The 72,089-nt window shown below is 42.7% G+C and overlaps 3 protein-coding genes across 3 annotated transcripts in view; 1 reads left to right on the forward strand and 2 right to left on the reverse strand.

The window, feature by feature from the left end:
• Positions 1 to 675: 675 nt before the first annotated feature.
• LOC308325259 (gastrotropin-like) lies at positions 676 to 4,494 on the reverse strand (the record flags this gene model as incomplete). The annotated part of the gene is made up of 4 exons (XM_080777735.1): positions 676 to 726; positions 2,277 to 2,366; positions 3,434 to 3,609; positions 4,428 to 4,494. The coding sequence occupies 4 exons, from the start codon at positions 4,492 to 4,494 to the stop codon at positions 676 to 678; spliced, it is 384 nt and encodes a 127-aa protein (XP_080633861.1).
• Positions 4,495 to 15,040: 10,546 nt separating this feature from the next.
• odad3 (outer dynein arm docking complex subunit 3) lies at positions 15,041 to 30,019 on the forward strand (the record flags this gene model as incomplete). The annotated part of the gene is made up of 11 exons (XM_080777817.1): positions 15,041 to 15,119; positions 17,510 to 17,631; positions 18,998 to 19,075; positions 21,918 to 22,109; positions 22,634 to 22,735; positions 24,359 to 24,484; positions 25,542 to 25,664; positions 26,295 to 26,450; positions 27,724 to 27,884; positions 28,829 to 28,990; positions 29,923 to 30,019. The coding sequence occupies 11 exons, from the start codon at positions 15,041 to 15,043 to the stop codon at positions 30,017 to 30,019; spliced, it is 1,398 nt and encodes a 465-aa protein (XP_080633943.1).
• A 39,141-nt stretch (positions 30,020 to 69,160) lies between these two features.
• The window catches only part of selenop2 (selenoprotein P2), a gene marked incomplete at its 3' end in the record, with an annotated part of 6,345 nt that continues 3,416 nt past the window's right edge, over positions 69,161 to 72,089 (reverse strand). The window contains exons 4-6 of the mRNA XM_080777939.1: positions 70,029 to 70,137; positions 69,378 to 69,626; positions 69,161 to 69,331 (exon numbers count right to left, since the gene is read on the reverse strand). Of these exons, the coding sequence (XP_080634065.1) occupies positions 69,161 to 69,331; positions 69,378 to 69,626; positions 70,029 to 70,137 (529 nt within the window). The remainder of the gene's footprint in view (positions 69,332 to 69,377; positions 69,627 to 70,028; positions 70,138 to 72,089) is intronic.

Raw genomic sequence — 72,089 nt, forward strand, 5'->3', positions numbered from 1 at the left:
TTAAAGGTTGTTTAGGCTTCAGCGTGTATATAAACATATTAAAGGTAGTTTAGGCTTCAGTGTGTTGTATATAAACATATTAAAGGTTGTTTAGGCTTCAGTGTGTGTATAAACATATTAAAGGTTGTTTAGGCTTCAGCGTGTATATAAACATATTAAAGGTAGTTTAGGCTTCAGTGTGTTGTATATAAACATATTAAAGGTTGTTTAGGCTTCAGCGTGTATATAAACATATTAAAGGTAGTTTAGGCTTCAGTGTGTTGTATATAAACATATTAAAGGTAGTTTAGGCTTCAGTGTGTATTGAAACGTAAAAGGCCAATATTTATATAATACATTTGATTTTATCTTCATGGAGTGGTCCCTTTAAGTGTGGAGGAGGCTTCATATCCGCTTTACTCATGAGCAGTAACGCTTCTGTTGCTCCAGACTGTACAGTGTGTACACACACACACACACACACACACACACACACACACACACACACACACACACACACACACACACACACACACACACACACACACACACACAGTGAGACGAGACCAGAGCACAGGGGTAATAATATCAGTTCTAATAGTTTATTGATTACATCATCAGCGGACGTAGATATATGTCGAGGTCTCTGGTTGGCTGTAACTGTTAACGCGGTGAGGTCAGAGGTCACGCAGCCTTTTAGAGCTTCTTGCTCGTCCTCTTCAGCACCACGGACCCAGCTGTGGAGGTCTGGACACGCACGCGCACGCACGCACGCACGCACGCACGCACGCACGCACGCACGCACGCACGCACGCACGCACACGCACGCACACACACACACACACACACACACACACACACACACACACACACACACACACACACACACACACACACACACACACACACACACACACACACACACACACACACACACACACACACACACACACACACACACACACACACACACACACACACACACGCACACAGAGAGAGAGAGAGAGAGAGAGAGAGAGAGAGATATAAAACATTTAGACAATGATAATAAAGCATGCAGAACACATCCATAGAGAGAGAGAGAGACAGAGAGAGAGAGAGAGAGACATCGTATTAATTCTTTATGCCATGTTTATGAATCGACAGTGCTAGACACTGTGGCCTGCACGCGCACACACACACACACACACACACACACACACACACACACACACACACACACACACACACGCACACACACACACACACACACACACGCACACACGCACAAACTTAGTTACTTTGTAGATTTTTATTGCAATAGGTATAATGTCTTTCTATATACCACGTGCCATTTCCATGGTAACCAGAACGCTCACCTCAAAACACCCTCGCCTTCAGTTTTTTCTTTTTTTTTGCCAACCGCTCGGGGGGGGGGGGATGTTCATGTATTCTTGTATTTGTTTTACTGAGAATAACGTTAGAAATATGTTTAGGTTTAGGTATTTAGTTTTACTGAGAATAACGTTAGAAATAAGTTTAGGTATTGTTTTACTGAGAATAACGTTAGAAATGAGTTTAGGTTTAGGTATTTAGTTTTACTGAGAATAACGTTAGAAATGAGTTTAGGTTTAGATATTTCATTTTACTGAGAATAACGTTAGAAATAAGTTTAGGTTTAGGTATTGTTTTACTGAGAACAACGTTAGAAATAAGTTTAGGTTTAGGTATTGTTTTACTGAGAACAACGTTAGAAATGAGTTTAGGTTTAGGTATTTAGTTTTACTGAGAATAATGAGCTGAACAAATAATAAATAATAACAAATAAATAAAAGTTTTGTACGCTATACCCTTTTCTTCTTCTTTCTAATTATTGGTTCCGTTCGATCGGTCCAATTATTTTAGTTTATTGTCATGATTCGTCACGATCCGAGTTGGCTCTATATCCAAGGCTTACAGGTCTTTAAATAAATCTTTGGACATTTGTGGTCGTAGTGACTATACATCTGTCATTAAAAAATATTTTTTTTTTCGGCGATTCTCTTTGTTTTAAGGGTAACTGTAGAATAGCAATATCACACTCGAGGGTGTTGTTTAACCACCACTTCAGTGATGCTTGCGGAACTCGACTTCGCCTCGTTCCCCTACTACTGTGGTGGCAAAAATCACGTTAAACAACACCTTCTCGTGTAATATTGCTTAAATGTACGGTACGGTATGGTATAGTGTACGGTATGGTATAGTGTAGGTACGGTATGGTAGTGTAGGTACGGTATGGTAGTGTAGGTATGGTACGGTATGGTAGTGTGTGATGGTACCTCGATGAGCTTGCCTCCACACACCTCCGTGGTGTGTTGGTAGTTGGGGAAGGTTACGCACAGCTTGCCTCCGTCCATCGACACTGTGGCCTGCACACACGCACACACACACACACACACACACGCGCACACACACACACGCACACGCACACACACACACACACACACGCACACATGCACACGCACAAACTTAGTTACTATAGTTGCTTTGTAGATTTTGATTTGAAAACACACATTAACCACTTCAGCCCTATATATACATTTCGGCCATTTGAAAATAGCAGATCTACAAGCTCACAATGTGCCATGATGCAATGCATTGTGAGCTTGTAGATCTGCTATTTCTGCACGATGAATATTACTTTTATGTTTTGTACTTCATATAGGCACATTTTGGTGCGACTACTTTTGTACTTTTACTCAAGTATACATTTTGAATGCGGGACCGTTACTTGTAGTTTCTACATTGCAGTATGGATACTTTTACTCATAAGTGAAACATTTGAGTACTTTTCCCACCACTCCCAATTTACAATTTACAATTTAGGCATTTAGCAGACGCTCTTAATCCAGAGCGACTTGCATTAAGCAAGAACAAAAAAGCATGGGAATACATCACATAAAAAGCATTTATCATGAAACATGCGTAAGCTAAGAAAGTAACAGTGGAATATCTATATAATGAAACTATACATATGAACTATATAGTTTCTATACTATGACGTGCTATGACTACATACAATGCAATTATAGTGCTGTCTATACATAACATGGTATAAATCTGTATACCAAATGCTATCTAAAGGTCATTACACACTGGCGAATTAGCGACGCGATGCGAATAAGCGATCTGAAAATGCGAAATATTGCATGTTGCAGTTCGCCTGCGAATCTCTGCAAAATACGACACCAGAGCGAACAAATAAAGAGCGGTCGCATTTTCGCCACTGATGTGGAAGCTTGCATGGACTTCAATTGTTTTTTTTTTTAAATGCAAATTATTCGCACGAATATGTCGCGTCGCCAATTCGCCAGTGTGTAATGACCTTAAGTCTACAGTAATGCTATCTAAGGGGGTGCAGGGGTAAGTGCTATACGGGCCATGATGGAGTCTGAAAAGGTGGGTTCTCAGACTACGACGGAAGATTTTCCTATACCTTGAACTTCTTTCCTCCGATGGTCTCCATGTCGGCCTCCTGGCCCACGGTGAAGGTGTTGGTGACCGTGGCGTTGGTCGGGTACACCTGGGTCCACGAGAAGTCGTTACCGCTCTGGGTCACCTCCGTCACCAGCTTGTAGTCGCGGCCCTTCTCGATGATGTCCGCGGGGATACCTGGAGAGGAGAGGAGAGGAGAGGAGAGGGGAGGAGAGGAGAGGAGAGGAGAGGAGAGGAGAGGAGAGGAGAGGAGAGGAGAGGAGAGGAGAGGAGAGGAGAGGAGAGGAGAGGAGAGGAGAGGATTCTCAGATTAATTTAGGAAACTCTAAAGGCTAAAGTTATGTTTGGTTTGATTAATCTGCACAATAAGTGGAGGCAGGACAAAATGTGACCCAAAGGGAGACCCTCTTTTCACTGTGGTCATGTGGAATGAAAACTAAATCAAAACTAAGCTATACGATGACTAAAACTAAGACTAAATATATTGATAATTTCGCCAAAAGATTAAAAACGATGACTAAAATATTCGTGAGGGGCCTGAGAAGAGATCCAGTGGAACTAAAAGACAAGTCATTTTACGTTTGCTTGCGCTCGGGTGTTGCACTCCGAAAACAGCAGATCTATATACGACGTGTTGTGAGCTTGTAGATCGGCTATTTTCGGCATGCAATCAGGTGTAAAATCACTCGTATATACGATGCCAACAAGGCCCGCCAAAATACATTGTAGTCGACTAAATCAACTGTACATTTAGTAGCCTAAACTTAAATTTACATTCTCGTCAATATACACACTATATGACTAAAACCATCAAAGCGTGCTATAGTCCAAACCAATGGAAAGGTATAGGAGCGCACACCAGTAGTGGCGAGGAGGTGCTGACCACAGGAGATAACACTTTGACTAAAGACAAGAGGACGCGCAGCTCGTATACTAAGTCACGATGCTATAGGAACTTTAATAAATAAACTTTAGTCCGCTCGACCGACGCTCACCCAGTATCTTGCAGAACTCGTCGTATCCCTCCTGGCTCTCGGTTTCCCATTTCCCGGCGAAGGCCATGATGGTCAGAAGAAGAAGTGTGGAGCGGTTTGTGGAGGAGGAGGAGAAGGAGCAGCTCTGAGGGTACGGAGACACTGACGGACACCTCTCCACTTTATCACATTCTGGGCGGGAACACCGTTTTGGTGTTTTTAAGCATTATGTTATAGGCTACTTTATAGCTATTGAAAAATAGCAGATCTACAAGCTCGTAACGCGGCACCGAGTGCGGCGCTATACGAGCTTGTGTAGGTCTGCTATTTTTGAAATATCGTGAAAATCTGGCGCAAATCTGTGAATATATATTCTTTCAGAGCGAACGTTTATTAACTAAAATCTTTGCTTCTATGGGGGGGTTTCCTGGAGCAACATATTTTCAGATGGGGGGGTCGGTGGCCAATTACATACATTTTTGGGGGTCCTTGACATGAAAATGTATGAGATCGACCGACATAGAAACATGGGGTTTTTCAAGAAAACTGTCATTTGTAGAAACGTCCTCAGGTCTAAATGGGTTATACACCTCTCTCTCTCTCTCTCTCTCTCTCCCTCTCTCAGACTCCTCCTCCATCGTTCAGCGCTGATGTAAGACAGTGATAACAGCAGGAGGGAAAATTCCACGTAGAAAGTGATGACGCCTACAGGGTGTGTAACGTCGCCGGGCCATAAGCACCTCGCTGAGAACATTTATGGAGTTAAGCCGCTGAGACCGGGAAGGCGTCTGTGTCGCCTTATATATATAGCTTTTAACCCACTTTTAACCATCAGTTTAAACATAAACGTCAGCTATTGAACAATAGCAGATATCATATATATATATATATATATATATATATATATATATACGCACAAGCTTGTAAGATCTGCTAATTTTTGGGGAAAAATCTTGAAAACGTATATTCTGTCACAGAAAAACGTTTTTATATTTTTGGGTTCCTTGACATGAAATAGTTTGAGAACCACTGACATTGAAATCAGCATGATTTAGATTAGAAGACATTTTGTAGAATCTGTTTGGGGTTCTTAATGGGTTAATCCATTTTGGTGTTATAGCATTATGTTACGCTTTAGCTATTGAAAAATAGCAGATCTACAAGCTCATAGCGCACCACCGAGTGGCGCGCTACGAGCTTGTATAGGTCTGCTATTTTTGCAAAAATCGAAGAACGACTGACATAGAAACATAGCTTTTTCAGAAAACTGTCAGGGTGTATAGAAGACATTTTTAGAATCTGATCTCAGGTCAGAATGGGTTAACTAACTGTGAGAGAGAGAGAGAGAGAGAGAGAGAGCGGTGGGTGAAATGCTGAGCGGCTCATGGTCTTCAGGGCTGAACCACTACATGGTGTTTCCCTGTTGGGGGTCGATGGACTTTAGCTCTCCGCTTTTATTACGGCTCTCATCTTTACTACAGAGTGGATCATGTTATAGGATGACGACGGGAAACCTGATGACCTGACATCCGTCATTTAATGAGCCAATTTAGAATAATTTTATGCATGGAGGCCTCTTGTAAAGTCATTATTGCATCCAATGCATGCAGATAGATAGATAGATAAACATATCCTTCAAGAGTTAAAGATCTATAAGAGTCGATTTGGTTACCGACTCTCCATCCGTTAGCTGGAGGCACATTGTCCTGATATTACACGTGTATTTACACTAGAATGCTGCATGGCCACAGCAGCTGTACTTGTCTAGATATAAAGGACATCTTGGGCTCAACTTGAATCACCCTGAAGTGCTGGGAAATAATCATCTGTGATGAGAACGTGTGGAGTGGAGAGAAAAGTCTCTTCTGATTTTGGGGATGTTGAGTCAGTGTGATCTTTGAAAATAAAATGCCGGCTGAATCACCGGGAATCATTCTTCCCCTCCTCCCTATACGTTTCAGCACACTCCTGTCCTGTGAGCACTTGGAGTACGTTACTTAATATTTGCATTTACATAATTATTATGAAACGTATACCAAAGAAAATGGGTTTTGGGGCCCCTGGAGACCAAACGACCTCGAAGTCAACTTAATGTTCCAAGTTATATATAGGCATATAGGAGATAATAGTGATACAGGACCATTTACTGAATCAAAGATATAATCAACAAACTATAGACTATAAAAACTGGTCAAATTGTCAAATTATATATAAGAAAGAGGCAACAAAATTGAAAATGCCTGATCTACAAGTTCACAACGCCTCGCAAAGTTGTGAACTTGTATAGAATATAGATCACTGATTCTCACAAGTCAAAACTACACAAAGCAAAGCAAAGCTACTATGTTTACCCAGGGTAACTGGACTAAGCTCAATAACTTGTTTACAGCCAGGCCCTGCTCATAGAACATTAAGGAGGGGTTCAATGCCTTGCTCAAGGGCACTTCAGCGGTGGTAATTTTAACGTGCCGGTCCAGGGATACGAACTAGCGACCTTCCGATATCAAGACCGCTCCGCAAACCGTTCGGCCACCGCTGCCAATACAATGCCTCAACGCATACACAATTCCAAGTGCTTGTAAGGGTGCGGGCCGGGGTCCCAGTTCAAATGTGATTCTTTTAGGGGTCTTGAAAAGGTTGAGCACCACTGCTCTAAAGAACCGTACAGGGGCTTAACAGGTTATTATAACAGTAGTATAGTGTTATTTAGCAATTCTGGTCAATTTTTACAAAAAAAATACTACCCAAAATTGCGACCAGATATAGAGCCATACTAACCCTATCCCCAAACCCTAACCTCAATCAGAGATTGCCGAATGCACTTTACTGACTCAGAGATTCAGGGATTGCCAAAAGCACTTTATTGACTAGTTGCACTTTATCAAGGGAATCTGTGCAATATCTCTGTTTTGTGTATGTGGGTGTTTCATGGTGTTTTTCCTTTTCGTATGTTGAACGTGTTATCTGTATGCAGCTGTGACTCTGTCTCCAAGACAAATTTCTCCCAAGGGAGACAAATAAAGACAACCTTGAACCTTGAACCGTATAACTTAGTCGGACTAACGCGTGCCCCTCTTACATTACGTGGCTAATTTGATTGTACTGGTGGTGAATAAGTATGAAAAGCGAAGTTCTAAATCAGCTGTTCATGAGGACTATTTTTGTGTTTTTTTTTAGCTTTCGCCTTTATTTTATATATTTTTATAGAGGGACAGACAGTAGGCTGACAGGGAATGGGGAGAGAGATGGGAAGGGGGGGGGTGACATGCAGGCACACTGCCAGACTGGATTACAAGCCCAGGTGCCTGGACCGCTGAGCCACGGCCCAGTATCAGCGGGATCAGCTCACGGCCCAGGATGGACCTCTGAGCCACGGCCCCCAGGATGGACCTCTGAGCCACGGCCCCCAGGATGGACCTCTGAGCCACGGCCCCCAGGATGGACCTCTGAGCCACGGCCCAGGATGGACCTCTGAGCCACGGCCCAGGATGGACCTCTGAGCCACGGCCCAGGATGGACCTCTGAGCCACAGCCCAGGATGGACCTCTGAGCCACAGCCCAGGATGGACCTCTGAGCCACGGCCCAGGATGAACCTCTGAGCCACAGCCCAGGATGGACCTCTGAGCCACGGCCCCCAGGATGGACCTCTGAGCCACGGCCCAGGATGGACCTCTGAGCCACGGCCCAGGATGGATCTCTGAGCCACTGCCCAGGATGGACCTCTGAGCAGTGGCTCAGGATGGACCACTGAGCCACTGCCCAGGATGGACCTCTGAGCCACGGCCCAGGATGGACCTCTGAGCCACGGCCCAGGATGGACCTCTGAGCCACGGCCCCCAGGATGGACCTCTGAGCCACAGCCCAGGATGGACCTCTGAGCCACGGCCCAGGATGGACCTCTGAGCCACGGCCCAGGATGGACCTCTGAGCCACGGCCCAGGATGGACCTCTGAGCCACAGCCCAGGATGGACCTCTGAGCCACGGCCCAGGATGGACCTCTGAGCCACAGCCCAGGATGGACCTCTGAGCCACGGCCCAGGATGGACCTCTGAGCCACAGCCCAGGATGGACCTCTGAGCCACGGCCCAGGATGGACCTCTGAGCCACGGCCCAGGCCGAGGGCTATAGTTAGGACAGTTATGAATGTATTGAATTGGCTCCGTGATCGAAGCCACCATAGAAAAAAAAGAGAGCACAATGAAAGCCTTCTTCTTTTATACGATGTATACTTGAACTTGGACCTTTTCCTCAAAGCCATCGGTACTATTGGTGGAAAACGAGACCAGTGTCGAAGTCATAGTACAACATGGCCTTGGTGTACTTTATAGATCTATAAAATAAATAGTACAGGTCGACGCCCGACAGATGGACACACACACCCCCACACACACACACACACGGGAGGTCAACGACTTGGAAAGTGAACCCATATACACGGTTTAACAATCCATTCATATTTCGACATAATTTTATATTCCTACATTTAACAAGCTCTCTGTGTGTAAAAGAAGTGTTGCAATATAAGACAACGTGCGAGCAGAGGCTCGCCCTCTTCATCTCTTCTCGGTCCGTAACTATCCGTTTATATATCCATCCACAGGTGAAGGCGTGAGCGTGCATTAACACATTAAAACCGGGAAAGCATCCATGTCATTTTATAGATTTGAGCTAAAAAACTATATGCTTACTATTCCAAAATAGCAAATATACAAGCTCACATATAGCGCATCATTTCTTGACTATAATGAGCTTGTATATATTTATATGCTATATATATTTTTTTTAAACCGTGACAGCAAAACTTTAAATGTATATATTATTCTTTTAAAGCGATTTTCTTTTACTCGTATGTTTTCTTCCGGAGGTCCTTGGAACAAAAGATTTTGAGATGGGGGTCGACGGCCAAATACAATTATTAATGAAGTATGGTGGTAGCCTACTGGTCCTTGACATGAAAATGTTTGAGAACAATTAACTGAAAACTATGGGCATTTGTAGAGGCTTCAGGTCCTAATAGGTTAATGCAGGTGTAGGTGTACATCCAGCGTTCGTGTGTCTGTGTCTGAACACAGCCACACCTACACAGTAAGACTCTTACTCTTTCAGGCCTACAAATGGATCATCTCTCTCTCCTGCCTTGTGTAATATTTTTAAATACATTTTAAAATAGTTAAAAAAAGCCGATCTTTATACTGAAATAGATGGTAAATGGTGCATTAATATAGCGCCTTTATCCAAGGCGCTTTACATAGATCATTCACCCATTCATTCACACACACATTCATACACCGATGGCCATATGCAAGGCACCAACCTGCACAGCGATCAGGGGTCCAGAGTCTTGCTCAAGGACACTTTGACACTAACTCTGGGGGAGCCCACATGGGGTTCGAACTGGCAACCTTGCGGTTTTCATCCAGCCACTCTACCGCTGAGCCACCGCCGCCTAGATCAGCTATTTGAAATGAATAAGGAGATCAAGGCAGGGGAAAAAAAGACAGTTTGAGCAAAGCTTTTACCACAAACGGTATAAAGTAAAGGGTTTCCGCTGTAAGGGTCCCCTTGTGCTTCTCACATCAGATAAGCCTATATGGACAAGCCTTTGCTACAGAACTGTACACCCTCACAGAGTTGAATGAACGCTGGGGGGTTTACTGTGTAGTATTCTCAGCAAACTATACGACCATAAACTGTGTACTGTCAGTCGTATATATTTCTGTCAAGGACAGGTCAGAACATATTCAAAGGAGAGAGAGAGAGAGAGAGAGAGAGAGAGAGAGAGAGAGAGAGAGATAGGGAGAGCGAGAGAGAGAGAGAAAGAGCGCAAGAGCAAAACTCACACATAAGCAGAAAACAAAGACTTGGCGCGCATGCGTTCACACATGCACTGTGCGCACACACGCATGGTCACACGCACGGTCACACACACACACACACACACACACACACACACACACACACACACACATGGTCACACTCATGCACGGTCACACACACACATGAGATGTTTATGACTAGTTTCCTCTATGGCCTCATGGGCCTCAGAGTTGTACACACACTGTGGATGGTGCCTGGATCTGACGCGTGTGTGTGTGTGTGTGTGTGTGTGTGTGTGTGTGTGTGTGTGTGTGTGTGTGTGTGTGTTGTGGTTTAGAAACATAAAAGGAAGAAAAGGAAGACAAAAGGCGAAGAGAGAGGTTATACGAGGAAGAATATAAAATATCATGGTTGTACGACAACCTAAAATATATAAAGGCCTACAAATGAACCGTCGTGGGACCATTTGGTAAACAGAGTTGAGATTACACACTGCTAGTAATAGATTACACACTGCTAGTTGCTAGTAATAGATTACACACTGCTAGTAATAGATTACACACTGCTGGAAGGAGAAGACGCAGAGCAGCAGTAATAATGACAATAAAAGACACCACAAGAACGAGAGAGAGAGAGAGAGAGAGAGAGAGAGAGAGAGAGAGAGAGAGAGAGAGAGGAAGAAAATATTCTAAAGAAAGATACATCCACGCCACGGATTCCTTTTTATCTGCGACTATAAAAGGGGGGGGGGGGGGGGGGGATTTGTGATGGAGGAATTAACCCATTTAGACCTGACAGTTTTCTGGAAAAAAAAACCTATGTTTCTGCGGCAGTGGTTTTCAATCTATACTTCATGTCAAGGACCCCAACAATTATATGTATTTGGCCACCGACCCCCCCCCTCCCCCCAGAAGCAAAGACTTGACTTAAAAACGTTCACTCTGAAAGAGAGAGAGGGATAGGACAGCAAACTATACGACCATAAACTGTGTACTGTCAGTCGTATATATATTTCTGTCAAGGACAGGTCAGAAGATATTCAAAGGAGAGGGAGAGAGAGAGAGAGACAGAGAGCAAAACTCACACATAAGCAGAAAACAAAGACTTGCGCGCAGAATTGTATATATTGAAAGACTACGCACCACATTTTCACGATTAAAAGAAAAATCTACAAGCTCGTATAGATCTGCTATTTTAAGTGAAACACCAAGGGGGGGTTCCCGTCCAGAGTGCGTTAAAGGAGGGGAGGCCTTGATATGCAGATGAGGCTTCCGTTAATCAAAGCAATAAGATTAGCCTTCCAAATTGAGACGAAGAAAGGCTCCATTATCTGGGCCGAGTGTCATGTTTAATAACGCGGAACGCCGCCGTAATTCACCACAGTGTATAGCCTATAGTAGTCCTCCGTGTGTACGCGGAAGTTTGTGTGCGCGCTCGCGTGCGTGCGTTCGTTCGTGAAAGAAGTTTATGTGCATGTGTGTGTGTATCTGTATGTGTGTGGGTGTTTCATGGAAAAGGAAGAAAAGAGAGAGAGAGAGAGAGAGATAGAGAGAGTGAGTGAGAGAGAGAGAGAGAGAGAGAGAGAGAGAGAATGAAAGAGCATGGGTTCCTCTGGGAGAGAGGCCACAGAGGCTGCATGCGTTCGTTCGTTAAGTCTTTGATGTCAGAGCGTTGCACCATGACGAGGAGACCAGATAAGAAGACCTCCTCAACGTGTGAGCAAGAGATGTGCTAATGTTACAGGGCAACTGCCACATACACACACACACACACACACACACACCATGCGTGTGTTTGCGCGTGCACACTCTCCCCACACGCACGCACGCTACCGCTGGGTGCGCTGGCCTCCCCTGGTTTGAGAGAGAGAGAGAAGTCAGGGAGAGAGAGAGAGAGAGAGAGAGAGATAGCAAACCATCTCGTTCTGCCACTAACAGCCATGCAGGCGAGAGGGATAAGCCACAACGTCATCGGCGTAGACGGAGCGTTCTGTTGTGGTTTATCTTTATTTACCATCTCTCAAAATGATGCTGACAGCCTTCTGTCCCGCCGGGGAAGGAAACTGTGATTACTCCCCAAACCACCCGCCTCCCCCCTCTATTACCCCAATCCATCCAGGGAACCAAATTATGCCCCCCGCATTAATATTTCATAATATGGGGGACTTGAGGAGAAACCACATATGTGTGCTGTATATATATATATACGCACTCAGAAGCCCTTTGTCTTTGTGTCAAATGAAATGTATAGCGGGCCCATCGTCAGAGGGTGATTCAAGGTGATGGGGTGAAGGACACAGGACACAGGAGGAGGCAACTGGAGAAAGGAGAGGAGAGGAGAGGAGAGGAGAGGAGAGGAGAGGAGAGGAGAGGAGAGGAGAGGAGAGGAGAGGAGAGGAGAGGAGAAGGAAAGGGGAATAGAGGAGAGGAGACGAGAAGAGATATGAAGAGGTAGGGGAACAGACTATATAGTCTATAGAGAAAAGGAGCGGTGAGGAGAGGACAGGACGAGAGGAAACAAGCGGATAGGAGACAATAAGGAGACATGGAGAGGGGAACGGAGGAGAAGGAGAGAGCGGTCATAAATAATGCAGAGAGGTGAGGGCGGGCGCACGGTGGGCTGAGCACCAGACAAAGAGCCTGTTTAACACATTCTGACCTGAGATCAGATTCTAAAAATGTCTTCAAACATCCTGACAGTTTTCCATTCTGACCTGAGATCAGATTCTAAAAATCAGTCAGTCGTTCCTTCGATTTTTCAAAAATAGCAGACCTATACAAGCTCGTAGCGGCGCTACGAGCTTGTAGATCTGCTATTTTTCAATAGCTAAAGCATAACATGATGCTAACACCAAAATGAGTTCCCGTTCAGAATGGGTTAACACATGTGAACCGTCAACGCCGCAGAAGGCAAACTACTTAAAAAGCAATTAAACACGTGTCGTGCATTATTATTATTTATTTTTTTACATGTTGCATGTTTATCCACGTGCATGCAAGTACCTTTCTAGGAGACCCCCGGGGCAGACCACGGTGGAGATGGAGGGATATTACATCGACTCACTGGGGCCTTGGATGGAACGTCTCGGGATGAATCCCCGCAGGAGGAAGTCACTAAAGGGAAGTCTGGAGCTCTCTGGTGGAGCTGTTGCCCCCGCGACCCGACTACGGATAAGCGGTTGAAGATGGATGGATGGATGCATATACCTTTTTCTGTCTCGTTCCGTGCATGGTGACTGCGACGGAGAATCGCTGTGAACGTACACGAGGCTGTCGCGTGGCGTGCATTGAGAGTTTGCGCGACACACAACCATTAGCCATTAAAGGTTTGCCTCGTGGATTAATTGTCGGTGGTTGTCCATCTAATACTGAAAGTGTGGGCTGCATGCATTCGTTCTTTAAGTATCATGTTTCCTGGCCCGGACGGACGGCTAGCGTATATATGTTGTCGTCCGGAGCACCTTAAAGGCTGCTAATGTCGACCTGACTGACAGGCAGCGTGTCGCGGGTTTGACTCTCCATCCTGAAGGACCTTCGCTGCGCGTCACTATAAGGTCACTCCCCGCAATAATAAATAAACTCCCCCAAATAAATAAATAAAAAATAATCATGTTTACTTGTTTTACATCTAACTCTCATTATTATCCTTCAACAGCTCCTGTCTCACTTTGAGTCACTGCTGAGTTATGACTCGAGCAGTGGTGCCAGGTCTATATGAGGCCTCATTCACACGTACCAAACACCAATCAAGCAAATGTTTGGTTGTTTTTTTGTTTTTTTTGGGCCACCACAATGCTTTTCCAATGGGAGTCACACATGGTTTGATCAAACATTTGTGTTTGATTGCCGATTGCTGGTGGTGTTCTGCCCCTCCCCCACCTCATCAAACACAAATGTTTGGTCAAACCATGTGACTCCCATTGGAAAAGCATTGTGGTGGCCCCCAAAAAAAAACGACCAAACATTTGCATGATTGGTGTTTGATATGTGCGGTGTGAATGAGGCCTATATATATAGGCTATGGCTATTTTAAATTAGCCAATCTACAAGCTTGTAGATCTGCTATTTTCAAATAGAAAAAAAAAAGGTTAAAAAAGGGGGGGGGGGGGGTACTGGGTTGATTTAACTAAACCAAAATACCAATAGCATGCAAGTCCAATGATTATTTTTATTGCAGATTGCTTTGTGTTTTCATAATTAGCCTATGCATGCAGTATAGGCTATATGTGCACACTTTTAAGCCACTCCATAATTTGTACTTTAGGCCTATGGCTATGTGGTTAATGTTTTACTTTTTATTGTAGGCCTATTTCTGTTCTTATAGCACAAGCAATTAAAGTGCATTCTGTTGGAATTAGCTTATGAAAGCAATATGTTCTTAGTTGAAACAGGCTAGTAATTTTCCAAGATTTTTTACTTGGCCTCAAATTCATGTTGTATGTGTGTTTTTTTTTTAGCCTATAATATTCAGATTTGTTTTTGTTTGGGGGAAAAGACAAGAGAGAGAGAGAGAGAGAGAGAGAGAGAGAGAGAGAGAGAGAGAGAGAGAGAGAGAGAAAAGAGATAATGCCTGATACAGTGATAATGTACTTCTAAATGATGTGACACAATATAAAACGACAGATTACTTGTACCTTTCAGTAAACTACTCGAGCCCACTTGGTGGAAGCGTCCTGGTTGCTAAGCAACAGTCAACAGCTAGCCCTTTCGTGGGACGTTGTGTTGTGTTGTGTTGTGAATCTGCTGTGAATGAATTCCAGACGCATTTCATTGAACTTCTAGCCTATACTATAGCGTGACAACAACAGACATCGAAATGACGTCCAACTTCGACGCCATCAAGCCGCCCCTGCACGACGAAATAACAGAAATGCAGCGAAAGATCCAACTCCTGGGTGAGTTCTTACTACAGTAGAATGCAGTCGCAAATGTTGCACCGACATTGGTGACCTACCTAAATGTGTTGATGCAGAGATCGCTGCTTCTCCGTCTCTAGACTCTTCTTTAGTTTAATTTTACAGTGAGAGTTTGTTTCTGTGTTTAGAGCTTAGAGTAAACCTACGTCATGGGTGGACGGGTTCAAATACATGTTATTTAGCCGCCGTTGTATCAAATTAATGTTAATGCTAAGAGAGTATCTTCAAACACCAGTTAGTGGCCTCTGCAGTCACCGTATTCGACGGAGTCACCAATCCCGCTGTAGCACCGAGGACGCACGTTACAACTTTGCTGTGAAGAAAATATCCAATCTAAGCTCACACAACGCCTAATAATAAGACTAGGCTTATACTGTGTAAACGTGTAGCCTAATTATAATGTCCGATGCATCTGTAAATTCTATAAGCCTTTTTACTTCCTTCATATGATGATTTATTGTTTAGTTTTTTCATAGAAGTGGTATATTTGTAGTCTCTAAATGTTCTGATGAATTGAAAATGGTGGACCCTGTTGTAAACAAGTGTAGGCCTAATGCTTTATCATGGTGTCGTCCACAGTCTTTGTATTGGCGTGCTTTTGTTTGAAATGTACCCAGTCTGCATTTAATCAATCAATCAAATAAAATCAATCCATTTTTATAGTGTTTATGTCAAACATTAGATGTTGAATTTGAGCAGTGGGATTGATTGATTGAAGTATTCAGTACAGTATGTAGATTAGAATGGGTATAGTCTACATTTCAACGAAAGTCAATACAAAAAGGATGAAACTAGGAAAAGCACAAATAAGATAAGACTAATAAGACTTGTTTACATCAGGGTCCTCCATTTTCAATTCATCAAAACATTTAAAGACGTACAAATACGGTATACACTTCTATGAAAAACAGGAAATCATCATCTAGCCTAGTGTTTGTAAACAATTGTAAGTATTGCCTTTGTTAAATGTTAAATGTTTGTCTGTGTCGGACCCCAGGAAGACTATAGCTTTTGTCAAGGCAAAAGCTAATGGGGATCCTTATATAAACAATAATAAACAACAACAATAAGCCTACAGTTAAAGTGAAAAGGGGTGGGGCCGTGGGGGGGGGGGGGGCTTTTTATTAGTTTTTTTACATGAGTTCCAGGGCTATGTGAAGCAGAAACAAATTTATTGTTAAAAATCTGCATTAGGCTATACTTGATTTACAAGAACACATTTCGAGAGAACGTATAGAAGATTTTTTATTTTGATTAACGTTAGCCTGTTGTCTCTCCTATTAAACATCAATATAGCATGAAATTGTGGACAAAGTCTTATCCGACGACACCAAAATATTCTTACATTTTGGGTCAGCGATCGCGATGCTATGTGTGGTGGTGGTGGTCCGCACGTGGCTCAGATGCAGAATAAATAAAGAATGGGCCTTGATGTGATGAAAAGTGTCGAAAACCACTGCTTTAAGGGAGAGAGGAGTGCTTAACAACATAATAACTATAGAGATGTCCAGATCTATACTGTATCGGTATCGGAAATGTCAGCCCCTTTTTGGTCATATCGGGTCATCGGCGATTATGCCAGTCTAACCATGCACCGATCCGACACTGGGGTATATAAGGGGTTGACATCACTGTGGCAGGTCAATAAAATGTTGGGGCATGTGGAGTTTGCTTTAGAGTTGACCAAACTGCAAGTGCACATTATGAGTGAGGAGTCTGCTATAAACAGTAAACACAACACAAGATATATATAGCTAGATAGCTAGACACAACACCAGATCACTGGTATCGGGATTCGGTATCAGAAATAACGTTCCTTTACGACCCATGCAGAGGGAGAGAGGAGTGCTTAACAACATAATATAACATATTAAATAACGTTCCTTTACGACCCATGCAGAGGGAGAGAGGAGTGCTTAACAACATAATATAACATATTAAATAACGTTCCTTTACCACCCATGCAGAGGGAGAGAGGAGTGCTTAACAACATAATATAACATATTAAATAACGTTCCTTTACCACCCATGCAGAGGGAGAGAGGAGTGCTTAACAACATAATATAACATATTAAATAACGTTCCTTTACCACCCATGCAGAGGGAGAGAGGAGTGCTTAACAACATAATATAACATATTAAATAACGTTCCTTTACCACCCATGCAGAGGGAGAGAGGAGTGCTTAACAACATAGTATAACATATTAAATAACGTTCCTTTACCACCCATGCAGAGGGAGAGAGGAGTGCTTAACAACATAATATAACATATTAAATAACGTTCCTTTACCACCCATGCAGAGGGAGAGAGGAGTGCTTAATGACATAATATAACATATTAAATAACGTTCCTTTACCACCCATGCAGAGGGAGAGAGGAGTGCTTTCTACGAGACCTCCCAGAGATCCATGAAGACCAACAAACAGGACGTCTTGCAGCTCAGACAGGATAACAAGAGGCTGCACCGCAGGCTGGCTGACGCTCATGCTGTAAGTATGTTTTACTGTAGGCTGGCTGACGCTCATGCTGTAAGTATGTTTTACTGTAGGCTGGCTGACGCTCATGCTGTAAGTATGTTTTACTGTAGGCTGGCTGACGCTCATGCTGTAAGTATGTTTTACTGTAGGCTGGCTGACGCTCATGCTGTAAGTATGTTTTACTGTAGGCTGGCTGACGCTCATGCTGTAAGTATGTTTTACTGCAGGCTGGCTGACGCTCATGCTGTAAGTATGTTTTACTGTAGGCTGGCTGACGCTCATGCTGTAAGTATGTTTTACTGTAGGCTGGCTGACGCTCATGCTGTAAGTATGTTTTACTGTAGGCTGGCTGACGCTCATGCTGTAAGTATGTTTTACTGTAGGCTGGCTGACGTAACCTGACGCTGCCAGATCCAAAAAGCTTGCTACACAAATTTGTTTCACAGCTTATTTGGATCTGGGATCGCGGAAGCAAATTCGATGACGGGGCTGTTCCTTTTTTTCAAGATACATGGTAGATGATTGGATGGGAGCGTCTGTCTATCACCGTGTGGGCGTGCAAACACAACCAATCATATCGACGTGTCTATATACCGTCACATCCGCATCCCGCCTTTAGCTCATGCTGATTGGTTCGGTGCGAAGCAGATCTGACTCAGGGCTCAACTCTGTCAGAGATCCCAGATGAGTGTTGTGTTGGGGAATATGTTTCCGCAATACCGCCCTCATCTGGCAGCGTCAGGTTATGGCTGACGCTCATGCTGTAAGTATGTTTTACTGCAGGCTGGCTGACGCTCACGCTGTAAGTATGTTTTACTGCAGTGGTGGAGAGTAATTATATAATTGCATTTACTTTACCCATTTAGACCTGAGAAATGATTTCAGAAAAACCTGTTTCTTGGTTTTGGAACCAGGTTCCAAAACTATTTCATGTCAAGGATCTCCAGAATTCTAATATGTAATTGGCCGCAGACCCCAATCACAAAATATGTTATTCTAGGGAACCCCCCTTCAGAAGCAAAGATATGAATTAAAAATGTTCGCTGTGAAAGAATATATATTCAAAGATTTGCACATGCACGTTTTCACAACTTTTCAAAAAGATCTACAAGCTTTCAACAACTAATGACAAAAAACAAAAAACAAAAATAATAATAATCTAAATACTGAATCGAGCAACTTAAAAACTGTCTGTGGCCATTTTATCACAATATGATATCTATTTGAAGTAAAACATGTCAGTATTCAATCAATCAATCTATAGTACTGTATGTGTCATTCCGTGTGTGTTTGCGTGTGTGTGCGTGCGTGCGTGCGTGTGCGTGCGTTGCAGTTAATGGCACGACCGTAAGAACTTCTCTGTATCTCTTCCATTTAGGGTGATGAGCAGGTGATCAAAGAGGCCTTTCAGAGCCGCGGTTCGGAGAAGGCTGCTTATCGCAACATGTCAGGGAAGGTAAGAGAGAGAAGACTGCCTAGTGCGAGTTCTCAACATGTCAGGGAAGGTAAGAGAGAGAAGGCTGCCTAGTGCGAGTTCTCAACATGTCAGGGAAGGTAAGAGAGAGAAGGTTGCCTATTGCGAGTTCTCAACATGTCAGGGAAGGTAAGAGAGAGAAGGCTGCCTATTGCGAGTTCTCAACATGTCAGGGAAGGTAAGAGAGAGAAGGCTGCCTATCGCGAGTTCTCAACATGTCAGGGAAGGTAAGAGGACGGCCCCACTGACGTGATCAGTATGCACTGTCAAACCTCCAACACTCAGTTACAATTACAAATTTAGCAGACGCTCCTAATCCAGAGCGACTTCCAGTATGAGCAAAAACAACACATGGTGGTAATACATGAAATACAAGCATTATTAAGTATAAAGCTAAGAACCTAACATCCGTCTAACAGTATAGAATATCTGTACAATGATACTAGACACTATATAGAATGCTTAATTCAATACGTTATAGCCTTTGAATGCGCCTACAAGGTCGTTGAGGCTATGGAGTCTGAAGAGGTGAGTTTTCAAACTATAGGGTGGAAGATCGGGAGTGAATCTGCAGTTCTGATTGCAATTACACATCCATTGTAGCCATTAAGACCTGAGGGGCGACTCTGTACTTAAATGTCTTCTAAATCTTCACAGTTTTCTGAGAAACCCATCACGTTGCTACATCAGTATGTGGTGCTCAACCTTTTTCATGTCAGTGACCCCCAAAATTAGGCTATATTTGGTAAAAAACCCTCCATCTGAAAATAAATATGTTGTTCGAGAGACCTCCCGGAAGCAAAGTAAAAAAAAATGTTCGCTTTAAAAAATAAATAAATTGAAAGATTTGCACAAATAAGGTTTTTTTTCCCCACAAAGTGTTAAAGTGGTTAAAATCTAAAATTACACAGATGCTTTCCCGCTTTTAATTGGTTATTTGAATAGTGGATTTGTTTTTGCTGTGCATCAAAGCTTCTTTAAGAAGACATTTTGCAATGGGGAAATCATAATTATTATTTTTTATTTCAACAGCAATCGAATCCCATGTTGTATATAGTGTAGGCTGTGATGTGGAATTCCTTGAGGGCATCCTTAAAATACTGACAATAAGAGTTACGTGTTGATGTTATTTAATGTAGGATGAAGATGAGACGATGCCCAAGAATGGCCTTTTTTTCTCTCTCTTTGCTGTTATTGTTGTTCTGTTTAATACCATTCAGGCCTGACGTCGAAATTTCTCAGTGGTTCTCAATATTTCATGTCAAGGACCTCAAAAATTATATGTAATATGCCGCCGACCCCCCCATCTGAAAATATGTCGTTCCAGGGACCCTCGAGAAGCAAAGATTTTAGTTAAAAACTGAAACTCAAAGATTTGAGGCACGATCTTTCAAAAATAGCAGACCTACAAGTTCATGAGCTTGTAGATCTGCTATTTTTCAATAGTTAAAGTACATAACATAATGTTTCAAACACCAAAAGGGGTTCCCTTCCCGCCCAGAATGGATTAAATCTCTGTTTAGAGTGCAGTCATTAAAACATGCGTTTTTACATCCATAGTCGGGTTAAAACTAATTGAATGGAGGTCGCACGCTTCTCTGCGTGCAAAAAGGTTATTTATCAATATATATACACCGACATGTTTTGGCAAAATGCCTATAATGAATATTACACCTTGTAAGCGGTTGGTGGTGTTGGGGAGAAGTGTGCACTCTTCGTTCATTTTTCTACAATTATATTTAACCGATTAAAACCGGGAAAGTATCTGTGTCATTTTAGATTTTAGCTACAGTAGGCCTATATATCTTTTTTAGAACAGTGGTTCTCAAAAATAACAGATATACAAGCTCACAAGCGCGTCACTTTGTGCCGCACTACAAGCTTGTACATCTGCTATTTTCTTTTTGAGATTTTTCTTTTCTTCTCTTTCTCTTCAAGATTTTTAGGTCCGCGCCTATGCAGCAGGCACCAGGCAGGGCTACTCTGCTACAGCGGTTAAAATCAGGCAACAGGCAGGGCTACTCTGCTACAGCGGTTAAAATCAGGCACCAGGCAGGGCTACTCCGCGATAGCGGTTAAAATCAGGCACCAGGCAGGGCTACTCCGCGACAGCGGTTAAAATCAGGCACCAGGCAGGGCAACTCCGCGACAGCGGTTAAAATCAGGCACCAGGCAGGGCTACTCAGCGACAGCGGTTAAAACCAGGCACCAGGCAGGGCTACTCTGAGACAGCGGTTAAAATCAGGCACCAGGCAGGGCTACTCCGCTACAGCGGGCTAAAATCAGGCACCAGGCAGGGCAACTCCACTACAGCAGTTAAAATCAGGCACCAGGCAGGGCTACTCCGCTACAGTGGTTAAAATCAGGCACCAGGCAGGGCTACTCCGCTACAGTGGTTAAAATCAGGCACCAGGCAGGGCTACTCCGCTACAGTGGTTAAAATCAGGCACCAGGCAGGGCTACTCTGCTACAGCGTGCTAAAATCAGGCACCAGGCAGGGCTACTCTGCTACAGCGGTTAAAATCAGGCACCAGGCAGGGCTACTCTGAGACAGCGGTTAAAATCAGGCACCAGGCAGGGCTACTCCGCTACAGCGGGCTAAAATCAGGCACCAGGCAGGGCTACTCTGCTACAGCGGTTAAAACCAGGCACCAGGCAGGGCTACTCCGCTACAGCGGGCTAAAATCAGGCACCAGGCAGGGCTACTCCGCGACAGCGGTTAAAATCAGGCACCAGGCAGGGCTACTCCTCTACCGCGGTCCACCTCTCTCACTTTTCTCTGTCTTTCCGTCTCCCGCCTCATCTCTCTCTCTCTCTCTCCAAGATGGCCGCCACGGCGCTGGAGCGCGAGGTGCTGACCAAGAGGAAGCGCCTGGACGCCATGAGGCACGGCACGCACACGCTGCGCCGGCGCCTCCACGAGCTCGGCGCGCAGTACCAGAGGATGACGGCGGGGGGCGGCAAGGAGGCGCGGTCTGCCGACGTCCGCGCGCGCAACAGACAGGAGGACGCCAGGGTAAACCGACGAATCATAATTATTTGGACCGTTTGGAGGATATAGCCCAAAAATAATCATATCTGCCCCCCCCCCCCCCCCCCCAAATTAATGTGTGTGCGCGAGTGTGTAGCACTTGCCCTAGCCTAGCCCCATAGATAGCATTTCACGTCGACTTGATAGTATTTTAGACCGACTTATAGCTCGTTACGTAGACAGCACTAGAATTGCATTTTATATCATATATGATATATATTTATATCATAGCGCTTTATAGTACACATGTATATTGTATAATAGTATAGTATAGAAGGAATAGTTGACATATATAGATACTCCACTGTTACGTTCTTAGCTTATACACGATTCATGATAACTACTTTTTATATTTGTGACATGCTTTTGTTTTCGCTCTGGATCAAGAGCGTCTGCTAAATGCCTAAATTGTAAAATTATGTGTGTGTGTGTGTGTGTGTGTGTGTGTGTGTGTGTGTGTGTGTGTGTGTGTGTGTGTGTGTGTGTGTGTGTGTGTGTGTGGTCTCCAGAAACTGCGTGTGCTGGAGAACAACTTGGAGAAGACCCAGTTGAAGTGCCAGGAGGCCGAACGCATCGCCAGAGGATATTTCACCATCAAAAACCACCTGCAGGTGAAATGACGACAAGTCTGTCGTTGGAAACCGGACACGTCTTATAGTCAGTGTATTCCGTGGAAACGATCACAATACAGTCATTGTGCATTCAATGTTTAGTGTGTGTTTTACCATCTGTTACCATGCAGTTATTCAGTGGAAACGATCACGGTTATTAGTTATTTTATGATTACAATTTACAATTTAGGCATTTAGCAGACGCTCTTAATCCAGAGCGACTTACATTAAGCAAGAACAAAAGCATGGGAATACATCACATATAAAAGCATTTATCATGAAAGAAAGTAACAGCAAAAAAAAAAAAAAAAAAAAAAAAAAGTAACAGTGGAATGTCTATATAATGAAACTATACATATAAACTATACATATATACTACTATGCTATACATATGTCCTATGGCGTGCTATGACTATATACAATGCAATTCTAGTGCCGTCTACATAACATGCTATAAGTCTGTATCAAATGCTATCTAAGTCTACAGAAATGCTATCTAAGGGGGTATAGTGTAAGTGCTATGGGCCATGATGGAGTCTGAAAAGGTGGGTGATTAAAGAATAAAGAGTATTTGAAGTGGTTTAAATGACACCTTCCATAAACTTCAATGGTCTCAGAAAATGCCATAAAAGAAAAGGAAAATCTGTGATTTCTTCATGGTCGGCTGTATAGGTAGAACAGCAGCAACGTATACGGTTTAGAACTTTAGATTGATAATAATACCTTATAACATTATACATATATATTGCAGTGGTTTTCAAACAAAGAGTCTTTATAGGCATTTGAGCCACGGACCATACCATTTGATGAGATTTATAGCCTCTCAGACCCAAAACTATAAAGAATATTTTGTTATCGTTGGACAAGATTTTTGTCCACATTTCCATGCTGTATTGATGTTGGTTAAGGTACCATTAGGAGAGACAACAGGCAAACTGATCAACTAACCCCCTCAAGGACCAATGGTTGCAAACCACTGATATATTGTATTATATTCCCTGGTTGTCAGGAGGAGAGCTTGGGCTACCACTTATTATTATTATTATTATTATTATTCCTGGTCATCAGGAGGAGAGCTTGGGCTACCACTTATTATTATTATTATTATTATTATTATTATTCCTGGTCGTCAGGAGGAGAGCTTGGGCTACCACTTATTATTATTATTATTATTATTATTATTATTCCTGGTTGTCAGGAGGAGAGCTTGGGCTACCACTTATTATTATTATTATTATTATTATTCCTGGTCGTCAGGAGGAGAGCTTGGGCTACCACTTATTATTATTATTATTATTATTATTATTCCTGGTCGTCAGGAGGAGAGCTTGGGCTACCACTTATTATTATTATTATTATTATTATTATTATTCCTGGTCGTCAGGAGGAGAGCTTGGGCTACCACTTATTATTATTATTATTATTATTATTATTATTCCTGGTCGTCAGGAGGAGAGCTTGGGCTACCACTTATTATTATTATTATTATTATTCCTGGTCGTCAGGAGGAGAGCTTGGGCTACCACTTATTATTATTATTATTATTATTATTCCTGGTCGTCAGGAGGAGAGCTTGGGCTACCACTTATTATTATTATTATTATTATTATTCCTGGTCGTCAGGAGGAGAGCTTGGGCTACCAGGGCCAGCTGGACGGTCTGGAGGTGGACCTCCTCCGACACGGAGAGGAGCTCAGCAAACTGCAGCTCATGAGCACCGACGCCCAGCTGTCTAAAGAGGCAGCCAAGGTGAGGCACGCACACACGCACGCACGCACGCACGCACGCACACACTCAAACGTGAAGAGATTAATTTCTTTGCTCGCCAGCCTCCACACTGCAGGTCGACATTTCTCACCTTTTTTTTTGCTATACATTAGTCATCACTAAGGCAACACAAAACAATACAAAACAAAATGCTCAGTGTTCTAGGTGAACTCAACAATTACGTGTGTCAACGAGTTGACACAAAAACACATTTTAAATGTCATCACTGAGGACAGTGAGGAGTGAATCACTTGTTCATATAATTGCCACATTAATCTTAAAGTGTGTAAAGTACTACAGTATATGGGCCTACGGTGGCCAATACACAGTGGAAACGAATACCGGAACACTCCTCGCCCCGGTGCTTGCCCGTTTTTCCTCCCGGAATTGTCACCAGTGAGGGGGGTTGACTTTGTAATATGCTATTGGCTGTTTGTTTGTATTCTTTTTGGAAAAATATAAAAAGATACTCCTGTAGAAAGGCTATATTATTTTACTTATATTGACCCTATAAACAATTTAGTATTATTTAGTATATGTAAGGTTTTGCCCCCTCAAATGGTACCTCGTCAGATAATCCCCACATATCCCACGACAACTTCTGTGAACAGACTTCCCTGTAGTAGCTTTTCATAAATTATATTTGTACTTGGGCTGTCTGCTGTCATGAAAGTTTATAGTTAGAGAAATTCAAAGTCCAGCCGTCTGCTGTCCAGCCTCTCCCACCCCTCACTGGGGGACATTCTGGGAGGAAAACAGAAACGGGGCGAGTGTTCTTGTTACCGCGGAAACTGACAGCACACACGCCACACCAACGTACAGTAGGCTACCACTATCTGCAAAATAAATGTATATACTGACACTGTTAGATCTGATACTTGTTTTGATGCTTTTGTCGCGAAAAGTAACAGTTTTGGTTTTCCCCCGACAGGGACTGATATTTTACTGATATCTAAATGCATCGCACAGGTAAATCGTTAATTACAGTATCCCCTCTCTCTCTCTCTCTCTCTCTCTCTCTCTCTCGCTCTCTCTGCAGACAGAGTTACAGCAGCTGGAGGAGTCTCTCTCGAAGGAGCGTAGGGAGAGAGAGCGCGTCATGGCCCTCTACAGGAAGCAGGTGGAGGAACGCCGGGCTCAGACCGAGAAGGCCGACAGAAGGGTGAGTTGTACCACGTATATACAGTACAGTACGCCAAACGGGAACTATATGTAAATGAACATGAATGGCTGTGGCTGCATATCAGTGGGGAGTGTGTGTGAGTGAGGGACAGTACTGTATATCATGGGCCTTTGACACATGGGGTTGCCATGCAAAAAGGGTGAAATCCCCCTAACAGCTGGAGAAAAGCAGGCACAGGAGTCCATCCATCCATCCATCTTCAACCGCTTATCCGTAGTCGGGTGGCGGGGGGCAACAGCTCCACCAGAGTGCTCCCTCTCCTGAGAAACATTAGTGACTTCCTCCTGGGGGGGATTCCGAGACGTTCCAAGGCCAGTGAGTCGATGTGTTTCCTCCAACTGCGCCTTGGTCTTCCCTCAGTCATCCCCACTGTCCTTCATGGTGTCCCCTCAGGTCCCCCAGAGAGTGGCCCTCAGTCACCCCACAGTCCATGGGCCCCTCAGGGCCCCCAGAGAGTGGCCCTCAGTCACCCCACTGTCCTTGGTGTCTCCTCAGGCCCATGAGAGAGCAGCCATGTATTTAGACTGTCCTCGGTGTCCCCTCCATGTATTGTGACTGTCCTCATGTGTCCCCTCCATGTATTCTGACTGTCCTCGGTGTCCGCTTTAGGCCCAGCGGGCCGCCATCATCCCGACAGACGACCCGGGAGGAGAGGAGGCCCAGCGCGGGACCACCCGTCTGATCCACGAGGAGGAGAAGACCATCTCCACCTTCGAGGACGCCTTCCAGCGCATCAAGGAGGCCACCGGGGTCACAGACGTGCAGGTTTGACTCATATAGTCTTTTGAATAACATTATGTTAACAGTTTTTGTCATGCTTCATACTCATCTGCAGATGTTTTAGTGTTATAGTCTAGTAATGGCCGGAAATTTATTAATAAAGCATGGATCATAAAACCAAAAGGAGGCTTGTTTTCCGATCAGATCACGTGATCGGAAAATCGGGGTCGATCACGTCCTTTTTCTAATGATCAGAATCGGATCGGGAGCAACAAAAAAAAAACGTGATCGGGACATCCCTAGTATCAATATTATATCCATATCATGATATTAGACTGAATATTGTCTGTGATTTTGTATTATTGTGATATGGCATAAACGTGTTCTATAAAAAATATAAATATCGGATCGGGGAAAAATCAGTATCGGCAGATGCTCAAAATCAAATGATCGGAATTGGATCGGGGGCAAAGAAGAAACCCTGATCGGGACATCCCTACGGAAAGGGAACACTTCCCAGGCTAGTATACTGTATGTAGGGCAAGTATAGGGCATTCATTTACAAAAAGTTAAAACATGGAGACAGGAGGCTTCTGCCCGACAGCAACGGAATATAAATATCCATGTGTGTGTGTGCGTGTCGTGCGTGTGTTGTGTGTGTGTGTGTGTGTGTGTGTGTGTGTTGTGTTGTGTCTGCCAGTGTTGTTTTCGTCGACTAAAACTAAGACGAAAAATGTTCGTCGACTACCTATTTTCACTGACAAAAACAAATGGAAACAAAATGAAAACTAAGCTACGATGACTAAAACTAAGACTAAATATACTGACAATTTCGTCAACAAATAAAAACTAGACTAAAATGCTAGGAAGGGACTAGTGGACGAGAGATCCAGTATATGAGTCATTTTACACTTGGTTGCATGCTGAAAATAGCTGATCTACAAGCTCACAACACGTCGCACAAAAAAACACCCATTACGACGGCATCAAGACCCGCCAAAATACATTTTAGTCGACTAAACCAACTGCAGATTTAGTCGACTAAAATCTTATGCCATTTAGTCGACTAAAACTAGACTAACACTAAGACATTCCAGGTGACTAAAATGTGACTAAAACTGAATGAAGTTTCAGTCCAAAGACTGTTGTATGACTAAACTAAAATAGAAATGTGCTGCCAAAAACAACACTGGTGTGTGTGTGTGTATGTGTGTGTGTGTGTGTGTGTGTGTGTGTGTGTGTGTGTGTGTGTGTGTGTGTGTGTGTGTGTGCGTGTGCGTGTGTGTGTGTGTGTGCGTGCGTGTGCGTGTGTGTGCAGGAGATCGTGGAGCGCTTCGTGTCCCAGGGGGAGAGCCAGAAGCACCTGGAGAAGATGAAGCAGGACAACGAGACGACGCTGCTCAGGCTGAAGGAGGAGCAGCAGCGTCTGGACCAACAGTTCCAGGACGTCAAGTACTCCGGGGAGGCCAAGCTGTCCAGGTCAGAACCGGACGGACGCCATGTTGGCGCCATACAGGCCGTCAACCATCCATGTTGTTTATCAAAGCCGACACATGTCTGCTGGTGCTGCTTATAGAGCGTCGCAGTCCCGCCTCCTTTCAGAACAACGAGTGGCCCAGGAAATATAGTTTCCAATGCATTTTTCCTCATAGACATTTCAAAACGTATTTATTTAAAGACCTTTTTAAGCGTCGTACGAAGCCAACTCTTGTCGTGACAAATCATGACAACACACACGCAATATTTTGGACCAAACAAATAATTACAAAGAAGAGAAAAAAAAAAAAAATTGTTGTAACCTGCCGTTTTCTTCTTCTTTCTAATTATTTGTTCAGCCCGAAAATTTTTGTTTGTTGTCATGATTTGTCACGAGTAAGAGTTGTCTTTGTCCACGGCGTAAACGTCTTTAAATAAATGCTTTCTGAAAAGTCTATGGGGAAAATGAACGGGGATTTCTTTTCCGGGTCTCTTGAAGGGGACGGGACTGCGACGCTCTATAGGCCGGGTTAAAAGAGAGAAGCCATCGCCATCTCCAACATTACTATCTATAGTCAGGGCTGCACACAACTTCTTTTTGGTCTAGTACTCAGAGGAGCACCTGGAGGAGTTTCTTGGTGCTCCTATAAAATGCGGCGACCCGTCTCGCCGGATGGATAAAAGACTAGGGATGTATGAATAACTTATAGCAAAACGATATTTATCGGATAAGTGGGGACTGGGGGGGGGAGTCAATTGAGAGTATTGCAACTCTAGATTCATCCCATTATACAAAAAAGAATCTAGAGTTGCAAATTGCAGCTATAGGTCTATGTGTATTCCAGCCCTATATATGCCTATTCTAATACAAACTTCTTAATACTTCCTATAAGGATAATATGAGCGTCAAAGCAATATTTAGATACTTTTTTTAATGTTATGAACAGAGACCAACAGGCGCTGGAGGAGTGCGAGTACAACCTGCGCCTGGCGGAGAGGAGGCGTGACGGGGCCCGAGAGCGTCTGGACGCGCTGCTCAAGACCCTCGCCACGGTGCACGCCGGGGTGGAACACCTGGCCGACAAACTGCAGCACATCACACTGGTACAGCACACACACACACACACACACACACGCACGCACACACACACTATAGAGCCGAGCGTCGCAGTCCCTCCCCCTTTCAGAACAACGAGTGGCCCAATCCCAATGCATTTTTCCCATAGGCATTTCTTATCTAAATATATTTTTTTATCCCACGATTTTGTAACCCATTTTTCACCCCTGTGTCAATCATCTAATAATGTGATCCTGGGCTCTACACACCCTCCACCACCAACCTAGTCCCCATATATATATGGGGGACAAGGGGAGAGCAACGGACTTGAACTCATGCTTCCTTCATGAGTGTCCAAGTCGCTCCTTTTACACCTGACAGGGGGGAGTTTCCCTGGTTGGACGTAGCGCGTCAGTTCCTTTCCCCTCCATCATCACTTTTTTTGTTGTTTTTCTTCTTTGTAATTATTTGTTTGGTCCAAAATATTGTGTGTGTTGTCATGATTTGTCACGACAAGAGTTGGCTTCCTACGACACGACACTTAAAAGGTCTTTAAATAAATAATTTAAGAAATGCCTATGGGGAAAATGCATTGGCATTCATTTCCTGAGCCACTCGTTCTAAAGGCCTACCAGGGCCCAGGAAATGATTCTCCGTTCATTTTCCTCATAGACATTTCAAAAAGTATTTATTTAAAGACATTTTACGCCGCGGACAAAGACAACTCTTGTCGTGACAAATCATGACAACAAACACAATATTTTGGGCAGAACAAATAATTAGAAAGAAGAAAAAAAACGGCACTTTTTTTGTCGTTTTGAAATGTCTATGGGAAAAATGCATTGGGAATCATTTCCTGGGCCTGGCGTCGTCATGAAAGGGGGCGGGACCGCGACGCTCTATAGACTAAGACTAAACCTAAATTAAAATGTATTCAAAAGTTTACATAACAAATTGCTGTCAAACTGGTCTCTCTCTCTCCAGGAGGAAGGGGAGGAGCCTCCGCCCGGCCAGACCTCTGCGGACCAATCGGCGCAGGGCGTGGTTCATCTGCTGCTGGCGCAGTGCGAGCGCAAGCTAGCGCGCCTGCAGGGGGCGCTGCAGGGCCGGAACCTGGCCGACGTGCTGAAGGACATGAAAGACGAGGAGGTGAGACCCCCGAACGAGACCAAAGAAACAAGAACACGTTATTCCGAGTTCCGACCAGTTCCTTTCCCCTCCATCAGGCGCGCCGGCTGGCCAGGGGGAGGCAGTTTAGAGACCAGGATTACTGCAAAATGTTTTTTGTGAGGGTACCTGCCCTAGGGGACACAGGGAGAACATGTGAGGGTACCTGCCCTAGGGGACACAGGGAGAACATGTGAGGGTACCTGCCCTAGGGGACACAGGGAGAACATGTGAGGGTACCTGCCCTAGGGGACACGGGGAGAACATGTGAGGGTACCTACCCTAGGGGACACAGGGAGAACATGTGAGGGTACCTACCCTATAGGGGACACAGGGAGAACATGTGAGGGTACCTGCCCTAGGGGACACAGGGAGAACATGTGAGGGTACCTACCCTAGGGGACACAGGGAGAACATGTGAGGGTACCTGCCCTAGGGGACACAGGGAGAACATGTGAGGGTACCTACCCTATAGGGGACACAGGGAGAACATGTGAGGGTACCTGCCCTAGGGGACACAGGGAGAACATGTGAGGGTACCTACCCTAGGGGACACAGGGAGAACATGTGAGGGTACCTGCCCTAGGGGACACAGGGAGAACATGTGAAGGTACCTACCCTAGGGGACACAGGGAGAACATGTGAGGGTACCTACCCTAGGGGACACGGGGAGAACATGTGAGGGTACCTACCCTATAGGGGACACAGGGAGAACATGTGAGGGTACCTGCCCTAGGGGACACAGGGAGAACATGTGAGGGTACCTACCCTAGGGGACACAGGGAGAACATGTGAGGGTACCTGCCCTAGGGGACACAGGGAGAACATGTGAGGGTACCTACCCTAGGGGACACAGGGAGAACATGTGAGGGTACCTACCCTAGGGGACACAGGGAGAACATGTGAGGGTACCTACCCTAGGGGACACAGGGAGAACATGTGAGGGTACCTATACCCTATAGGGGACACGGGGAGAACATGTGAGGGTACCTACCCTAGGGGACACGGGGAGAACATGTGAGGGTACCTACCCTAGGGGACACGGGGAGAACATGCAAACTCCACACAGAAAGGCCCTTTCGCCAACCCCGCCTCGGGTATGGGCACTGACCCTCAAAATAACAATTCTCCCCGCTCTGCCGCGTAACAACGAGCAGCCGTGTGTGTGTGTGCGTCCTCGCAAACAGCGGAAATAGCCGATCTGCACGAGGAGAGGAACAGCAGCGCTCTCATCCGGAGGAGGGGCAGCACAAATATCTTAGGAGTAGGGCAACCAATAGGTCAGCTACGGCCCTGCTTTACGAAGTGTACACCCTTACGGCACGCAATGTGACCTCACAACTCACAATGACACCTGACAACACACTTTCGTGTGTCTGTCATTCTCCAGAACACTTTCTAAGCAGAAAATACATTTTGTTTTAGTTGTGTGTGTGTGTGTGTGTGTGTGTGTGTGTGTGTGTGTGTGTGTGTGTGTGTGTGTGTGTGTGTGTGTGTGTGTGTGTGTGTGTGTGGGGGGGGTTATTATGAGTCAGCAGATGCTGAGCTATAGTGCATGTCTGAAATGATTAGGATGACTCAGCATATCAGCGTGACTTACTTGGTCCTTTTCTGGCTGATAACACTTGTCAGGCATTTATTTAGTTCCATTAGTGTCGCCGATGCCTCGCGGTGAGTTAATGTGAATCGATGCCAAGTGGTTCCCACAGGGAAGACATACACCCGAGGCAATAATATGGGACATGATATTTCTAGTGTTCTGTCAAATAATTGACCGATCCATTCCATCGTCAGGTTGTGTGACACCAGTTGAAGTCTAGATACAGTATAGTATAGGCTCCTACACTTCCAAAACGGGTGTGTCGAAGTCCAGCTATGCCTGGGGATCTTTTTTTTATGTACGACAACCACACATTGCAAGATAACTACAAGACAATTATATACAAAAATATATGCTTTGCTTTCAGTTCCATGTCCGGATGGAGAGGAAGCTGCCAGATTACAACACTCGCATCAAGCTACCAGACGACGAAGAGCCGGATGCTCTGGATGGTGGTGAGTTTGGAGACTCGGGGGTTAAAGATAAAAGAGATGCCTAAAGAGATGCCTAGATATGACCTAAACCGGTGCCTACCGTGGCATATCAATAATAGATATGACCTAAACCGGCATGGTGCCTACCGTGGCATATCAATAATAGATATGACCTAAACCGGTGTCTACCGTGGCATATCAATAATAGATATGACCTAAACCGGTGCCTACCGTGGCATATCAATAATAGATATGACCTAAACCGGTGCCTACCGTGGCATATCAATAATAGATATGACCTAAACCGGTGCCTACCGTGGCATATCAATAATAGATATGACCTAAACCGGCATGGTGCCTACCGTGGCATATCAATAATAGATATGACCTAAACCGGTGCCTACCGTGGCATATCAAAAACACGTTTAAGCAGCTTTCTGCTTCTATACGGCCCGACGGCTTGGAATAAATTACACCTATAATAAGCCTCTGTATACAGTAGTAGAGATAGCTTTAAAGCACATGCTATAAAGATCGACTTCTTCACACTTAGTTGAGTTTTTAAAATCTGTGTTGTTATTTATGCATGTCCTGTCACTGTCTGGCCTTATTCACTGCCTTTGTTTTTGCTATTATTTTAATGTTTTATGCTTTTCCTTTCTCTTCTCTTTATTGCTCTGTAAATCACTTTGAGCTATACAAATACAGTTTTATTATTATTATTATTTTACAGTGCATGCAGTCTGTCGCAGGGTGCATTGATTATAACAGTCCGACAGGCATTGCGTGGTCAGTTAAAACTAACCTGCTGGTCGGGCAGGTTCAAACTAACCCGCGGCAGGTTCAAACTAACCCATGGCAGGTTAAAACGAACCCATATGCTTCCTGTGAGTTTAGGTTCAGGGTTGAATTTTGGGGATAGGGTGTCGGACTAACGCCTGTCGGACCAAACACGCCAGTCAGTCGCCTGAAGCTTTATCTCTCTCTGTCTGTCTCTCTCTCTCTCTCTCTCTCTCTCTCTCTCTCTCCCCGTTTGTTTTCCAGAGGACGAGAGCGATGACGACGAATCCAACTTCATCTCCCACGAGGCGCTGAAGCGTCAGTCTCAGCTGATCATCGACTCCAGGACCAAGAGGAAGCCCAGGAAGAAGTAGAGGGGAACGTTTTCCCCCCTTTTGAAAAGCACAAAAGTCAACCAGTAAAAAACACTAGAAGTGAAAGCCCTATATAGTGCGCATATACTGTCCTACACACTATGATTTGCAAAAGATCAGGCTATATATATATATATATATATATATATATATATATATATATATATATATATATATATAAATGTATAGGTGTATATATATCCCAAAGGTTCCACTTCCAAGCATTTTGCACACCAACATTGTCCTGCAATTAAGACATCCCTCATTAAAACACCTAATCATCTGATTATGTGACTTTTATTAATAATGTCATCAAGAATGAATCACCATCGTCGGACGGTGATGAGGACATCAGAAGTAATGAGGGTCTAACATGGTGTATAATATAATAATCTGACTGTACGCGGCGGTCTAACATGGTGTATAATATATAATCTGACTGTACACGGCGGTCTAAATTCTAACATGGTGTATAATATATAATCTGACTGTACACGGCGGTCTAACATGGTGTATAATATATAATCTGACTGTACACGGCGGTCTAAGTTCTAACATGGTGTATAATATATAATCTGACTGTACACGGCGGTCTAACATGGTGTATAATATATAATCTGACTGTACACGGCGGTCTAACATGGTGTATAATATAATAATCTGACTGTACGCGGCGGTCTAAATTCTAACATGGTGTATAATATATAATCTGACTGTACGCGGCGGTCTAAATTCTAACATGGTGTATAATATATAATCTGACTGTACACGGCGGTCTAACATGGTGTATAATATATAATCTGACTGTACGCGGCGGTCTAACATGGTGTATAATATATAATCTGACTGTACGCGGCGGTCTAACATGGTGTATAATATATAATCTGACTGTACACGGCGGTCTAACATGGTGTATAATATATAATCTGACTGTACACGGCGGTCTAACATGGTGTATAATATAATAATCTGACTGTACGCGGCGGTCTAACATGGTGTATAATATAATAATCTGACTGTACGCGGCGGTCTAAATTCTAACATGGTGTATAATATATAATCTGACTGTACACGGCGGTCTAACATGGTGTATAATATATAATCTGACTGTACGCGGCGGTCTAACATGGTGTATAATATATAATCTGACTGTACACGGGGGTCTAACATGGTGTATAATATAATAATCTGACTGTACGCGGCGGTCTAACATGGTGTATAATATATAATCTGACTGTACACGGGGGTCTAACATGGTGTATAATATAATAATCTGACTGTACACGGCGGTCTAACATGGTGTATAATATATAATCTGACTGTACACGGGGGTCTAACATGGTGTATAATATAATAATCTGACTGTACACGGCGGTCTAACATGGTGTATAATATATAATCTGACTGTATATGCGGCGTGTTGTTGAGTTGTGTGGATTCACGGCCGTATCCCCCCCCCCCCGCGACTATTGTTTTGAGTATTGATTTAGCTTAAAGGGACACTTCACCCTTTTTGCAAAAAAAAATATATGTTAATGACATTTAGAAGCTTTAGAACACTTTCCTGGGGGTCTTTATGTGTGTAATATGTGGTTTTAGATATTTTAGATTGTAGCAGTGAGCCTGTTGTCTCTGATGTCATGGACACTGGGCTCACTACCTTCCTGGACTACATGTTGTCTCAGTAAGACAGCTCTCCCCCCTATCCACAAGGAGGAGCAGTGCACCAAAGAATTATGGGAATTGTAGTCCAGGAAGGTAGTGAGACCAGTGTCCATGACATCAGAGACAACAGGCTCACTGCTACAATCTAAAATATCTAAAACCACATATTACACACATAAAGACCCCCAGGAAAGTGATCTAAAGCTTCTAAACGTCATTGACATATATTTTTTTGCAAAAAGGGTGAAGTGTCCCTTTAACTTAAGTTATTTATTTAGCCATGTTTTCCTCAAAACGCCTCGAGGCTATATAAGAACATCCTCAGCTCTTTTAGGAGACAGTAAAATAAAAGTCTCGTGTCAGCAGCAACAATAACCCAAATGAAAAATAATGTTCAAAAAACCTGGAAACAAAAACAAATCGCTGCCTTGACAGACAGCTGTCCAATATTATTATAGCAGGGTCAGAAGAATGAAAGACCGTGTGAAATATCGTATCGAAATCCATTGATTTGTAATTTGGTTGGTTTGTGGCAGATTTTTTTTGCAGACAAAACGTATTTCGGTCCAAAACACTCGCGGGATGGATTGAAAACAACTTGTATGCGTAAAATGTTAAAAGACACAAAGTGTGAGTGTTACATTTTGATCTTGGTGTTCGGGCTCTTTGCTTTAGACTCCCTGCTCAGCACATTACGAGACAACCAGAGGAGCGAGATGTATATCCATCTGCCTTGGTCAGCTTTGGTCAGCTTCTGTTGTTTTAAATGTGCTATATAAATAAAGTTTGATTTGATTTGATTTGATTTGATTTGAAGTGTTTAAAATCAGGCATTACGACAACGGAAAAAAATAATATATTTTTTTTTACAGTGGATGTATACTGTGCACACAAACAATGAGGTCACAGGGCCAGCTACAGTAAAACACCAGCTAGTGGTTCTCAAACATTATCTTCAAATAACCAATGTATTATTAAGGGTTAAAGAAGCCAAGGGATGTTGACGCTTTGCCCCCGACGAAAATGAAAGCCTGGCTATCGAGGCTATATAGCGCTATATATATGAACACATTTAGCTGCATGAGGACCAACTGGATTCCCCTTCAAAGTCCAGGCCCGGCCGCACCTTGAGCTGAGAACCACTGATGTAAACATAAACCATAGTGGTGTCAGGCTGCGGTCCATTTGGTTCCATCCGTACACTGTCAGAGTTACAGACCTGTGTTAAAACCCATTCGTAGCGTGCCACCGAGTGGCGCGCTACGAGCTTGTAGGTCTGCTATTTTTGAAAAATCGAAGAACCACTGACATAGAAACAAAAACAACAAAACTGTCAGGATGTAGAAGACATTTATAGAATCTGATCTCAGGTCAGAATGGGTTAAGGGTGAAAGGGTCCATTTGGTTTCATCCGTATATACACGGTCAGAGTTATAGACCTGTTCATTAAGGGTGAAAGGGCCCATTTGGAACCCAGCAACCAAAGGAACCCCCGAGGGTCGCTGGCTGGACCCCACTGTGAGAAACACTGGCCTATAATATACTCTTCATGGCTGACACGTGTTGCTGCCATGTAAACACACACTGCTGTTCCTTATACTAAAACAGACAGACAGACAGAGCCACCATGAGAAGATGAGAGTCTATAGATCTGTTGTCCCATGTGTCTCCTCTGCGTTCAGACAGAGCCACCAGGAGAAGATGAGAGTCTATACAGATCTGTTGTCCCATGTGTCTCCTCTGCCTTCAGACAGAGCCACCAGGAGAAGATGAGAGTCTATACAGATCTGTTGTCCCGCATGTGTCTCCTCTGCGTTCAGACAGAGCCACCAGGAGAAGATGAGAGTCTACACAGATCTGTTGTCCCATGTGTCTCCTCTGCGTTCAGACAGAGCCACCAGGAGAAGATGAGAGTCTATACAGATCTGTTGTCCCATGTGTCTCCTCTGCGTTCAGACAGAGCCACCAGGAGAAGATGAGAGTCTAAAGATCTGTTGTCCCATGTGTCTCCTCTGCCTTCAGACAGAGCCACCAGGAGAAGATGAGAGTCTATACAGATCTGTTGTCCCATGTGTCTCCTCTGCGTTCAGACAGAGCCACCAGGAGAAGATGAGAGTCTACAGATCTGTTGTCCCATTGGTCTCCTCTGCGTTCAGACAGAGCCACCAGGAGAAGATGAGTCTACAGATCTGCTGTCCCATGTGTCTCCTCTGCGTTCAGACAGAGCCACCAGGAGAAGATGAGAGTCTAAAGATCTGTTGTCCCATGTGTCTCCTCTGCGTTGAGACAGAGCCACCAGGAGAAGATGAGAGTCTACACAGATCTGTTGTCCCATGTGTCTCCTCTGCGTTCAGACAGAGCCACCAGGAGAAGATGAGAGTCTATACAGATCTGTTGTCCCATGTGTCTCCTCTGCGTTCAGACAGAGCCACCATGAGAAGATGAGAGTCTACAGATCTGTTGTCCCATGTGTCTCCTCTGTGTTAAGATGAGTCTCGATGCAATAAATCAAATCATTTGGGTTTGTTATAACCCACCCCGGATCTCTTTACATTTGTGACGGTCTGGCCAAAAAAAAGAAGAGAAAAAAAACAAAAAACAATAAAAGGCCATAAATCAAGTTTGCCCTTCACGGAGAGTGGTACGTCCCCCCTCAGTATATCCACTGATACTATGATGGTGGGGGGCATGAGGTTCAGTCCATTGTCCGCCATTGTGGGTGGGGTGGTTGGGGGGGGTCCAGAAACAGATGGGGTCTCGCTGGCTAGGAACAAAAGGGTCAGGGCCAAAGCCAGCGTTCAAGAGTGGCGGCAACTTCATGCACACGCACGCAGACACACACGCACGCACGCACACGCACACGCACACGCACACGCACGCGCGCACAAATTGCACCAAATGTGCTCACAGAAAGTGCACGGATGCAGACACACTGTGGAAAAGGCTTGATTGATAGACACCTGCTTCTGCACACACAGGGCACTTTGACCTTGAGGTTAGAGGCTGTAGATAGATGGAGCAACGGGAAAAGGGGGGGGGGGGGGTTGAAAAAGACCAGAAGTGTGTGTGTGTGTGTGTGTGTGTGTGTGTGTGTGTGTGTATAGGGGGGGGTGAGATAAAGTGAGTGACATGGTAAGATGCATTAGAGGGGAGCCAGACAGTTTTTCTGAGAAACTTATTGTTGAGTCGAGTGGTGCTCATCAAACTTTTTCATGTCACATCTTTTGCCCCCAAAATATTTGCACACACACACACACACACACACACACACACACACACACACACACACAATGTGTGAATCGTGAACATCTTTCACGATTCTTTACAAATAGGTCATAGTGCAGCACAAAGTGACACAATATGGGCTTGCACATCTGCTATTTTTGCAGAATTGTGACACACTCAACCCTCAACACCACTCTCCCCCATGCAGCGGACTATTGTATAGAAGGCCCACCTCCTTGTTTCCCTCTACACACCAAATGTCTTTGAGCTTGGACATCTGCTGTCTTTTCTTATTGTTCTCCCCAGAATAGGGATGCTATAGGTTTCTACATAAGGAGAGTGCATATTTTTGGATTATGAAAATGCATGAAAATCTTTTTTCTCACATACACGAATGGAGGAGGACCTCATTGCGAGATTAAAAGTTATTCAGTAAATTACATTCTATCCTTTTCAGACCTTTATTTGTGGCCATTTTGCCACCGAGTGCTTAAACAGTGCAAGTCTCTCAGAAAACGTAGAACACTGGCGTGGAATTCAGACGTGAAACTCGAGCGGTCTGGATGAGTGATGTCTGAAGGAGAATAGATGAGAAATATTTGGGATAACTCCCCGAATGTGCGCGTGTGTGTGTGTGTGTGTGTGTGTGTGTGTGTGTGTGTGTGTGTGTGTGTGTGCGTGCGTGCACTCGTGCATGTGTGTAGACAGACACAGATCCTTTACTCTCCTCCTCTCCACGCAGTGCACGCACACACACACACATTACCATGCACGCACACACACACACCTTACCGTGCACGCACACACACAGTCACACACACACCTTACCGTGCTCAGACAGCTATACATGCCCTTGTTAACCCATTCTGACCTGAGATCAGATTCTAAAAATGTCTTCTACATCCTGACAGTTTTCTGAAAAAGCTACGTTTCTATGTCAGTCGTTCTTCGGTTTTTCAAAAATAGCAGACCTACAAGCTCGTAGTGCGCTATCCGCTATGAGCTTGTAGATCTGCTATTTTTCAATAGCTAAAGCATAACATAATGCTAACACCAAAATGGGTTAACCTGTATGAAACGACTCAAAGCGAGAGAGAGAGAGAGAGAGAGTGTGTGTGTGTGTGTGTGTGTGTGTGTGTGTGTGTGTGTGTGTGTGTGTGTGTGTGTGTGTGTGTGTGTGTGTGTGTGTGTGTGTGTGTGTGTGTGTGTGTGTGTAATCGAACCAGAAATTGTAGATCTTCTATTTTCCACAAATGTAGTAATCCATATATTCCTCTGCAGTCTTCAGGAGGCCACAGCTGGTTCCTTTTTGTCCTAAAGCTCTGAATGGATCCAGAGATAAACCCTCAGAAATGTTCCTTGACCAAAACTTTTCTTCTTCCAGATCTCAAAGTTTTCCTTCCAGCCCCATGAACTACTCATGAAAATTCAGTTTTCTCTTTGTCTTAATACGCTCTTTGACAAACTACCACCAAACACTCCTTTTGATACCTAAACATGGAGCCTCCGGCACCTCACTTCCTGTAGTTTTATAGCCTTTCCTGGTACCTCACTTCCTGTAGTTTTATAGCCTTTCCTGGTACCTCACTTCCTGGAACTATTGCTAACATGCTTTTCCCCCACAGCTCCCCCTATGGGCAAACCTTGTCAACAGAAAATGAAGGACCTTATTCAACTACACAAAACATACACTACATTTCAGGGTTAAATATTCAACCATATTTTAACCAGTAAATTCCTTTGTTATCACACACTACACACAGTATATGTTATGTTTCATTATCTTTCATAATAGGACAGGAAATGCATTTCTTCACACATTTATGTGGCAGTGAGTGTCACAACTGTATACTGTACTTAAAATGTTAGGTACTTATTACTTCCGTCACTACGTCTCGGATCCAAATATTGTATAGGCCTACTTCTCATTAAAGGGATAGTTCCGATTTTTTAAAACTTAAGTTGTATGAAATACTTGCCATTAATATAGTGGTTGCAACTGTATTAATTGATTGCCAGAGTCCCGTGGTGGGAGTTCTGCTCTGGTTTTGGTGAAATATCAAGTAGTTCCGGTCATTTTGTGGGGGGTACTGGGGGGCCACGCAGTAAAGGTAAATTAATCCACAAAACTAACCATTTGTATTGTTCACCTATTTCTAAAATATTAGTGGAACTTTCGTTATTTTTTTACCCCTCCATCACACAGAACCATGTTTTTTGTGTCCATATCACTACGCCCAAAAAATAGTTCCATGTGATGGAGGGGTCAAAGTTGAACGAAAGTCACGCTAATATTTTAGAATATTCAGTCAGTCAGTCAGTCAGTCAGTCAGTCAGTCAGTCAGTCAGTCAGTCAGTCACTCACTCAGTCACTCACTCACTCACTCACTCACTCACTCACTCACTCACTCAGTCCCTCACCAGTGATTCCTCTCTGTTGACCACTAGAGGGCGATATTAGAGAGACGTGTGCTCACAAAGGCAATCAGACAGACCTTGCACAACATGACAGACGGATGGGGGGGGGGGAGGGGGGGTGAGTGGATGAAATGGGGTGTGTATGTGTGTGTGTGTGTGTGTGTGTGTGTGTGTGTGTGTGTGTGTGTGGGTGGGGGGGGGGGGGTGCAGCCTATCTACTTGAGAGGGAAGGAGAGACGGGGCGGGACTTATGGCTAATGAAAGAGTGTAAGCTGCCAGTCGATTGGCCCCCGTCTGTCAGCCAATGGCCACGAGGGGAAATGAAGCGTCTCAAAAAGAGATTAGATTAAAAGGAGTTAAGGAGGGAGGGGGTGTGTGTGTGTGTGTGGGGAGGGGGGGGGGCGGACTGGACAGATTTATTTCAATTTGGCAACAGGACCCCTTTTCACTAATGACCCATGGGGGGGATGGGAGGATCACTGTGTGTGTGTGTGTGTGTGTGTGTGTGTGTGTGTGTGTGTGTGTGTGTGTGTGTGTGTGTGTGTGCGTGCGTGCGTGAGACAGACAGACAGACAGACAGACAGACAGACAGACAGACAGACAGACAGACGGACCAATATCAGACCTACAAGCTCGTAGCGTGGCACTATAGGTGCCGCGCTATGATCGTGTTTTCAATTACTTTTTCAAATGTTTTCACATTTTTTTCAATTTCTTTCACAATTTTTCACATTTTTTTCACATTTTTCATTTAATCATTTCTCATTCATCATCATCATTTAAATGGGACATAACTGGGCACCGAGTGCTAATGTAGGTCTGCTATTTAATTAATAATTATCAAAAAAAGTGAACTCACAGAGTTCATGGTGAGGCTGAAAGCGTAAAGAGTCACCACAGCGTTCATGGCGTCAGCGTACAGGTTGTAGGAGGTGTGTGCACCGTCACTATATGACAAACTGGAGCTGTAGGGGGAGAGAGACAATCAGCCAAAGGAGAGTCTGAAAACATGACTAATATGTTTCACAACCGGTGGTCCTCCTCGGACCACTGGCTGAAAAACCACCGTTTGGCAACATCCACGCTTATCTGATCTGCACCAGAGACATTGTTGGGACAGAGAAGGATCTGCATCAGATATAGAGAGACAAGACAAGACAGAGAATGTGTTAGAAGGAGACAGAGAAGCAGCTTCTCCTGTCCTGTGGACCAGTGTTATTAACTTAAGCTGATGATTAACAATGACTAAAACTAAGACTAAATATACTGACAATCTTGTCGACAAATAAAAACTAGACTAAAATGTTAGGAAGGGACTAGTGGACAAGAGATCCAGTATAAGTCATTTTACACTTTGGTTGCAAATCAACTGTAGATTTTGTCGACTACAACCTTATGACGTTTAGTCGACTAAAACTAGACTAACACTAAGACATTCCAGGTGACTAAAATATGACAAAAACGAAATGAAGTTTCAGTCCTGCTAAGACTGAAAACAACACTGCTGTGGACAGGACGTCATTTCCACGTCCATATCTGGGTCTTCCAGACGTCCTGCATGCAGGCAGCCCACTGTGATCGTTCAGGTTTCACTTCCCCATTTGAAGACAATCTTGCTGAAAACCTAGTGATTCTAGGCTCTGGGCACACACGTGGTGCGTCTTTGTTTCCATTCCTATATACCAGCAACAAACTTTGCACGTTGTAAAGGGAGTTGCCAATACAGCTGCGGAGGTCTTGAATCTGTCCTGAGAGATTAAGTCCTAAAAAACTTACATCCTGTCGACACTTGGGATTAAAATGTGTCTTGCTTAATTAGTTAGCAATCTGATTTGTGCCAAACAATTTAGAAATGTAAGAATGCGGTAACAATTTGCACAAAAGATGCATTTTAAAGCCGAGTGGTGTAAGCAAAGCCTCGCGCCTTTTCATGCTGGGCTTGGAGGTCAAATGTTAGCCTCTCTCTCTCCAACGGGATCCAGAATCATTCAATCATAATAACACTCCTGTCATTTTACTATAGCAAGAGTCTCTGGAAATAAAAGGCCTGCAGGTTTCCGAGGCTATAGAGTCTATGTGACCCATGTTGTTATCCCAAGCCAAACTTTAAAAAGAGACAAAGTTTTAATTTGATCGCGTTTCAAAATAAGGCCCCCACCCGCACCCCACCCCCAGCAAATATAAGTCTTTTGTTTTAACCTATAGACTAATCCATAACCATATGGAGACTAGGTCACAACCACATACAGCCATACAGGGACCATAATTTGTGTGTGCGTGCGTGCGTGCGTGCAGTGCCGTGAACAACATGCGTGTGTATGTACACATATTCATGTAAATTAAAGCATAATGGAATTATTGTGAAGGAGCATTGTTCGCGTAATTACCCCCCACCCACCCACCCCTGCCCCCCACATTATATGTAATAATTACCCTCCTGTTGTAGGAAGTAATTATTACCCCTCCTCAACACACAGGCGTATAGCGTGCGACCCCTCGACACACACACACACACACACACACACACACACACACACACACACACACAACCAATTGTCTCTATAGTAGTATAGCTTCAGTTCGCTATAGCTGGTATATGTGGTTGTTAATCCAGCTGGTATAAAGGAAAGCTTGAGGGTCAACTCCAGTGTGCCTGTACTTAGCATGCCTTGCAGGGTTGGTGACCTTACAGTGTGAAGTATTAAAGTCTGTCTATGAAGACAGGACAACGTGAAGCGTACGTTGTATGTGATGACGACGAAGAGGACGCCTATAGCACAGTGGTGAGGGCGGTCCCTGTTGGCCAACAGATGGTGACTGGATGAGAGACAGCACTATACTTATCTGCACTGATGGAAAGTCATTCAAACCCATTCAGACCCGAGTTAAAAACAATCACTTTGAAAGAATATACATATTCAAAGATTTGCGCCACAGTTTTTTACGATTTTTCAAGTATAGCAGACCTATACATGCTCGTAGCGCGCCACTCGGTGGCGCGCTATGAGCTTGTAGATCTGCTATTTTTCAATAGCTAAATTATAACGTAATGTTTAAAACACCAAAAGGGGTTCCTGCCCAAAATGGGTTAAGTAACATTTTGAGGTAGTTCTACTTTACTTAGTATTTCAATTTTTCAGTACCACTTTGGTTACCAGTTACTTTTTAGATTTTTATTATTATTGCAAAACAATGAAAACATACATGAACCATACATTTCTACAAGCTCACAATGCATTGTGAGCTTGTAAGATTGGCTATTTTCCAAATTATTTGTGTACATTTTGAAATCTTGAAATGAGACATTCTGCATAAAGAGTATAACTTCTACTTTTTGGTATACTTTAAGTATACATTTTAATGCCAACACCTTTCTACTTTTAGTCAAGTACATTTTTGAATTCCGGACTTTTATACTTGTAACAAAGAACTATACTTGTGGCCTGAATATTAAGACTAGGTTTTTCCCCCCCCAATGGAAATATCCTACAAAACGGGGTGGCGTGTGCGTGTGCGGCGTGCACTCACACTGCCCCCGGGCCCGGGCTACGCATTTGACCCCGGACCACCAGTTGAAGATCATTGTAGACATGGAGGAATATCAGCTGACTGCTCTTCTTCCTCAGGATGAAGAATACACCCACACACACACACACACACACACACATACACACACACACATACACACACACACACACACACACACACACACACACACACACACACACACACACACACACACACACACACACACACACCCACACTTCGAGTATACAGCCTGCCGAAAAAAAAAACAATAATAGAAGACTTTCCGGAATGTCTTAAAAACATGGAACTGGCTAAACTTAAATAAGCGATTTAAATGCTTGTTTCAACACATCAGATATCGATTTTCTTTTCCCCCGTCATGAAATAAAACATCTGAGAGCAGGTATATACCCCGACCTTTACTTTTTAGATACGATGTGCGCAAATAGGTATAAGAATTGTGCCTCGTGGCAAATATGGGCCGGTAACCCGGGTACGGTAGGCTACCGTAGCGGTACTGTAGCCCGGGTACGGTACCGTAGCCCGGGTATGGTACCGTAGCCCGGGTATGGTACCGCGGGGCAGTGGGACCGCAGTTCATTCATCCACATATTGCACACGTATAGTCATGATAGAGCGGCTGTCATTAAAGGTAGAGTAAGTGATTTCACTCAAAAAACCGTATAGGTTTCGTTTTTGTCTTGGGACCCAAGCTTTCGTCCAATCAGGATAGAGAACCAAAAACGAAACCTATAAGGTTTTTTGACCCCCAGGGGTTAACTGGGGACTCCTTATATGGTCAGCACACTCTATAGTAGAGAGGATTATCACAACAAAACAAAAAAAATAAGTGATATTTGAATTAAGTGAAATCACTGAATATACCTTTAAATATGGAGTCATTGTACCATCACTGACTGTACTGTACAGTATATAATAAAGCTTGTGCTCAGCATTATTCATTTAGTACTCACAGTGTCAGCGAGCTCGGTGACTTTGGAGAAGTCTTTGGAGAAGAGAAGCACACCCATCTGGGCCATCTGTTGAACAGAACACAGCGTGTCAGCACATACAGCTCAATGACAACACACTTTATTATTATATTATTATTATTATTATTATTAATCTGTTGAACAGGAGAACACAGCATGTCAGCAGATATACAGTATACGCTCAATGACAAGCACACACACTTAATTATAATATTAATATAACTCCCTCAAGGACCCCTGCATGGGGGTCCACTTTGGGGAACCACTGCCTCCATGTTCTAGGATGATTCGGTAGTACAGCTGTACCGTCTGCCTGAGATTCAGACACACACACAGAGGGAAACATGGTCTACATGGTCTGTGTGAAGACCCTGAGATTCAGACACACACACAGAGGGAAACATGGTCTACAACTCTACATGGTCTGTGTGAAGACCCTGAGATTCAGACACACACAGAGGGACACATGGTCTACAATACATGGTCTGTGTGAAGACCCTGAGATTCAGACACACACACAGAGGGAAACATGGTCTACATGGTCTGTGTGAAGACCCTGAGATTCAAACACACACACACACACACACACACACACACACACACACAGAGGGAAACATGGTCTACTCTACATCAGGGATACTCAAATAGATTTACCTGTGGGCCACATTACAAAAATGGCAAGGGGCCAGGGGCCAGTAGATAAAATTACGACATTAATGATACTTGATAACTTCTCTCTTTCAATTGCTTTATTTTCGCAAAATGTATCAAAGTACAATGTGCATGCACACAATATGTAAATAAATAAATGTGTTACATTTTCTTGCATAAACACAAAGAGCTGTTTCCATAACTGCACAAATTATTGCACATAACATGAGTAGCTGTTATAATAACATAATAACATAACATGAGTAGCTCTTTGCCTGCCTGCCTGCCTGCCTGTCTGTCTGTCCATGAGTAGTTATTTGTCTGTCTGTCAATGAGTAGCTGTCTTACTGTCTGCCTGTCTATGAGTAGCTGTCTGCCTGCCTGTCTATGAGTAGCTGTCTGTCTGCCTGCCTGCCTGTCCAATTGTCCATGAGTAGCTGTCTGTCTGCCTGTCTGAGTAGCTGTCTGCCTGCCTGCCTAATTGTCCATGAGTAGCTGTCTGTCTGCCTGTCTATGAGTAGCTGTCTGCCTGCCTGCCTAATTGTCCATGAGTAGCTGTCTGTCTGCCTGTCTATGAGTAGCTGTCTGCCTTCCTGCCTGTCCAATTGTCCATGAGTAGCTGTCTGTCTGTCTATGAGTAGCTGTCTGCCTGCCTGCCCAATTGTCTATGAGTAGCTGTCTGTCTGTCTATGAGTAGCTGTCTGCCTTCCTGCCTGTCCAATTGTCCATGAGTAGCTGTCTGTCTGCCTGTCCAATTCTCCATGAGTAGCTGTCTGTCTGCCTGTCTATGAGTAGCTGTCTGACTGCCTGCCTGTCCAATTCTCCATGAGTAGCTGTCTGTCTGTCTGCCTGTCTATGAGTAGCTGTCTGCCTGCCTGCCAGCCAGCAAGTTGGTTAACAGAAAATAAATTGTTATGGCTGAGTAAAATAAAATACAATAAACACAATTTGCCTGAAAATAGATTACCCAGCTATGACCTTTTTCATTAAAAAAAATTAGTAGTGATATGGCTGACTGAGTAAAATAAAACAATCTACCTGAAAATAGATAGCTATAAGTGAAGAGCAATTTCCGCAATTTCCATTTCCGCAATTTCCTCAATTTACATTTCCGCAATTTCCGCAATTACCATTTCCGCAATTTCCGCAATTTCCATTTCCGCATTTCCGCAATTTCCGCAATTTCCATTTCCGCAATTTCCGCAATTACAATTTCCGCAATTTCCGCAATTTCCATTTCCGCAATTTCCGCAATTTCCGCAATTTCCATTTCCAACTATTAATGGCAGCTGGGTTTCATCATTCAAATAAAATAGAATTCTGTCCGTTTAGCTATAAAATTATGTCAGGGAATAGGGATACACAGTATATGTCTTTCATTTGCATTGCATCTCCCCCCCCCCCCCCCAAGCTTTTATTTCCGTTCGAGTAATAGTACAACTCTAATAGTATTACTTATAATAATGTAATTAAAGATAACTTCATTCAGATTTATTTATTTTTATTTCATTTTCCATATTTTTTTTTCTTCTTTTTTTTAGATTTTCATTGGTGGGCCAGTCATAATGGTCCCGCGGGCCTGATGTGGCCCGCGGGCCTGAGGTTGAGTATCACTGGTCTACATGGTCTGTGTGAAGACCCTGAGATTCAGACACACACACACAGAGGGAAACATGGTCTACAATGTAGACCATGTTTCCCTCTGTGTGGGTCTGAAGTTACATACAGTAAGACATGAGACAAGCACACTTGGGATGGGAAATAGAGGTACATTTTGAATTGGTAGGTTTTTTTTTTGTATTATAACTTTGTAATGCTATACAGACATTTGTGTAAAACACTCTAGAAAAAAAGTATTGCATTGTGGGTTTGAGCTGACAGGCCCTTATAAATGTCAGTTTTTTTTATATTTAAATTAAATATCTAATAATAATCTAATAATCTTATATTCGGCACAATATGGTACTTAAAGCCTCCCTCAAAAAAAAAAAAAAAAAAAGAAGATAAGTAGCAATAAACTGTACAAATAGTTTATGGTGCAAACTGCAAATCACTGTACAAGAAAGAAACGTTTAATTGCATCTAGACAGCCTTACATAAGATTGTGAATAACTACGTTAAGACCGTTTTTAACTTCACAAAGCAGAGAAAACTCTATAGGCTGCAGTGGCGTCTATAAGGTTAAAGGGTCAGTTCACGTTACTTAAAACAACATTTAATGTCTACTCGATCCCCCATGATCCCATGAGGTCGCAGAAGAACACTGAACTGCAGTTTCATCAATGAAGTGAGAGCAAACAGCACTCAGGTACAGGGGTCTCACAGATTGAGGCCCGTGTACCTGAACATTCCACAGTGACCCACGTTCCACGGTTAGTCCAGTGGTTGTAGGCCGTACACCGGTCTCCATCAGTACGAGGCCACGCACTGCCCCAGTACCTGCACAATAAACAATGTATTTATTTAACCACATCCACTGCAGTCGCTCAAATAAAGTGACTTTGATAAGACTATGATTACAATGAAAAACATGTCAAATGTCTCACTCTGTTGTCAGTGGTGTTCCGTCCACCCACGTCCAGCTGCCCTGAGTCCTGGTCAGACCGATCCATGATGCATAAGACCGCCCAGATCTCAATCCTCTGATGAATACCTGATTATTTGTACATGATTGAATCATCATTAATTCTATTCAATACACTTCTTCACTATAATCATTGACGCACACACGAGCGCACGCACACACACGCACACGCACACACACACTAACCTGTTCTTCTCTACTGTTAATGACCACCAGATCAGCTCCTTGACTCTGACATTCGTTTCTATGTTCCTGCCATGTTTTCCCTCCAGTAGTTATGTAGTAACAGCTGCATCCAAACCTCTTCCATCCACTGGGACACGACTTGTCTACAAACATCAAACAGGAGATTTACTGATGGAGGATTTGTCAATGTACTGATAATGAATTCCAACACATATAGTTGTAATAATAATAGTAGTCAGAGATGTAGTGGAGTGGAGGGTAAAACTATTCATCTACTTTATCAATGGTGTTTTCTACTCCATACATTTACTCAAGTAAACATTCCTGGTATTCTTTACTTCAGATATAGTATTTCAAGTTTGTGATGGGCCTATACTTTATACTTCCATACACTACTTCTCAGAGGCAAATATTGTAGTTAGTTTTGACTCCACTACATTTATGTATTTATTTTATTTATACAATTTTTATTTTGTATCTTCTCTCACCTGCTATCTGTGTCTTCAGCTGGTTTACTTCACGTTGAAGCTGGTCCTTCTCACGGTTCAGGGTGTCGTTGGTCATTCTGTTACTGGGTGAACGATCTGCGAAGGACATGAATGTTATAATTAAACACTGTTGTTACTACTGTTCATGATGAGGTCAAGCATCTTCCTTCTATGCATGAGGAGTCCAAGCTGCTTCTTTTCACCCGACAGGGGAGAGTTTCCCCGGCCGGACGTAGCGCGTGGAAGGAACACGTTGTTCCGAGCAGTTCCTTTCCCCTCCATCAGGCTGGCCAGGGAGAGGTAGTTTAAAGACCAGGATTACTGCATGTTTTTTGTGAGGGTATACCTACCCTAGGGGACACGGGGAGAACATGCAAACTTCACACAGAAATTCCCTTTCGCCAACCCCGCCTCAGGTATGGGCACTGATGACGCGGAGGAGGGAACACGCCCCCAGCACCCACAGCGGGAATCGAACTGAAGACCTTCTATCTGTGAGAGGCAACAGCACTACCAACTGTGCCACGGTGCCCCTAACACCACTTCATTCATCATACTTTGCAGATGCATGCAGTTATACACACAAAAAGAAGCAATGCAAATTTAAAAAAAAAAGTCACCTGAAGTTTTTGGTTAATACTGTGGCAATCTGGATGCCCATGGTCACAAATAGGGGGGAAAATCTGAGTTTAATACTGTAGTCTGTAGTGGCTTTTATAGATGTCACAGCTATAGGCAACAAACTCCCTGAGTGAGTGATGTGGTAGTTTAGTGACATGTAATACTCACAGTGCACAGCCTGGGCTATGTTCACACCCAGCAGTAGGCCTATAAGACAAAGCATCAGCACGGCAACGACTCTGAAAGGCCTTCTCCCTGTTAAGACAAAAACAAGATAAGAGTAAATGCCGTTAGCTAAACCCAACCGGACCAAAGTACTTTGAAATGACCTCTAAAATACTTTTACACATAAAGTGAATCACTTCTAGAACTGTCTCAACTCTCCTCTGTCTCACATTCTTTGTCAAGACTGGAAAAGCATAAATGTATGCAGACATCTTTCAAGGATGAGAGGCTTGAACTATTGACAAGTTAACAAATGGTAACTATCTTGATTATTACTCTCAGAGTCCTTCTTGATTAGTGTAATCAAGACAGGACACTTATCACATGATTTTTAGTAAATTATGGACTCATTCGGGTCACACACACACACACACACACACACACACACACACACACACACACACACACACACACACACACACACACACACACACACACACACACACACACACACACACACACACACACCCACGCACACACACACACACACACACACACACACACACACACACACACACACACACACACACACACACACACAGTGGGAGAAGGAGGGAGGGAGATCAGTTGTATTGGTGATTTTTAGTCTTAGTAATATCTCTTACCAGACAGCTTCTTCTTGGTCTGAAGATCTCCATAGACGGCATCATCTATCTTTTGCAGATCAAGACGCTCATGTCCTTCTTCAGGCACACACACAAACATACATACTGTGGGAGAAGGACGCTCATAATGTCCTTCTTCAGACATTTCTACATTAGTTCTTCTTGCAGTGACGGTGGTGTCCTTCTCGTAGTCTGTATCGTCTTGGACCTCAATGTTTTCATAATGCCTCGCTACAGCCATCTGTACCTTTAAGACTTCCATTCTTCCTGCAGGTTTCTCGGTTTTTTACCTCTTCACAACACACTGAAGATATATATACTATCTTCACTGCCCTAAACGATGACAGCAGTTATTTGACACACTGTATACTATGCACCAATGAGCATGTGTGCGCGCGCGCGCACACACACACACACACACACACACACACACACACACACACACACACGACACTTCTCCTTTGCTATACTTTACTATCATGTCATGATCTCTCTAAAGTTACACAACACACAACTGTCCTGTTTTAAGAACACCTGACCTACAACAACAATGTTAAATGAAGCAATATTAGGCCTACACAAGAGGGGCCCTGATTGGATGAAGGCTGGGCCACCTAGCCAAAAAACAGAACAACAGAAACCCTGTGTACCTTAACGCCATTAATTTGTTTGTGCGTGTGTTGGTTCCAGGGCCGGAGTGGGTAAAACATACGGCCCTGACATTTTAGCCTTACATGGTCTATGTGAAGGAAGACCCTGAGATTCAGACACACACACAGAGGGAAACACGGTAGGCCTATACATCATACAACGTCTGAGTACGATGCTGGAGAACACATGAATGTGAATATTATATAGGCGATGTGAACAATATGAGTCTCAGGGAGAGAACAAACCTTTTAGCAAAAGGGTGATGCACACCTCAGAAGGCTAGTGACAGCATAGTAAAGCATACATTTTTGGCAAGTTTCTGGCAGTGTGCGGGACCCTTCTTTCTTGTTTTTCAAAGATAACCTTTTTAACAATATGAGTCTGACATGATATCATCAAGACCTTTCCGTCGACTATATGGCTAGTGGTAAATTCAAATGCAGAAAGAAAGAAAGAAAATTTCCCCAAATAATAATGTCAGCGTTAATAAAGGAGATGTTCTTTGGGTGTCACTATACAATTGGTGTTGTTTCCAGCTGGTCAAAACTATGAATAATAATAATAATAATAATAATACATTAGCAGCAATATAGTGTTGAAAATTATGCATTCATCAACATGAAAAATAAGCTCCCCCTGAGAGCATGAGGCGTAAAATGTATAGGCTATGATAATAATGAGTATAGCAATGACACATAAATATATTTGAACACGTATCTTCAACTACATTGAAACGTGCTCTATAGCCTATACTGTAGGCCTACTACTCTTCCTGAAATCTATTAGCATAATTAATTAATTCTGAGATAAAATACACACACACGCAGTGTCTTTCCATCAGATCCACGGCTTCAATGCAACCACCCACAGATTTTTTTAGAAACGACATTTTATGGATTATGCTGTAATCCCACATTAAACATACCATATCGTATTAATAATAGAGCCTCCATTTCATGATGAAAGCGCCATGTGGCTCATTATAGATTAATATGAGGACGTGTGGATTAGCGCCATGTGCTTATAGTGGGTACCAGTGCTGCCATCTAGTGGCAGGTAGATGTTATGCACAGAGCAATGGTGGGTGAGAGATGTGGTGAAAAGTAGTGTATAAATATACTACGTAGGCCTATACTTTTACCTCTACATAAATCTACTTTTCCCCCACCATGCAGGCCTATACAGATACTGAGACAATCAAACAACAAAAATCAGCAACATGGAGTTCAGTTGTCCTTGTTCAAAAGATCAGAAGTAATAATAATTATGGCTCAAACTCAAAGGGTTGACGGCCTCGTCATCTGCTGCTGTGTGAATCAATTATTCATCATCAATGAAAATTAGAGCCGTTTCTGTTTATCTGTTGTGGTAAATCGTTTAGTCTAGGTCGGAGGAGGAGGAGGGTAGGGTAGCTTCACTGGGATTTATGGTGGGAAATCCTTCGGTTTACACACAATTTATGGTTTTACAGCCTGGCTGGCTTTAATCTATACCAATAGGACCCTGCCCTTGCGTAAATTTATTCCACAAACATGAATCCATGAATCACGTTCAACCCAAATTTGGCTCAAACAAGGGATTCAATTTGTTCTATACTGCTATGCCACAAAACTATATATGGAAGGCCCTGCAAACAGTCTGAGCTGGCCTCTGTAAGAAGTAAACGCCTGCTGCCTATACACGCCCTGTCTGTCATTAAATGTTTCCATGAAATGAGGATACAATAAGCCTACTTGGGTTTGGCTCTTTAACAGTTATTTTATTGAACTGTACTTTCCTGTGCTTTACTTTACAAACACTGTTAATAAAATATTCAATCAATCAAGCCTTGCATACGTTTATTCATAATTAAATGAAATTTGTATTTCACAGTATGCAGAATGAGTACATTTCAAACAAATGCACAAGTCAATACAAAAACTGCTACTTTGAGGGCGAAACCATGAAAAGCACCAAGACTTGTTTACATCAGGGTTCTCCATTTCCAATTGATCAGAACTAAGAAAGTCCAATTCAGCCATGAACGTAGAGTGTAGTAAACTATGACACACTATGGTCATTATAATTAATTATGGTTGTCATTTGTCATCATCACAGAGCAACCTCTGGGAATCCATGCAAAGCTGACATTAAAGGACCACTTTTCTTATCTTTGTGTAATTGGTCCTCGCTAATGTCCATGATAAAATAGCACAATTTTCTTCTACTCAGTCTGTGTCTCATAGCAGTGACATCATCGCTCTGCTCAGCCCGATGACCTGCAGTCATTACATCAGTGCTGATCCTACTGTCACACACTGAGGTAATTCACCTGCATGGACCTGTGTGTGTCACGACATATACAAAACTTACATTACCGTAGTGACTATACAGTAGCTCAACAACACATCCCAATAGCATTATAGCTACTGTAATTAGAGAACATATCGCACCGATAAGATGACATAAACAAAATATTTCAGTTCCAATGGTGATGGCATGTTGAACTGTTGTAAAGGCCATTGCCATATCCATACCCTGCTCATGCGCAAATGAGAGTCTGTCTCCTGCATATCGCTATTCAACATTTTAGTTGTGAATTAAGCTACTTACTATTTCTCACAAACATCTCAACTCAGATCAGATCATGGCGCATGGACTGAGAAATGCAATTGCTGCAATTACACCAAATGCCCTTAATAATTGTCTTCTCACCAACACACAATTGTTAAACGGTCATGATACAGTGACCAAGCCTGTCACTACTTATACACGCACAAGAGGGTTTTATCACTTGTAGTAGTATATGTGGCATGTAAAAAAAAAAAAAAGCATTGTCCTACTGTGTGTGTGTGTGTGTGTACTAAGCCGAATTATAAAACAGCAAAAGGAAAACTATCTGAAACATTGGAAAGCAGCAACACAAAAGCAGAGTAAACTAGAATGCTATCTGGCCCTAAACAGAGAATGCACTGTGGCAGGATACCTGAGCACCGTGACTGACCCAAAACAAAGACATATCTTAACTGGGTACAGAACAGACTCAGTGACTCAGTGAGAACAGTCTTGCGATCGAGAGAGGCTGTCATAGGCAGACCTGTCTCCAGAGACAAGACAGACTATGCACCCACTGACACACAAAATTAAGTGGAAACTACACTTCCTAACCACCTGTCCACTGTACCAAGACATCAGAGACACATACTTTTCTTTTTTTATTCAATGATAATGCAAACATCATCATTTAAAACACAGAATTACAGAATCATCATTTTCTTTTTTTAAACAAGACAAGACCAACTCATAAAAGAAAAACAGACACACATACTTCTCACAATGACGAGCCATTGAAACACTTTCAGGGCCATTATAAAGTCACTAGAAATGTAACTTGTAGGCCTATAGGAATGCTCCAAATCCCTTCAGAACAATAGCATCTGATTTTTTTATTTTTGTTATAAAGTTATGTTCTCTAGTGGTCCTATGTTTACTAATTACCTTCCAGGTGGTCTACGACTAAAATGTACAACACATGCACAACCTCGGAGAAAAAGCTCATCTAATATGCAGCTAATCTACAGGTCAAATTACAGTGAAACAAATAAGGTCGAGAATCAAATTGCATATTGAGACTTGTTTATTTCTATCTGCATCAAAATGTAGGTGGACATGTTCCACAATAGACAATACAACAATAGTATAATTTGAATAAAAAGTAGGGTCAGATGTATTGAAGCAGAAATAAAGAATGTAGATACAGTAGAGGCAATGGGGGAAAAAATGCAAAATGTAAATCTACTATAATAATAATAATGCTCTAACACACTCCAATAAAAGTCACCAGCAGAGGCTAATGTTCTGTTCTAATAGTGTATCTGAAAACTCTTGACTCAGTGAATAAGAATTACTAAAGTAAAAAGAATAGGTAATTTAAACAGTATGTTAACTTGCAATGAATCAACAAAATAATACAACAGAATGCCATAAACTGAATGAAGCTCTTGTCATCCTGTTCACACTAAACCGATGCATTGTTCATGTGTGTACCCTCATGACATATATTGGGTTTGTTGAAGTAGTAAAACTCTTTCCACACTGACCACACAGGGAACAGTTTAAACCAGTGTGTACAACCTCGTGAACTTCTAAATGATTTGATTGACAGAAAGCCTTTCCATACACACATCACACAGTGTGAATTCTCTGGTGTCTTTTAAGGCTGGACATTCGAGAGAAATGTTGACCACACTGATCACATCCATAGGGTTTCTCTCCTGTGTGAATTCTCTGGTGTGTTTTAAGTGTGGACATCTGAGAGAAGTGTTGTCCACACTGATCACATCCATATGGTTTCTCTCCAGTGTGAATTATCTGGTGTGTTTTAAGTGTGGACATCTGAGAGAAGTGTTGTCCACACTGATCACATCCATATGGTTTCTCTCCAGTGTGAATTCTCTGGTGTTTTTTAAGGTTGGACATTTCAGAGAAGTGTTGTCCACACTGATGACATCCATAGGGTTTCTCTCCTGTGTGAATTCTCTGGTGTGTTTTAAGGCTGACCAATTGAGAGAAGTGTTGTCCACACTGATCACATCCATAGGGTTTATTGCCTGTGTGAATTATCTGGTGTGTTTTAAGTGTGGACATCTGAGAGAAGTGTTGTCCACACTGATCACATCCATATGGTTTCTCTCCAGTGTGAATTATCTGGTGTGTTTTAAGTGTGGACATCTGAGAGAAGTGTTGTCCACACTGATCACATCCATATGGTTTCTCTCCAGTGTGAATTCTCTGGTGTTTTTTAAGGTTGGACATTTCAGAGAAGTGTTGTGCACACTGATGACATCCATAGGGTTTCTCTCCTGTGTGAATTCTCTGGTGTGTTTTAAGGCTGACCAATTGAGAGAAGTGTTGTCCACACTGATCACATCCATAGGGTTTATTGCCAGTGTGAATTCTCTGGTGTTTTTTAAGGGTGGACATTACCGAGAAGTGTTCTCCACACTGATCACATCCATATGGTTTCTCTCCAGTGTGAATTCTCTGGTGTGTTTTAAGGTTGGACATTTGAGAGAAGTGTTGTCCACACTGATCACATCCATAGGGTTTCTCTCCAGTGTGAATTCTCTGGTGTGTTTTAAGGTTGGACATTTGAGAGAAGTGTTGTCCACACTGATCACATCCATAGGGTTTCTCTCCAGTGTGAATTCTCTGGTGTGTTTTAAGGTGGGATATTTCAGAGAAGTGTTCTCCACACTGATCACATCCATATGGTTTCTCACCAGTGTGAATTCTCTGGTGTTTTTTAAGGGTGGACATTACCGAGAAGTGTTCTCCACACTGATCACATCCATAGGGTTTCTCTCCAGTGTGAATTCTCTGGTGTGTTTTAAGGCTGGACATGTGAGAGAAGTGTTTTCCACACTGATCACAGCAGTGGTGTTTTTTATTTGCCAAGCTTCTTTGTTTATTCATCTCTGGCAGTGCAGGGAAGTCAGACTGATGACGTGAAACTGGATTGGAAACATACAAGGAAAGATTATTCATAGGTCGAGACAGCACTTGATAAAATGACAAAAATCCCTGACAAATCCCTGTCATGTAGCCAACTACTGTAACAATAACCTTAAAAATCATAATACATTACATGACTACAAATCTAGCCTGGATATTAACACTTTGAGAACTGTCATCTAGTGTTCATGTCTAGGTACTTCTGCGCCATGATTCACATCAACTATACATGAGCCCTGCTTCCGTGTGTCACACGCTTCAGAGACGAAACGAAAGCAAACTTTAAAGCACATTGTAGTCTTAGCAGCTGGCGATATTGTTTATCTTTAAAGCACATTGTAGTCTTAGCAGCAGTGTTGTTTTCGTCAGGCATGACGATAACGTAAATGACGACGTCAACGCCCCTTTTTCCAGGACGAAGACGGACTAAAACGAACGACACTAAAATCATTCGGGACAAGACTGACGCTGACGAGCTAAATAGCTCTGTTTGACGACGATGACGAGACGATCGCTGACAAGACGAGGCTACGCGAAAATGTTAGTGGATTGATGAATCATTTAACTCAAAGTGTAGGCTAGGCCTACAAATGCTCACATCACATCATGGCTATACTAAATGCATTAGAAAACAACAAACATTAAAAAACTTATGTATATCCGCTTTCTGTCATTTATATTTGCATTTCCACAACAATAACCAGGAAAACATGCCATATTTTGGACATAGTTCGAATGGTGATTAATCATGATTAAATTCATTTTGAAGCTGTGATTAATCCGATTACATTTTTTAATCATCTGACAGCCCTAATTAATACCTGTACGCTATAGAGCGTCGCAATTTAAAGACCTTTTAAGCGTCATACGAAGCCAACTCTTGTCGTGACAAATCATGACAACACACAATATTTTGGACCAAACAAATAATTACAAAGAAGAAAAACAACAAAAAAAGGGTTGTAACCTGCCGTTTTTTTCTACTTTCTAATTATTTGTTTGGTCACTCCAAAATATTGTGTGTGTTGTCATGATTTGTCACAAGAGTTGGCTTCGTACGACGCTTAAAAGGTCTTTAAATTAATAATTTAAGAAATGCCTATGGTCAAAATGCATTGCGATTCATTTCCTGGGCCACTCGTTGTTCTGAAAGGGGGAGGGACTGCGACATTTTAAAAAAATTGACTAAAGCTGGACTAAAACCTTTTACTAAAATGACTAAAACTGAATAAAACCCTTAGGAGTTTCCGTCGACTAAAACTATCAAGGATAGAAATGACTAAGACTGACTAAGACTAATTAAGCATTTTTCCAAATGACTAAGAGTGACTAAAACTAATAAGCATTTCGTCCAAAAGAATAAGACTCACTAAATCTAAAAAATGCCTCACAAAAACACTGCTTAGCAGCTGGCGATGTTGTTTATCTTTAAAGCACATTGTAGTCTTAGCAGCTGGCGATGTTGTTTATCTTTAAAGCACATTGTAGTCTTAGCAGCTGGCGATGTTGTTTATCTTTAAAGCACATTGTAGTCTTAGCAGCTGGCGATGTTGGTTATCTTTAAAGCACATTGTAGTCTTAGCAGCTGGCGATGTTGGTTATCTTTAAAGCACATTGTAGTCTTAGCAGCTGGCGATGTTGTTTATCTTTAAAGCACATTGTAGTCTTAGCAGCTGGCGATGTTGTTTATCTTTAAAGCACATTGTAGTCTTAGCAGCTGGCGATTTTGTTTATCTTTCGCCAGAAACAGTATTATGTCGGTCGCCATGCGATCAAAAATCACTATTCACATCTGAACGCCGGACGGATTTGGCAAAAAGACAGACTATTTTTCAGAGAAAACAGGCAGAGAAGTAATCACAGTAAGTGGATGCCATTTACTAGAATCATTTGCATTCCATAGTTGATATTAGTTGTTGCTCTGATGCAAAACAAAAATGACCTACAGCAAAGCTACAGGTCAAATTACAATTAAACACAATGTAAGATTCAGAATAAAATGACAACTGAGAATATCGAGGAGGGGAAAAATCACACATGTGTGAAGTGAGGGGCGCTACGAGCTTGTAGGTCTGCTATTTTTGAAAAATCGAAGAACGACTGACATTTTTAAAATCTGATCTCAGGTCAGAATGGGTTAATCATCAGACCAGTGTGTGTCCAGTGGAAACCTCGTATGAATCTGATCTCAGGTCAGAATGGGTTAAGTAACATACCAAGGTTTTCTGGGATCCTCCTGTTCAGCAGACCCTGGTGGGGCAGACCGAGTAAATCTTCACCTGAAGTCTGGAGTCAACAGTCTGATCTGATCAGGAATGATTGAGATCCTGGAGGAGTTGTGGAGAAATGACACAAAGCAAGTCGTCTTATACTAAACAGTCTGGGGTGAAGACAATGATTGCTTTGACGTATTGTACTCTCTTCAACCAATAACAATCTAACATACTTTGATCCATGCACCCCTCCCTCCCTCCCTCTAAGTGGTTGACATTACATTGTTTTGTTCTCTGTACCCAATAAATAAATGTTTGTATGGGTATACACTTTGGAACATAGCATATATATATATATATATATATATATATATATATATATATAGCATTAATGTAGCGCCTAAATCCCTGTATTAGGTGCTGCTGACGGATGAGGAAGTTTAGACGTGTGCTGAGGTGCAGAATGTTCGTAGAGTGGATATTAAATTATATCTATTTTCCTTACAAAATCCTATACTTTGAAGGCAAATAACATAAGTAACTAGAACTGCACTCTGCCGAGTGCATACTTGCTTGTTGCACACTAGTAGGCCATAAATGGCCTACTAGTGCGCAAGCAGAGCGCGCAAGTACTTTCGACCGCTGGAAAGTATCACATCTCAGTATCTCTGTGAAGGAACGTTTGAAATGTATAATCATTACGTGTAACTATTTGCTACCTAACTACTTTTTTACAGAAAAATGAATCATTGATATGTGATGAAAAAAAAAGGTATATAAACTGAATTAAAATATATTATACAGTATAATTATTTTATTACTTATTGTAAATTGTCAATTGTTTTAAATGTATTTCATTTTTGTAATTTATTTTTGTACTATAGTGATATTAATACTAAATCATGATCAGAGTAATATGTGTCTCTAACTTCAATTTCTGTAATAATACTTTCAAATTTGTTGAAATATACATGATCTAAAATACTTCCGAAATCTGTAGTTGGATTTGTATTTAATTGTTTAAAGCCTAATCTTGACATGAAGGTCTTTATATTTATATCTTTTTCAGTATAATGGTCTTCATTGAAATCTCCTATTATCATAATTGTGGAAGTCGGAGATGATAGATACTTTACCATTTTCTTGAGAAATGTGTTTAATTCCGTAAGGTTTGTTTTAGGTGATCTGTACATAAGAATGATATATAGATCTTTATTTTTTACATGTATACATACGTGTTCTACTTTTTCTAATATCTCGGTTTTTTTTAAGTGACGGAATTTGATGGCATGTCTTTGATTTGTTTTTCCTATATTGTATTAATGTCATATGTTGTTATTTCTTTTCTAAGTTGACGGTTGGAACCTTGGAGGTAAAAGGAAGACAACACAACCTATTGACTGACGTGTGTGCGCGCGCACGCCGAGAGCTCACGTTTGCGCACGTCGTCACGCAAAAATAATAATATGCTAATAATAAAATAATAATACACTTTATTTATAGGGCACTTATGGAAACAAAGTTACACAATTGGTTTTAAGAAATAAAATCTAAAGACAGAACAAAATATGTTCTATCTGCCTTATATGATGATTTCCTGTCTTTTTTTTATATATATAGAAGAATATTATATAATATAAATGTTCTGATGAATTGAAAATGGTGGACCCTGTTGTAAACAAGTGTAATGCTTTCTTATGGTGTTGTCCACAGTAAAAAAAAATGTATTGAGTTGTGCTTTCGTTTGAAATGTACCCATTCTGCAGCTGTTAATAAATCAACCAATCAATGTTTATATTTTGTTTTGAGAAACATGTTCATATATAGGTATAGCCTACAGTAGATTTGGCCTCGTAAACCCACTTATTGCACAACCCTTTGCTGACATAGGCCAGCAAAAAAGAACAGCATGTATAGTATACCACACACTACGTAATGATCTGAGCAGTCAGTTTTCCTAGGACTAGGAGGGAGGTAACCTCGCGTCACCAACCTAAAAAGTTAGGAGTCGGTTATAGAATGTACTACTTTTCAATTCAATTAGAATCTGGCTTATTGGCACGAGATAACAAAAAAAGTGGAACAATACAATCAAAAATATAGCTGCAAGCAGCGATAAGGCGGGACCAAGGAGAGGGAGAGAGAGAGAGGGGGTGGAGAGAGAGAGAGACAGAGAGAGAGGGGGGGTGGAGAGAGAGAGACAGATAGAGAGAGGAGAGAGAAAGAGAGGGAGAGAGAAAGAGAGAAAGAGGGGGGGTGGAGAGAGAGAGAGAGAGAGAGGGGGGGGTGGAGAGAGAGACAGAGAGAGAGAGAGAGAGGGGGGTGGAGAGACAGATAGAGAGAGAGAGAGAGAGAGAGAGAGAGAGAGAGAGGGAGGGTGGAGAGAGAGAGAAGACAGAATACACTTATTACACTACTATTACACTAATTACAATATTACACTACTACACTACTATTACACTTATTACACTACTATTACACTATTACTTATTACACCATTACACTGCTATTACATTATTACACTATTACACTATTACACTTACATGTATTCCACTATTACACTACTATTACACTATTACACTAATTACAGGATTACAAAATTACACTTATTACAGGATTACACTTACACTATTACACTAAATACACTTATTACACTATTACACTACTATTAAACTATTACACTTATTACACTATTACACTTATTACACTATTTCACTACTATTACACTATTACACTTATTACACTACTATTAAACTATTACACTTATTACACTATTTCACTACTATTACACTATTACACTATTACACTTATTACACTACATACAGTCACGTATTACACTATTACACTTATTACACTATTTCACTACTATTACACTATTACACTTATTACACGTATTACACTTATTACACTATTGCACTATTACATTATTAGTCTCATTACACTATTTCACTATTACAGTTACTAACATCTCTATTTTTGTGATGTCATGTCCTAGTGCCTGATGGGTAGAATTTGTGCAAAAACTGACCCACTAAGCATGCCTTCTGTGTATATACAAATTCACAGAGGCTTGTCTGGGTGCAGCCATTTTGAGGTGTACCATTGAGTGCAGCAGCACTGATTAGCTACACCTGACCACAGTAATGGCCGCGCCCATGGCACCCCTCTGTGAATTTGTCTATTGACCGATTCACAGAGGGTTTCCTGGGTGCGGCCATTACTGAGGTGTACCATTAAGCGCAACAGCACTGATTAGCTACACCTGGCCTACAGAGCACCTGCTCCATGGATTACACCTCAGTAATGGCCGCGCCCAGGGCACCCCTCTGTGAATCGGTCTATACTCAGTGTATCTCATCTTTCATTCAATACAAGCAGCTTCTGAGACTGAACCACCCTTTTATCCAAATATGATCAATTCCATCTTCAAAATTCAAATATAGGACACATTATGGCAATTTCAATGCTTCAAAACAAGAGCCCACACATCAATGTTACAATTACTGTTACTAAGTGATTCATACAATTACCAACTTCAGGCTGCACTCAGGCTGTTTGATGGCCACATTAATTTATTTCAAAGGAAGGTGTGGTTTGACCAAACATTTGTTTGATGGGGGAGGGGGGGCAGGACACAGCCATCAAGCAAAACAAAAATGTTTGGTAAAGCCATGTGACTTCCATTGGAAAAGCATTGGGGTGGCTATCAACAAGACACGACAAAACACATTTTACATTATAGCTTGAAAGTAGTTAATTCCATAATTCATAGGTGATAGTTTACACACATTTGTTTCTACCAAACATATCACTATATTGTTAGTAGGAACCAAAAATTCAGCAAACTTACCTATTCATGCAATGAATACCCCTACTGTTGTGGTGCCTTCACTGTAAGCTAAATGGCTATTTGGTGGTTATGTGAAAGACCCATGAAAGACCCATGTAGCTACCCTTAGCAATGCCTGAACAGAATGAAGAATTCATGCTGTATGCTGCTGATGTGAATGGTATCCAAAAAAGAGTAACTTAAGTTAGTGTCAGTAAAAAAATATTGTAATGTTCATCTATTAATGAAGAAACTTGGGTTCTTGCAATGTCACTTTATTTGGACTGGTAGATTTGGCAGCATCTAGGTCATAAATCTAATTCTTGGAAATATTTGTAGTTGTGGTCTAGGATATAGTGTCATATTCATCATCATTGCCATCTAGTGGCTGGTATAAATCACATCACTTGTAGTGTGAAACTATGCTTACCTCTGTAGATGAGCAGAATTGTCATAGCTTAATGGATAGAGGGGCCACCTGGATATACAAAGGGTCCCAGGTTAAATTCCTGATCACCACATCACCACGTTAATGTGGAAGCTCATTTATCAATGTTCATAAAGAAATAATGTGAGCTTGTTTCAAGCCAAAAAATAACATTGTAAAAAGTCTGTGGATGTAGACTTCCCTCTTGTTCATCAGATGATGGGAGCAGCTGTTATGGTGATTGAAATGTAGATTTGAGCATCAACATATACTTTGAGCACCAAAGCATAAGTACTCAAACAATTAGCAGATCTACATGTTCATAGCATGTCACATCACAGATCGGCTTTGTATACACCAGTCTTTAAAGTTATTGATCTCACTGATATAGCCCACAGGACATTCAACACCCCTCATCAAGCGGACTATACAGTTTCATCAGAGCATTTCAAGATGTAGTTGATTTACATCCATGTTTTTTTGCTTTTTTCATACAGCGAGTGGTGTAGATGTTATGGAGACTGGGTAATTATGTGCTGCCGATGAGTTTAGCTGCTGTTTTAATGGTCCTCTGCAACCTATTGAGTGACCATGTGAATGTGTCTGTGATGTGTATGCCCAGGAATTTAAAGTTATCAACTATGTCGACAGATGACCCTTTGATGGAAATGGGGGTGTGGATACTTTTGGACTTCCTAAAGTCGACAATGATTTCTTTGGTCTTATTGGTGTTAAGTGAGAGGTTGTTGTTATTGCACCATAGAGTTAGATCCTCTATCTCCCTCCTATAGGCCCTCTCATCACCGTCGGTTATTAGTCCGATCACTGTGGTATCATCCGCAAATTTAATTATGATGTTATTCTCATATCTGGCGACACAATCAAACATAAACAAGCTGTAGTACAACAGAGGAATGAGGCAGCAGACTTGGGGTGCACCGGTTCTGGTGAGAATTGTGGATGAGCATCTTTCTCCTATGCGTACACACTGGGGCCTGCCTGTCAGAAAATCAAATAGCCAGTTACAGATGGAGCTGCCCACACCAAGGCCACTGAGTTTCAACACTAATTTAGATGGTACAATAGTGTTAAATGCGGAACTATAGTCTATGAACAGTAGTCTGACATAAGAGCTATTATTTTCTAGATGTACCAGTCCAGTGTGTAAAGCAAGAGATCTATCCACAGATCTATTTGAACAGTAAGCAAACTGTAAAGGACCAATACTAGCAAGAATGATGCTTATTTGATGATGATGATTATTTGAGAGAAAGAGAGAGGGGGGGGTGGAGAGAGAGAGAGGTGGGGGGTGGAGAGAGACAGAGAGAGAGAGAGATAGAGGGGGGGAGGGTGGAGAGAGAGAGAGAGGGGGGTGGAGAGAGAGAGAGAGAGAGAGAGAGGGGGGTGGAGAGAGGGGTGGAGAGAGAGAGAGAGACGGGTGGAGAGATAGATAGAGAGAGAGAGGGGGGTGGAGAGAGAGAGAGGGGGTGGAGAGAGATAGAGACAGAGAGGGGGGGTGGAGAGGGAGAGAGAAAGAGAGAGAGAAAGAGGGGAGAGAGAGAGGGGGGGTTGGAGAGGGGGAGAGAGAAAGATAGAGAGAGGGGGGTGGAGACAGAGAGAGAGAGAGAGAGAGAGAGAGAGAGAGAGAGAGAGAGATAGATATGCACAAATAAGAATGACAGGCTGAGTTGTCGCTACCCAGATTTGAACCAGTGACCCTGTGGTCCAAAGGCGAGAGCTCTACCGACTGAGCTAAGCAGACACTGTCAGTTGACTGATTCTATACAATAACATCATGCAGTATAGGTATTAGCTGCCAACCGTATTTGGAAGACGTATTAGTTGCATGAGAGGTTTCACAAAACAGAAACTTTCATTGGCTCATAAAAACTTCATTTTTTCACTTAAAAGAAATCTGTTACGATTTTTTGTTCGTTTCAGTCCAAAGTTCAAGTGTAGACGTTTTTGTACATTTTGATCAAAGATTCTGGGAGGAGATAGATTTGAAATGGTTTTCATATAATTCAAAATGGTGGGTAATGTAAAGGTCAGAGGTCAAAAGTCAGAATACGAAAGTTGTTCGCCATGAGGAGACAAATATGTGTATCAAAGTGTAATTGCCATTCAAAGTTTACATTTTCAGTGCTATAGCGCCACCATTTGGCCAATGGTCATGGGCTTCACATGGTCACTGTTTGGCATGGCCCTCTACCAGATTACCAAGTTTCGTAAAAAGCGACTGCACGGTTCAGTCAGAACAGCTATTTTTGGCGGAAGGAGAAGAAGAAGGAGAAGAAGGAGAAGGAGATGAAAAAAAAACACAAATACAAGAAGTGACCAAAGTCACTGCGTGTCTTCTTGGTCCCTTAACAATGTATGTACATGATGTACATGATCGAGATCAAACGATGCAGATCGTATTCCGTTCGAGGGCATTCACGCAAAAAATTCGTGAAATTGTTTTTTTATTAAAACCGGTAGATTAATCATCTACCGGACCCTGGTTAAAATCCTGAGGTTATATTCCAACTACAATACCCAGAAAGCCCGTGTCACGTGACACACGCGTCTGTTTTGCCATTGGGAACTGACGCCCATGTGACTATAAAGAAGTGTCTATTTGTACGTCTCTAAATGTTTTGATGAATTGAACATGGTGGACCCTGTTGTAAACAAGTGTAATGCTTCATTGGGTCGTCCACTCACAGTTAACAGTCTTTGTATTGCGTTTGTGCTTGAAATGTAGGCCTACTGTCATTCTGCAGACTGTTAATAAATATTTCAATCAATCAAAAAAAACTCCACATGTAAATACATCACACGTACGTAATAATAACATGCATAGGTCAATCAAATAAATACCAAAACATTATGTGCATTTGTCACACATTTAATGCTCAGAGAATGAAACGACACAAGCAGAAATAAGTTCAGTGGAAAAACACAGAAGCATATCTGAAAGCAGTGTGAAGTGTAACCGTAAGCTGCTCATCGCCCGGTTAGGGCCCACTCAGCTCAGGGCCCGGTCAGCTCAGGGCCCGGTCAGCTCAGGGCCCGCTCAGCTCTGTGCCGCGCGTTACAACGACTGGCGGCTCCGTTCCGTCTCTCCACACACACATCCGTCCACAGGCCTCCTGCGGTCAGGGTTAACCCTGTGGACTTCATCAACAGGAGAGGACAGGAAGACAGAACCACTCAGTATGTGTAAAACCACCCCACAGAGAGCCGAACTCCATTAGGCCCGGTGTTCACAATTGCAGGGACGATGATCAGGTCCACCAGAACACGATTCAGTCTGGATTCAGCTGTACTCACAGACCCCTTTTTACACTGGTTGTGAGCTTGTAGCAGATCTACAAGCTCACAACGTGTCGCAGCGCGACGCTTTGTGAGCTTGTAGATCGGCTATTTTCAGCAAGTGTAAAATCAGGCATCAAGACGACTAAATCGACTGTACATTTAGTCGACTAAACTAAATTAAAACTAAGAGACTAAGAGATACTGGTCTCCATCACATACAGTTCAGTCGGCTAGACGCTGTGAGCTTGCATGCGTACACTACATACTGTACATACATACATAAAAAAAAACAATAACGCTTCCATTTCATTTGTTCTCAACTTCTCATACTCGGTTACATAACGGACACAATGACTGCTATAAAACAATAACTGTAGCATAATAAGATAACTGTACAGCCATAACAAAGACACTATGAAAAACATACCAGTAACTATAACTCACACTGTATACAACGCAAGAGTTGCCAACTTACTAAATAAAAGAATAATGGTCGAGCGGGCCAAGCGATTCCCACGCCAATTTGTCCACTCATTGTCCAGCTTATGATGAGCACGTTTTTCCAACGACAAACGCAGGAATTTTAAATCACTTGGGGAAAAACAAGGCCTGCGTGAACCTATATGCCTCAAGATGAGGAATAGGTTAGGGTTCCCCAATAGGCGGCCCGCGAGCCATTTGCGGCCTGGGCCTTTTTTAGATATATAAATAGCATTAAATGGGGGTCAGTAGCCTATGCATGTCAAACTGGGTATCCTTTTCAAATGGGGTTTTGCTCTGAAAATTAATTTTCAGGGCAAGACCTCGACCTTGCGCGTGTGGACTCGGCCCCCAGTCTGGTACCGTAGTCAAAATATGGCCCTTGAGGAAAATAATTGGGGAACCTTAAAGGGACACTTCACCCTTTTTGCAAAAAAATATATGTTAATGACGTTTAGAAGCTTTAGAGCACTTTCCTGGGGGTCTTTATGTGTGTAATTTGTGGTTTTAGATATTTTAGATTGTAGCAGTGAGCCTGTTGTCTCTGATGTCATGGACACTGGGCTCACTTCCTTCCTGGACTACTGTTGTCTCAGTAGGACAGCTCTCCCCCCTATCCACAAGGAGGAGCAGTGCACCAAAGAATTATGGGAATTGTAGTCCAGGAAGGTAGTGAGACCAGTGTCCATGACATCAGAGACAACAGGCTCACTGCTACAATCTAAAATATCTAAAACCACATATTACACACATAAAGACCCCCAGGAAAGTGATCTAAAGATTCTAAACGTCATTAACATATTATTTTTTTGCAAAAAGGGTGAAGTGTCCCTTTAATTGAAGCAAGCGGCCGCCTTCGCGCTCGCTCGCTCCCTCCCTCCCTCCCTCCCTCCCTCCCTCCGCGCCACACCGCCCAATCAAATCAGTAATTTTTTTGTGGACGGGGGGGTTCTGAAGACACATGGCTTGGGAATCTCTTAAAAAGGTAGGTGTTAAGTGATATTCTTTTGGTTAAAACAAACAAACAAAAGAGTTAAAAGGTTTAAATCACTACATTCTGATAGTAATCATTGCTATAGTGCAGGGCTCCCCGATACATTTTCCTCAAGGGCCATATTTTGACTGGCGTACCAGGCTGGGGGCCGAGTCCGCACGCGCGAGGTCGAGGTCTTGACGTGAAAATTAATTTTCAGGGCAAGACCCCATTTGAAAAGGATGCCCAGTTTGACATGCATATAGGCTACTGACCCCCATTTATATCTGGGACCCCTCCAATTTTTTTGGGGGGAACCCTGATGTAGTGTTTGTAACAGGCGTCTCCCTGTCTCTCCAGCTCATTAACAATCAAAACATTTTCAGGTAGGTGATTAATTACTTTCTTATAGTGTTCCAGTTCCAATTTTGTCTGCTCATTTCTTAGTGTCATCACTTACTTAAAATTGGTATTAATCCCCGACCTGAACATGCATTTTCTGTTTAATAAAAAGCTGGAGAGACTTGGAGACTCCTGTTACTGAATAAACACTCTATAGAGCACCGAAGTCTGACGTCAATATCGGTAGAGGGTCACAAATCCATTGGTTCATGTGCTTTGTATTTGAATTGTAATCCCCATAGGGGGATTTTAGATCAAAGCCTCAAAAATGCTATTGTTACTGCTGCTGAATTAGTTAGATTTTCGCTAGAAACAGACTATCATAATATCAGTGACTGATTGTCGCAAACGATACAGAGACACCTCCCTGGACAATAACGCAGAGACAGCTTGTTTACTTTTGGACCACAATGCTTATAATGAGACGATTTTAAGATGAGCCCCATGTTATTCTCCATATTAGAGAAATTACTTCCGTGAGCCAGGGGAACTGAGGGGGATGAGCGAGTGACGTCAGGACTTCGGCGCTCTATAGCAGTGCCAGTGGTTTTCAACCAGTGGTCCGGGGACCACCAGTGGTCCTTGAGGGAGTTCCATGTCCCCAGCTAAATGACGGAGAGTTGGTTAACCAAATGGACCCTTATATAGATCTTTAACTCATGAGAGCGTGGAATTAAAGTCTACACGATTAGAGCATGTAGAAGACTCGCCATTTCGATCAACAGCATGGAATTGTGGACAAAGTCTTATCCAATGCCGAAGAAATAACGGACCTTGATAATGAAAAGGGTTGAAAACCACTGCTCTACACTAGCAATGAGCACTATGACAATATAGTGCTTTTTTTTTAACACTTATTTTAACCAAAGAAAATCAAACCACCCTACCTTTAACACGCAAGAGCAACATAGTTATTTTATCCGTCCCATCTCATGATGGGGGAGGCTAAGCGTGATGATGGAGATGTTGATGGTCATGACCATGAGGATGCTGTTGATGGTCATGACGATGTTGATGGTCATGATGATGCTGATGTTGATGATGATGATGATGATGATGATGATGGTGATGGTGGACATCCGCTCCAGAAGAAGCAGCGGTTGGCCGTGCCGGCGTTGTGTGCACTACTGCGGCGGTAGTGTGGTTGGAACCGCGGGTGACGTTGTGATCGCGGCGGTCGTCGGTGGACAGTGGCGTCAACGCTGCGTGTGCCGTCGTAGCGTTGTCGTCGTAGGTGTTGTCGTAGGTGTTGTCGTAGGTGCTGCCGTGTGCTGTAGTGTTGTCGTGGTGTTGGCTCGCGTTGCCGCTCCGTGTCAACTCTTCCAGGGTTTCTTTCCTCCCAGAAGCAACGGCGGACGAATTGGCCTGGTGGTGGTCCTGTTGCAGGAGAGAAGAGAGAAAATACATGCCATGGCGGTTTGACCCGAATCATTGATTTAATCGATTTATGGAAAACATACTCGATTTGTCAAAGATGGCGACCATGAATCAGTTGTGTTGGGAGTAGCAGGCCTGCCAAGCGCTAATTAACTAAGGCATTGGGGCAACATTCTGTTCGGTGACTGTGATATTCGGCAGTCACCAATGGAAGAGGCGATGCTTCCTGTGCCCGTTTTGTGTTCGATAATGTCCTTGTTATATGTGAACGCAAATACTGTAAAGATGTTAAGTGTGTGTGTGTGTGTGTGTGTGTGTGTGTGTGTGTGTGTGTGTGTGTGTGTGTGTGTGTGTGTGTGTGTGTGTGTGTGTGTGTGTGTGTGTGTGTGTGCTTGTACTCACGGTGCAGTTGCAGATATCTTTAAGGTAGGTGGCTCTGATTGCAGCCTCTATGTAGGGGTAATGTAGGAAGCTGTATGGTAGAACGATGTGGAATGTCAAAAGACCACACCTAGAGAGAGAGAGAGAGAGAGAGAGAGAGGGAGAGAGAGAGAGAGAGAGAGAGAATGTTGAATCCACCATTAATAACTCATCACTTCAATATGTTCTGGGAGAACAGTCCAATTAAATGCACATTTTTGGCAGCAAAATACGTGTGGAGTTGTCATCAACTGAGGGACAGCCAGTGGACATAGAAGAGACCGGTATATCTGGCTGAACAGGGTCATTAAGTTGCTGTTATGTTTATGTTTGTTCATTTATTTTCATTGTTACTGTATAGCTTTTGTTGTTCATTATTGTTGGGATGTTTGTTGTCGTCTCTGTGTGCGCAATGTTGACATTTTGTTTTGTTGTATGTATGCTTTGGCATTGTAGAACATGATATTTATCATGCCAATATAAAGCCTTTTTAAATTTAAATTGAATTGAGAGAGGGAGAGAGATTGAAATACAAATAGACACAGAAGTACTACTCGGACATTTGAGATTTGGTATCCCTTCCTATTTTTCCCATTTGTAACCCATTTTTTTCACCAGGTGCCAATTGCCTATAAGCTGTATAATCATGGGCACTACTCTCGCTCTGCCAAACAGCTCATATAACAAACATTATTTATGCCATTAACCATTGAGACCTTAATCGGTTCAGGCATATAAAAAAGAAGACATATCACAGTTTGTTTTCTAATCACTTGCTTTTCGATGTGCACAGAGTTCACAGGACATCATTTTATTTGAGGATTTAAACAGCAGCATGTATCGTTTCTGTTCCGGGGGGTATCGCGAGATTTGGCTGGTCTCAGTCATTCAGAAATAATGTTTGTTCATGAGCTGGTCACTGAGCTCTCATTGACTCCAGTGTTCATGAGCTGGTCACTGAGCTCTCATTGACTCCAGTGTTCATGAGCTGGTCACTGAGCTCTCATTGACTCCAGTGTTCATGAGCTGGTCACTGAGCTCTCATTGACTCCAGTGTTCATGAGCTGGTCACTGAGCTCTCATTGACTCCAGTGTTCATGAGCTGGTCACTGAGCTCTCATTGACTCCAGTGTTCATGAGCTGGTCACTGAGCTCTCATTGACTCCAGTGTTCATGAGCTGGTCACTGAGCTACAGTTGATTTAGTCGACTAAAATGTATTTCGGCGGGCCTTGATGCCGTCTTGATGACTGATTTTACACTTGCTGAAAATAGCCGATCTACAAGCTCACAACGCGTCGCGCTGCGACGCGTCGGCTATTTTCAGCATGCAACCAAGTGTAAAATGACTTATACTGGATCTCTTGTCCACTAGTTCCTTCCTAACATTTTAGTCTAGTTTTTATTTGTTGACGGAATTGTCAGTATATTTAGTCTTAGTTTTAGTCATCGTAGATTCGTTTTCATTTAGTTTTCTTCAGTGGAAAAAGGCAGTCGACGAACATTTTTCGTCTTAGTTTTAGTCGACGAAAACAACACTGCTCGTACACCATGAAGCATGGAGATATGACCCCTGACCCCTCTGTACCTGTCGTACACAGGGGGGCAGTCAGACAGATATTTTGTGAAGCCACTAAGGAAATCGGGACATCCTGAAAGTTCATATAATGGCCTGTTGTGGCGCTGTCTTTGGGCCAGAGGTCCATGTATTTGGGCCCAACTTCACCTACGTAGACTGTATTACCTTAATAAACATGGTGATGAATACTTTCCGCTTCCAGTCACTAGTTTAAAGCCTCATTTCTCATGTCATAATATTCTTTTTGGAAAACTATGGTCCCATTTATTTAAAAAAAAATAAAGTCGCGTATGTTCTGAGGGGCGTGGCTACCGTTACAGTCTTACAATCTTACAATACAAGGACTCACTGGCTTCATTTTACGTCCATATCAGACCCAGCGAACGCTTTGTCCATATTTTTGAGTGGTGCAACCACTCCTAGGACTCCTGTATCATGAGTGGTGTGCGCATGCGTGAAATTGGA

This window comes from Protomyctophum bolini, assembly GCF_963924005.1.
Source record: "Protomyctophum bolini genome assembly, chromosome: 12".
NCBI lineage: Eukaryota > Metazoa > Chordata > Actinopteri > Myctophiformes > Myctophidae > Protomyctophum > Protomyctophum bolini.